This window comes from Lynx rufus, unplaced genomic scaffold (assembly GCF_022079265.1).
Source record: "Lynx rufus isolate CCGP_SWC_20201006 ecotype Redwood Valley unplaced genomic scaffold, mLynRuf1.p SCAF_7, whole genome shotgun sequence".
NCBI lineage: Eukaryota > Metazoa > Chordata > Mammalia > Carnivora > Felidae > Lynx > Lynx rufus.
In genome coordinates this window covers 29,606,697-29,678,785 of record NW_025814889.1, presented here as the reverse complement: position 1 = coordinate 29,678,785, position 72,089 = coordinate 29,606,697, and the positions used below count along the sequence as shown (strand labels likewise).

At 37.3% G+C, this 72,089-nt stretch overlaps 1 protein-coding gene across 1 annotated transcript; it reads right to left on the bottom strand.

Moving 5' to 3' along the window:
• Positions 1–30,599: 30,599 nt before the first annotated feature.
• Positions 30,600–66,539, bottom strand: LOC124501830 (coiled-coil domain-containing protein 7-like). Its single transcript, XM_047066307.1, has 6 exons — positions 66,521–66,539; positions 65,915–66,028; positions 44,750–44,860; positions 38,585–38,695; positions 35,146–35,245; positions 30,600–30,642 (listed from the first exon to the last, which is right to left on the bottom strand). Exons 1-6 carry the CDS (start codon positions 66,537–66,539, stop codon positions 30,600–30,602), a joined length of 498 nt encoding a protein of 165 aa, XP_046922263.1.
• Positions 66,540–72,089: the final 5,550 nt, after the last annotated feature.

The following is a 72,089-nucleotide window of genomic DNA, read 5'->3' as shown; positions in this document are numbered from 1 at the left end:
ATCTTAACTTTATATACCATAAATAATAGAGTGTCATAAGATATAAATCATAAGCTGCCACAACTGCAAGAAAAAATAAATCCCAAAGTAAGATTTAACACATCTAATTCAGTAATTTTAAAACAAAGAGACAAATTATTAATAAGTATCTAAAGTGTGATGGGAATCATTACCAAAGAGCATATGGTTGAAGACATATTCATAAACCCAAAAGTGTTCTCCTGAATTTAATTAAAAATAATTCATAAGATTTACATTTAATTACTTGCTATCAAGATTCATATTTAGTAGTTTCAAGTTTTTTACTTTGAACTTGGTTTCTTAAAAATAAAACTCTCTCCTCAGGAAATTGATTTTCCTGTGACATCATTTCATTGTTTAGCTTTTCAAGAGGAAATGCTAAGGAAAAAAAAAAACATAAATGTTTGAAATGTCTGGATATGCCAAAAAATCATCAAATTTTCTTCCCATGGAAGAAAAAAATCATGTGAATAATTTTCATTAGTGTGCGTGGAAGCCATTTACTTAATAATTACTGACCTTGCAAATACCAACCAAACAGTATTATTAATTTTGCTTTTGTCTCTATCTTAGGATATACATGCCTTATCTATTTTTTAATATTTACTTATTTTTTGAGAGAGAGAAAGAGAGAGAGTGTGTAAGCATGGACAGGCGAGGGGCAGAGAGAGAGGGAGACACAGAATCTGAAGCAGGTTCCAGGCTCTGAGCTGTCAGCACAGAGCCCGATGCAGAGCATGAACCCAGGAACCATGAGATCTGACCAGAGCTGAAGTCAGACACTCAGCTGACTGAGCCACCCAGGTGCCCCAGGATATTCACACTTTAGATCTGAGTGTAAGGTTTCTGTAAAATATATGCCCAAAAAACATATTCATGAACGAAATGAAATCTGATGAGGTTAATTTAAAATAATTTAAAGTTTCCTATAATTACTATACTTACTTTTACGTCTTTCCTTTTTGGAAGTTATTTTTTTCTTTACTTGCACTTGGGATTTTGATGCTGAATCTTGACTCGCAAACATAAGATTTTCATCAGGTATGCCAAAATAAGCTATAGAAAGAGATAGATTTAGTCTATGAACTGGAAAAACAGATCTATTGTGAAATCCCTAGATTTCAAGTTTATAACAAATGCACAGTAGCATTTTCCTTCATTTTTATAAGGTCATGAGTGAATTATTATAATGCTAGAACTGTTATGAAAATGGCTGATTTCAAAACTGTCTCATTATTTCATAAATAAACCTAAGTAACAAATACATTTTATGTTGGTCTTCAGGTATCATGGGTGATTTATACTTAGGCTAATACACAATAATAGACCAAGCAATGAAAACTCATATGCACAAGAGTATTCATTACAGCCTTTTTTGTAATTCCAAAATACTTAAAACCATTTAAATGTTAAAGCATGGAGATTGGCCAAATAAACTGATACATATATCTCAACTACAGAACTGGTATAATATGAATACTTCTATAATGGTAGATAATTGTACATATGTATGTATGTATGTATATATGTATATGTAAGACATTCTTTACCCATCTGCACTGATACATTTGATGCTTGTCTGATGTCATTTTATGAAACACTGGTTGAAATACTGGTGGGCTGGTGCCCTTTTATATTTAGACTCTTGTTTATATTATCACAAGTGAATAAAGGCTTAATTGTGACTTTCAAATTAGTTTATTGTCTGAATTAACCAACTTCATAGCTAGCAGCTCTCAGTAACAAATGATGACAGTGTGGCCCAATTAAACCTCTCACGTTTCTCAATTGGACCTTATGTCAGAATGACACTACTACAGGTCAGAAGTGCCCAATTGTCAAAATCTCCCAAGAACTGTAATCTCACAGATTCAGCTAAAAGATACTTTGAGGTATTACCGGAGAGTTATTGGGCCTTGGTGGATACTTAATGTGTGTCCTATGACTGTGAAATAGTCTTATGATTTGAAATTCCAGCCTGAGGGTATTAATGCTTTCAGTTTTGTTTTCTAGTTATCTTTGCATATTCACAATTTACGTTAGAGTGTAAAGTTTCTATAAAACATATGCTCAAAAGTGTCCTCATGAACCAAAGAAAAAAATCTTCTGATGGGTTTAAAATAATTTAAACTTATCCATAATTATTATACTTACTATGGCGCCTTTTCTTTCTGTAAGTTATTTGTTTCTCTACTTGCATTTGGGGTTGTGACACTGAATCTTCATTCACAAGCATTAAATTTTCATCTGGTACTCCAAAATGAGCTAAATAAAGAGATGCATTTAGTTCACTAAATGGAAAAGCAGATCTATGAAAACTCCAGATTTAAATTTATAACAAGTGTACAATAGCATTTTCTTTTTATAGCTATAAATAAATTGTCCTAATGGTTGATCTGACATGGAAATGATAAGAAAAGTTTAATTGATACTACTGAGGCTGTCTCATTATGTCCTAAATATTCTGAGGCAACAAATACACTTCATAACAGTCTCCACTTTTGGGTTATTTATATACTAGGTTAATTGATAACAATAAACCAACCAACAAAAATGCATATGTACAAGGTCTATTCATTACAATATTGTTTGCAATTGCAAAATATTTAAAACCATCTAAATGTTTAAGAATAGGATATTGGTTGAATAAACTAAGGTGTATGTTATAAATTATGGTATAGTATAATCTATGGCATATTACATGGTATAAACTGCTTTATGTATTTGCATAAAATTAATAAATATTTCTATAAACTGACAAAAAGAGCTAATGTTTAAGTGGAAAAACTCTTTAAAAAAGTGTATCTAGTATGCTAACTTTTGGGTCAGAAAGAAGTAATCAGAAACAAATAGAGAAATAGATATTAAATTCACAAAATAGAGGAAAAATAAACATGAAAATAATACAGTTACTTACCTATAAGAAGATGGGATGGGAGAGAAGTCTAAGGAATGCAAAGAGAAGGACATATATCTTTTGCATAATATTTGCTTTTTGAAGCAGGTTAATGCTCTCTATACATTCCAAAAATAAAATTAAATCAACAAGAATAAGAAGAGGAAGCTAACACTGAATGCAAGTGAAATGACTCTAGTGAAGGGATAAAAATAACAATACTAATCCAAATAAGTCATCAATACAGTGTTTGAAAAATACCCTCAATCTTAGGCAAGAATATAGGGGGCAGATTGCAAGAAAAATCACTAAATCATTTGAATAGACTTATTTTTGTAGTGGTATGTGCTGAGCAGTTCCTTAATGAAGTTGAAGCATTATAGGATTGAGCAACTACATGCTCAGGCTCTTAGCTCCAATAAAGATTAAAGATTAACACTGGAAGAAAGAATATACACATATGAAATGGAGGAAGGCAAGAATGAGACATGAGAGATTAGAATTGAAGGTGTCCAAGAGTCCTCATGATTTCTAAAACATGTATATGCACAATATGCATGTATATGTTCACATGCACATGTATGCATGAACGTGTGTGTGTGTGTGTGTGTGTGTGTGTATCTCAATATATATTAGTATAAGTGTATAAATTATGGAGTGCAGATCCAAGTTAAAATCCTATGTGTAATCTTTCAGGTTCAACCCATAGAAAATTACAAATTTTTTACCTGGCAGTTATCATATGATAAAGCTTCCTACTCCACACTAGGCCTAAAACACAGCTGGTGTGCTGATCTTTGCAAGGAAGTACAATCATGTATTCAGGCCTCTCCAGGTCAGCATTCCCTAGACCAGCTGTTCCATTCATAGACTTCAAATGAGGCGCTGTGCTGTTCAGGTGACTCTGCTTGGGCTACCTTCCTGGGGAAGCCTTGAGGACAACTTTCTCCTTTCTGACTTAGTTTTCAGTACTTTTCCACTCCTAGCCCTCCCCAAGTCCCTCCATATCCTGGCGCCATAAAATGGCAAGAGCCTTTTGTTTGAGGATCCTTCAGCAGTGAGAGACAATCTCCCTCTGCATTTGTGATGAACATCTAACACTCCCCTGGTTCCTTTAATGGGGAAAAATGGAACATTGTTAAAGTTGGTCCTTTCCTGTTTTGACTCTTGCTTATAAAATATCATAGTAATTAGATAAAGTAATTAAATTACTTTCAGTTTGGCTTATTAATTGACCAACTCAACAACTGTCAGTGCTTTCTCTGACAAATTGGTGAACTGAGCAGAATGGTTAATAGAGTACACTGACTTTCTATCTAGAAGGCAAACACCCTCAACTTCCCATAGGGCACTTTTGAGAGGTATTAGAGAAATCCATCAGACACTCTCCAGTGATGTTAGTGGGTCATTTTCAAGAGTCTGAGAGTTCCATGGGTACTTCATCAGCCATGCCAATAGAACTCAGAAAATACTAGTGGATCCTGGGGGTGTTTTGGGTAGTGGTAGCAACTGGTTACATAACTTTTTCAGGTATTAGGGGGATCACTGGTGCTTCCCTTTAGCCTCTAATTCCTTGGTCAAACTCATATGGTGGTCCAAAATACAGATCCAAAAGAGAGACTCTAGGAAAGCTAGAGAAGTAATTCCCTAACTACTGATACAGTCCTTCAGTGATGACAAGAAAATTCATCAGAGACTCTGAATGCTGAGTTGTACCCAGTTACCATTGTTAGGTGTAAATATGGTTCTGGCACCAAAAGACAGCCTACAACACAGCAAGTTTTTGTTAAGATTCATACCTGAAATAAAAAAAGAACAAAGATCTCTTTGGGATCACTTTGTTTGGTAATCTGATGCTCTTAGAGACTTGGATAGTTTGTCTCCTTAATGAAGGGGGTAATCTTGTTAAACTTAGTGAGAGTGGCACCTCGAGGGTATGACATTAAAGACCCCCACTTCCAGAGTACAATAACAGCAGCCACTTTGCCTAAGGAAAAACAGGAGGATGGCACTGGGTTGGAAGAATGCAACCACTCAACACCATCTACATATTCAACTGGATAGTATATTGACTCTGAGAGATTTGGCCCACACATGATGAGGTCTTTGGCACTGAACAACATGGATGAATCATCCTTCCATGGATATAGTTTCCTGTGAGCCACCCTACTGGTCTCTTAGATGTACAAATGAGGTTTGTTCATCCAGTTCTTATGGGTTATTGAACTCAATTAAACCTCCTTAAAGGTCATGTTGATCAGTTTGAGACATAATCCAGATCTTCACTGACAATTATTGAGTTTGTAAAACATGGCTCCTGCCCAGATAGCAAAGACTGACCAGAAGAAAGAGTGATGTAAAAATGGTAAGCCTGTGTCCTCCCCTAGACCATTTAGGGTAGGGTATCCCAAAGAAATCTCTAGATCTGGTTACTCAACAGTAGGTTCCTAAAGAGGAGACTGATAAGCTTTGTTACCAAGGGACTCATGGTCAAGTAGTGGGTGGCCTGTGGCTCCAGCAGGCTGCTCAATTAGAGTCTTCAGGATGATCCTCTTATGATTAGTACATGTGCTATTCTTTCTGTGCCTCCCAGAGAATCTAGGGCTGAATTATGGAGCCCTGTCAACTTTAAACAGATGTCTCAGCTTTCAAAAATATGCAAGACTAAGGGTTGGGCCAAGGTCCCAGAATCCCTAGTGGAAAATAATGGTCCTGTACCAAGTTCAGAACTCAATTTATTAGTCCTTCTGGATATTGGTGCATAATTAGCTGTGATCTCCACAATCCTTCACACTATAATGAAGGGGTTATGGGGTAAAACTGTGCCCACTCCTGCCAAAAAGTATAGAATTCTTATCCCCGATTACTTCAGAATGTGACCTTATTTGGAAATAGGGTATTTAAAAAGGTAATCCAGTTAAAATGAGGTCATTATACTAGGCCTTAATCTGATATAAATGGTATCTTTATAAAAACAAGAAACTTGAGCACAGAGACAGACACATATATAGGGACAACACCATATGAAGATGAAGGCACAGATCAGGGTGATGCATCTATAAGAGAAGAAATGTCAAATATTGCCAGAAAACCACCAGAAGGTAGGAAAGAGGCATGAAACAGATTTTCAATCAAGGTTTCAGAAGAAAACATCATGACCAACATCTGATTCTGGATTTTTACTTGCTGACTGTATGACAATAGTTTTTTGTTCTTTAAGCCACTCAGTTTATGGTATTTTGTTATGCCAGTTTAAGCAAACTAACACAGATTTTTGGATCAGGAAGTGGGCTACTGCTGTAACAAGTACAAAAAAATGTTGAAATGTCTTTGGAATTGGGTAATGGGTAGGAAACTACGAGAGTTTTGAACAGCATGATAAAAACAAAAAAACTAGGGGTGCCTGGGAGGCTCAGTCAGTTAAGTGTCTGACTCAGTTTCAGCTCAGGTCAGGATCTTAGTTTTGTGAGTCTGAGCCCAACATCAGGGATTCTCTCTGTCTCCCTCTGTCTCCTGCCTTCCCCCAATTTATGTTACCTTTGTCTCTCTCAAATAAATAAACTTAAAAAAAAACCTAGATTACCTTAAAAAGATTGTTGGAAAAATGGACATTAAAGGTGATTCTGGTGAGGGCTAAGAAAGAAAGGGGGAGAGTTTTACAAAAAGGTTTTATTATCTTAGGCAATATATATATCATCATGAAGAGAATGTTGTTAGAAATACGAATGATAAAAGAAGTTCTAATAACATTAAAAGGGTTATTTACCATATTCAAGTGGCATTTATTCAAGGATGGATCAACATCTGCAAATCAATCAATGCGACACATCACATTAACAAAATGAAGGATAAAAATCATATGATTACCTCAATAGATGCAGAAAAATCTTTTGACAAAATTCAACATCCATTCATGATAAAAACTGTCAACAGAATGCTTATAGAGGGAATTTATTTCAACATAATAAAGACCATATATGATAATCCCACAGCTAATAAGATCAACAGTGGAAACCTGAAAGGTTTTTCTCTAAGATTAGAAACAAGACAAGGATCTGTACTCTTACAACTCTATCAGAAAGAGAAATTAAGAAAATTCCATTTATAATAGCATTCAAAACAATAAAATACCTTGGAATAAATTTTACTAAGGAGTCAAAAGACCCATACCCTAAAAACTATAAGACATTGATGAAAGAAATTGAAGAAGACAAAAATAAATGGAAAGATATTCCATGCTCATGGATTGAGAGAACTAATATTGTGAAAATATTCACACCACCTATAGCAATCAAGAGATTCAATGCAATCCTTATCAAAATTCCAATGATGACTTTCAGGGAAGATGGCAGAGTAGAAGGACCCTAAGCTCACCATGTCACAGATACAACTGGAAAACACTCACATCAGGGTAGGGAGGGCAGAGATGCAGAGGTGAGCTAAAGGGACCCATAGGACTGTCCACAGGAGCAAAGGGCACTGCAGGTGAGGAGACAGGAGAGAAACAGCCTATCACACTGGGGAGCCCAAATGGCAAAGACAAATCCCTATAACATTTGGCTTTGAAAACCAGACAGGCTGAATTTTGTGAGTTCTTGTAAACAGTGGGACTTAAGACCTGAAACTTTAAAAAGTATTGGGCTCGGCTCTCTGGGAGCTGGGAGGGTGAAAGGAAACTGAATCCCTGCCCTAAAAGAGACAGCACAGCACACAGCCCTGCAGAAATACAGCATAGAAACAGCAGTTTGGAAAACACCTGGGCCATTAAGTAGGAATATTTATTTACTTATCCCAAAGCATGTGCTGGAGGGGCAGAGATCCTTGGGAGACTCTCCAGGAACAAACGACCTACCCACAGCCATTTCTTTTCCCACCCTCTAGCCTAAACACATGGTCACCTTTGTGAACCAGCACTACCCTAACACTTGATTCCTAAATTGCTAACACCATACATCCTGTCCACAGGCTTCTGAAGATCTTCCCCCTCCAATATACTGTTGACCAGAGCCCATCCAAAGTGATGTCATAAGACTTTAATACGTAAGCAGCCCTGATTGGGGCCAGCACCACTCCAGTGACTCTTCCCCCTGAGGAGAGAACAGTACAATCCCAGCAGTGGGTGGGGTAGTCCGCACCCACCAATGAAAGCTTCACAGGAGACAACACAGGGAACACACCCTGCAGTTCAATGATACTGCATCTCTGATAAATGCCAGGTCTAACTCAACTCAAGCCTAAGGCAGCCCCAGACTGGATCACTAACACTACAGGGACCAAACACTGGCCACAACAGGTAAAAATTCATGTAACTTCTCAGCCACAATAGCAGAGCACATGCAACACACATAGGAGATACCTCTGAAGTGCCAGGTTCAGGTGAACAGAGGACACTGCCCTGCAGGGCACTATAGAAACCCTTCTTCATAAGGCCACTACTTTCAAGTGTAGGAGATATAACTGACTTTCCTAGCACAGGGAAACAGACAAAATGAGGAGACAGAGGAATATGTCTCAAATAAAAGAACAGGACAAAATAGGTGAAGATTAAGAGTACACTTATCTTGAGAAGCACTGATTGATCTATAGAATTATTAAATCACTATATTGTACACCTGAAACAAATATAACAATGTATGCTAACATTACTGAAATCAAAATTCAAAATTTTTTTTAAATTCCTATGGCATTTTCATAGAAATAGAACAAATGATCTTAAAATTAAATGGAGCCACAAAAGATCCCAAACATTCAAAGTAATCTTGAGAAAGAACAAAGCTTGAAGCATCACACTTGCATATTTCAAACTATATTACAAAGCTATAGCAATCAAAACAATATAGTATTGTCATAAAAACTGACACATATCAATGGGACAGAATTGGGAGCCCAGAAATAAGCCTGCACATATACAGTCAATTAAACTATGAACAGAGCCAAGAATATACAATGGGGAAACACAGTCTCTTTTTATTTTTAATTTAAATTTTAGTTAATATACAGTGCAATATTGGTCTCAGGAATATAATTCCATATTCACCACTTACATACAACATCCAGTGCTTATCACAAAAAGTGCCTTCCCTGATACCTATTCACCCATCTAGCCCATCTCCCACCACCTTCCCTCCATCAACCCTCAGTTTTGTTCTCTATCGTTAAGAGTCTCTTATGGTTTGTTTCCCTCTCTTCTCCCCCACCCTTCCCATATGTTCATCTGTTTTCTTTCTTAAATTTCACATATAAATAGAAACATATTATATTTGTCTTTCTTATTTCACTTAGCATAATACATTCTAGCATCCTCCACATCATTGGAAATGGCAAGATATCATTCTTTTTGATGACTGAGTGTATACACATACATACATATACACTACATCTTCTTTACCCAATCATCAGTAGATAAACATCTGGGCTCTCTCCATATTTTGGCTATTGCTGATAGCGCTGCTAAAACATTGGAGTGCATGTACTCTTTCAAATCTGTATTTTTGTACCCTTGGGGAAATACCTAGTAGTGCAATTGTTGGGTTGTAGGGTAGTTCTATTTTTAGTTTTCTGAGGAACCTCCATACTGCTCTCCAGAGTGGCTGCAACAGTTTGCATTCCCACCAACAGTGCAAGAGTTTTCCCCTTTTTCTGCATCCTCACCAACACCTGTTGCTTCTGGTGTTGTTAATTTTAGCCATTCTGACAGGTATGAGGTGGTATCTCATCATGGTTTTGATTTTTATTTCTCAAATGATGATTGATTTTGAGCATTTTTTCATGTGTCTGTTAGCCAGCTGGATGTCTTCTTTGGAAAAGGGTCTATTCATGTCTTCTGTACATTTTTTAACTGGGTTGTTTGATTTTTGTGTGTTGAGGTTGATGATTTTTATACATTTTAGATACTAACCTTTTATCTGATGTCACTTGCAAATTTCTTCTCCTATTCCGTTGGGAGTTTTGTTGATTGTTTCCTTTAATGTGCAGAATATTTTTTATCTTGATGAAGTTCTAGTAGTTTATGTTTGCTTTCATTTCCCTTGCCTCAGGTGACCAGTCTAGAAAGAGGTTGCTCCAGATGAGGTCAAAGAGGTTACTGCCTGTGTTCTCCTCTAGGATTTTGATGGTTTCCTGTCTCACATTCAGGTCTTTCAGTTAGAATTTATTTTTTGGTTGGTGCAAAAAAGTGGTCCAGTTTCATTATTTTGCATGTTGCTTTCCAGTTTTCCCAGTACCATTTGTTTAAGAGACTGTCTTTTTTTCCATTGGATATTCTTTTCTGCTTTGTTGAAGATTAGTTGACCATATAGTTGTGGGGCTATTTCTGGGTTTTCTATTCCATTCGACAAGTCCATTTTTGCCAGTATCATACCTTCTTGATGATTACAGCATTGTAATGTAGCTTGAAATCCAGAATCTTGATACCTCTAGTTTTTTCTTTATCAGGATTGCTTTGGTTATTTGGGGTATTTTGTGGTTCCATACAAATTTTAGGATTGTTTATTCTAGCTCTGTGAAGAATTGTGGTGTTATTTTGATAGGGATTTCATTAAATGTGTAGATTACTTTGGGTAGTATAGACATTTTAACAATATTTTTCTTCCAATCCATGAACATGTAATGTTTTCCCATTTCTTTGTGTCCTCCACTTACTTTCACAAATCTTCTATAGTTTTCAAAGTACAGATCTTTTATCTCTTTAGTTAGGTTTATTCCTAGGTATTTTATTGTTTTTCATGCAATTATAAATTCCTTGATTTCTTTTTCTGCTGCTTCATTATTGGTATATAGAACTGCAACAGATTTCTTCACATTGATTTTATATCCTGAGTCTTTGCTGAATTCATGTATTAGTTCTAGAAATTTTTTGGTGGAGCCTTACTGGTTTTCTACATAGAGTATCACATCATCTACAAATAGTGAAATTCTGATTTCTTCCTTGCTGATTTGTATGCCCTTTATTTCTTTTTGTTGTCTGATTGCTGAGGCTAAGACTTCTAGTACTATGTAAAATAGCAATGGGGAGAGTGGGCACACTTTTCTTGTTCCTGACCATGGGGGATAGTCTCTCAGGTTTTCCCCACTGAGGATAATATTAGTTGTGAATATTTCATACATGATCTTTATGATGTTATGTTCCATTTTTCCCTATTTTGTTAAGGGTTTTTTTTTTATCAATAATGGTTTCTGACAATGGATTTTGACAATAATGTCAAATGTTTCTTCTGCATGTTGACAGGATCATATGGTTCTTGTCCTTTCTTCTATTAATGTGGTGCCTCATGTTGATTGATTTGTGAATATTGAACCAGCCCTGCAGCCCAGGAAAAGTACCGCTTGATTATGGTGAATAATTTTTTAAGGTGTTGTTGAATTTGATTTGCTAGTATCTTATTGAGAATTTCTGCATCCAGGTTCATCAGAGATATTGGTAATTCTTTTTAGTAGGGCCTCTGTTTGGCTTTAGAATTAAGGTAACACTGGGTTCATAGAATGAGTTTGGAAGGTTTTATTCCATTTCTATTTTTGGAACAGTTTGAAAAGAATAGGTAATAACTCTTCTCGAAATGTCTGTTAGAATTCTCCTGGGAGGTCATCTGGCCCAGGACTCTTGTTTGTTTGGAGATTGTTGATTACTGATCCAATCTCTTTGCTTGTTATGGATCTGTTCAAGTTTTTTATTTCTTCTATTTCTTCCTGCTTCAGTTTTGGTGGTTTGTATGTTTTTAGGAATTTGTCCATTTCATCCAGACTGCCAAGTTTGTTGGCATATAATTTTCATAGTATTTTCTTATAATTCTTTGTATTTCTGTAGTGTTGGTTTTGATCTTTCCTCTTGCATTTGTGATTTTATCTATTTGGGTTCCTTTTTTTAATAATGTGGCTAGTTTTATCAATTTTATTCTTTCAGTGAATCAGTTTCATTGATCTTTTCTTCTGCTGATCTCTGCAACAGGGTTCCTCTGGAGTCTTCTGTGTTTCTTTCAAGCCCAGCTAGTATTCTTATGACTGTTGTCATAAATTCTTTTTCAGTTATCTGATCTCAAAACAGCTGTGTTTGAGGGACCAGGAATCTTTAGGGTCCCCCTAATTTTCCACCATCATAAGTCCTTTGACTGTCTCTTTAAAAAACAGTGTTGCACCCCCCCCCCACCAAATTGCTTCATGAAAATGAAGAATATGTAGTTGAAAACTGGAGGAGAGTTAATCCTTGTATAAAGTAGTAGAGAACTTGACTGAACTATGTTCTGTTGGGTAGAAAGTAGAACTTGTAAGCAATAAATGTGGATATTTAGTTGAATTTTCTAAGCAATGTGTTTAAGGCATGGTTTGATTTCTTTGTTGTTATAGGAAAATGCCAAAGGAAAGAGATAAATTGAAGAAAATATTTTAAGCAAAAAGAACCAGAACATGAAGATTTAGAAAATTCTCAGCCTATTTATATTTAAAGCAAAAAGAAAGAAAGCATGCTTTGAAGTCACAACCCAATTTTCTGGCTAGACAACTGTTTTTATAAAGAAATTTTGGATGTGAGTTGTGGATCTAATCAACTATTACAGCAGAAGCACTGCCAGCCTGGACCAAAGGGAACAGAGATAGAATAAAATGAAGGAAGGCTGTCAGACTACTGTAAGACTTTTTAGAGAAAAAAGTGAATTGATAAAGCCATTCTATGATGAAATATGCTATTCTACAAGAAAAGGGAAGAATAACTCCAAAGGGTAGTTCAAACATCACTGGAGCTACCACTGCTACCAGAGGCCGAGGGCAAAGGCCAAAGGGTTAGGCTGTTGTCTCTTCTGTTCCAAGGAGTGGGGCTGCCACCCATAGCTAAAGTAGGGCCAAACTCCAGATTTCTAAGGGAATAGTGCATGAAGCTAATAGGAATTATTCTCAAGCCTTGAAATCTAACCTAATCTAATTCTCAAGATTTGAAAACTGGCTTAAGACCTATGGCCTCTTTTTTCCTTCTAATTTCTTCTTTTGGGAATAGAAATGCCTATTCTATGCCTGTCCCACTATTGTATTATTGGGAGAATATAATTTGATGTTTAGTTTTACAGGTTCTCAGATGGAGAAGAATTTTGCCTCAGGATTAAACATACTCCAAGTATTACCCATAACTGGATGACTTAGATGATGATATTTGGGACTTTGAGTTGATGATATTTAGGTGAGATGCTGGAGTTAAAACTGGGGACCTAGGAATGAGGTGAGTATATTTTGCATGTGAGAAGGACATGGATATTTAGAAGCCAGAATAGATTGTTATGGGTTGAACTGTGTTCTCCTCCAACACCAAAAATACGTAGAATTCCTAACCACAAGAAACTCAGAATAAATACCTTGTCTTTATAAAGATAATCAAGTTAAAGTGAGGTCACTAGAGTGGTCCTTAATCCAATATGAATGGTGTCATCAAAACAGGATATTTGGAAAAGGGACATGCACATGGGGAGAACACGATGTGAGGATGAAAGCAGAAATAAGAGCCTCTATAAGGCAAGGAAAACAAAATATTACCAGCAAACTATCAACAGCTAGAACAAAAACATTAAACAGACTCTCAGTAACAATCCCTCAGATGGGACCATCACTGATGACACCTTGATATCAGAATTCCAACCTCTAGAACTTTAAGACAGTAATATTCTGTTGTTTAAGTTATCCAGTTTGTGGTCCTTGGTTATGGAAGCCCTGGGAATCTAATACAAAGGAGAAACAGATAACACTTTCTGTTTTGGTGTCTGAGTCCAAGACCACCAGCACCTTTACCAGATACAACTGTGTGTGAGTCACATTGGACCATTACAGACCTCCATTGTTATGACCTCCACTAATGAATATGTATTGATATAGATGTTTTGCCCAAGGGTACCTCTGACTGAATTCACTCCCAAGCCATCAAGGAAATTACTGCAGTTAGAGCCATTTTATGGGGCATGTGAGGACCATGAACCTATTCTGCTAACAGTGCCTAGAGTGCTAGTGTCTATCCCCAAAAAATCAATTAACTAGGGGAGAAAAGATATAAATACCTTCATTTATGAGCTTCATGAACCCAAAGTTTTCTGTGAGACTAGTTCTCCATTCAGTAGTTCCGTCTGGCCTGTGTACATGGTCCCAGGTACACAGAGAGTCAATTGATTGTGGCTCAGTGACATAGTACAGCCCTGTGCACTAATAAGTAACTGATGATGGGACTGTCACAGAGGGTATTGCCCAAGATAAAGGAAATCAGTGTGCAATAATTGACTTCTCAGACTCCTTTTTCATCCTCACCATCCATATAGATGATCAGAATCATTTTACACTTCTATGGAATGAATCACAATGTACAACTAAAGTCCATAAGTCTACCTATTCTCCCGCTGTCATCAATGGATAGGGCATAACCTAGAAAAAATCTCACTCCTAGAGGGAGCATAAATTTCTACTATGTTGATGATGACATTTTCCTGGTGGGTCCAGACAAGGGCAACATAAAATGACTGCTGCCTTGTTAGCCTACAAGTAGCAACACAGCTAGGCCATTACTACAAACAAGGTAGAAAGACTTAAAATCCAGGATATGATCTAGAAAGAGGCACCACATCTTATTCTAGAGGAGGAAATTGCCAAGCCTTTGGTCCACTATATCTCAACATATACAAAGAGTCCTAGTGATTTTGGAACTACTCAGCTACTGGTTTATTCATATTTTCCAAACAGGGATCTAATGGCATCCATCTTGGGTTACCAGTAAGGTCACTATTTTTGATTAGTCCCGTAACCAACAGAATGCCTATTTTGACTAGGGAACTCCCAATGAGTAAGTGAGAATAATAGGTGGTAAGACTGCTGACCAGAATCATATTTCTAGATTCACTTGTGTTGGTCATGTTGATTATCAGTCTCAATCAAACCTCTTCATAAGATCATGTCAATACATCTACAACACAATCTATAGCTTAACTGACACATTTCAGGACATGGTAAAAGTGTCTATTGCCTAGAGAAAAAACATTGACCAATGGAGAGAATGTCATGAAAATAGCAACTCTGATGAAAATCCAGGCAATGGCCTTACAGAAGTCATCTTTGAATCTAGTTGCCAAACAATGGGGTCTCTGAAAGGAACAAATTGGTGGGCTCTCTACCAACAACTCATGGCTAGGTTGTGAGTCATGAGGTTCCCACATAGTAATGGCTACTATGACTAATACAAGTGCTATTCCTTCCAAATATCCCAGTGAACCTTGAGACTTGTGTAGTTTACTTCCTTGATGAAAGGGGTAATCTTTTAAAACTTAGTGAGAGTGACACTTTGTGGGGTCCATCAATACAAACCCTTCCTCCTTTTACCCAGACCTCTAAGCTTTCAGAAATGAACATGACCAGAAGTTAGACGTACTCAAGGCCATTATGTTTCTAGTGGGGACCTGAGGACCTATGCTAAGGTCAGAGTACAAAGTAGAGGTGGTAAAAAATTACATTTCTTGGTCCTTTTGGATACTGGTGAACAAATTACTGTGACTCCACAATCTCTGACACAAGATTGAGGAGGAAACATAATTCTGAGTGGTCTGAGGCCACCAACACCAGGCCTCTTTTCTAGACCCAAGTATGGATGAATTCCTTTGGGCCACCCCCATTATTATGGCTTTTACTGCCTAATACATCATTGCTACTTTCTATACCAACCAGTGCTTGCATTTACCCCTAACCTCTGATCAGATTTTCTGAAGGTAGGTTATTTTAGTGGGGTATATGTAAGATCATCACCTACCAAACTACTGGCACCTAGGACCACTGTCTTCCAAACACAATGCCAAAAGCCTAGAGAAGCCTAAAAAAGGGATAACTGCTCTCACTGTTAAACTTTAAAAACCAACAAAATATGCAAATCATTTCTCTATCCACTGGTTCCACTTGGCCTATGTGCAAAACCTCTGAAGTCTAGGCTTTAAATTGATTAGGGCTATGCAATGTGTCAGTGCTGCCTTTGGCACCAGTTGTGACAGTTATAGAGGCTATTGCCCAAAGTGAAGGAACTTACTATACTACAATTAACATCACAAATGTCCTTTTCAGCATTCCCTCTCCATGCAGATGGTCAGGATTAATTTGTTGTATATAGAATGGATTGCATTATACCACAAATGTCCTTCCACAACACTCCCTAAATTCCCTAATTATCTGTAACCAATGCTTGAAAAAGTCCCTGGAAAAAGTCCCACTCCTGGAGGGAGTGCTAGATTTCCAATCTATTGATCAAATCATCTCAGTAGGCCATTATTATCAACCTAAAACCAAAGAAAAATGTCTGGGCATCCCAGAGAAGCCAATTGTCGTGCTTTGGGTCCACTGTTCCCTCCAAATAAAAAATAATCTGATCATTTGTTAGACTGTTCAGATACTGCTACACTCTTACAGGGATAAGAGCACCCATCTGTCAGGTTACCATAAAGACCTTTGGCTGGGACTCTACTGGACAGGATCCCCTTGGAGATCCTTCAACTGACTATCTTAGCTTCCCATTTTCTGAGCCCCTCTGATTTCCATTTGCTGTTTCAGTTACAGATCTCAGCAACATCTAATTTTGCCTGCTAGAGCCTATGGAAGAAGTCACAACAGGTCACAGGCACCCCCTTGGACTTTGGGTCTACAAGCTTCCAAAAGAGTGCATATCCTTTATGTGACAATTATTTGTTTTGGTGAAAACTGAGAACATGACTTTGGTTATGTAATAATCTTCTGATAAGAAATTCGAACCAAAACACATTAATATATTTCCTTTTGTTCTCTAGTTATATTAGGTTATTCACACTTTAGGCAAAGTTTAAAGTTTCTATAAAATACATGCTCAAATACATATTAACAAACCAAAGAAAGTTCTCATGCATTTAATTTAAACCAATATAGGGGTGCCTGGGAGGCTCAGTTGGTTAAGCATATGACTTCGGCTTAGGTCATGATCTCAGCTCAGGTCATGATCTCGGAGTTTGTGAGTTTGAGCCCCACATCAGGCTCTGCATCGGGCTCTGTGCTGACAGCTCAGAGCCTAGAGCCTTCCTCAGATTCTGTGTCTTCTCCTCTCTTTGCTCCTTCCCTGGTTGCACTCTGTGTCTCTCTGTCTCTCTCAAAAATAAATAAACATTAAAAAAATTTTTTAAACAATATAAAGTTATCTGTAATTATTATACTTACTACTGATTCTTTCCTCCATGGATTTTTTTTGTTTTTTAAATTGTACTTGGGTTTTTGACACTGAGTCTTGATGTTTAAGCTTAAGATTTTCATCTAGCACTTCATTAAGAGCTACATAAAGAGAGAAATTAATAATAAAACAGATCTACTGTAAAATCTCTAGATTTCAAATTTATAACAAGAGAACAGTAACATTTTCTCCCATTTTTATAAATTAATAAATAAATTATCATAATACTAGATCTAATAGGAAAATTCTGAGAACATTTTTAATGGATGTGTATTGAAGATGTTTCTTTATTTTATAAATATTCTGGACACCAAGTATGCTTATATTAGACTCTAATTTTCTTAGGTTATTTATACTTTAGGTTAAAACATTCAGACACCAACCAATGAAAATGCATATGCACAAGATTAGTCAATAGGGAAATTTTCCTTATTAGGGAAAATAAGGCCTTATTTGTAATTGCAAAATATTCAAAACCATCTAAGTGTTCAAACAGATTTGTTGAAAAAACTGATATATATACCATAAACAATAGTATATGTAAATCAAACTATTATGCTATATACCTTAAACTTATACAATGATGTATGTCAGTTATTTCTCATTAAACTGGAAAATTCATATAGTACCAATTATGATACATTATGGTGTGCATATGTTTGCGTATAAATATATAATATATATGGTATATAGGGAATGTAATGTGGTGCAAATAACTGTACATATAGTGATATATCCCCTTCCCATCTAAGCTAATATATCCAACCCTTGCCTGATATCATTTCATGGGGAAATGAAATATTGGCTGACACACTAGTAGAGCCAGTGCCCTTTTATGTTTAGATTTCTGCTTATATTTTATAATAAGTGAATAAAGCCTTAATTTTTACTTTCAATTTGGCTTGTTGTCTTAAGTTACTTCCTTCACATCTGGCAGCTCTCTCTTGGTGACAAATGGTGACAAGCAAGGTGGCTCAATTAAGCACAGTTTTTCTGGAAAAGTAAAAAGCATGAAGATACTCCAGGACGTTTTAAGATGTTAAAGAAGTCTATGAGATTTCTTGGAGAGTACCAGCTGATTATTTTCTAGAATCTGAGGGTCCAACAATGCACTTTGCCAGCCATATCAACGAATCACGGAATGCTATGGGCCACTCTTGGAGAGCACTAGTAGATTGATTATACACAATTTTTATGCTTGAGAGGTAACAGTGGTGCTTTACTTCAGCTCCAAACTCCATGGCCAAAATGCCTGATGGGCCAAATTAGAGATTCAACAGAGGGGCTCTGGGAAATCTAGGGAATCAATTCCTTGGCTAATGTTACTGTCCTCTGATGATAAGATGAAAAATTGTTACACACTTTAAAAGTTTTAATTTATTTTTAATTATTTTGAGAGAGAGAGAGAGAGAGAGAACACACACACAAGCAGGGGAGGGGCAGATCGAAAGAGGGAGACAAAGAATCCCAAGCAGGTTCTGTGCTGTCAGCGCTAAGCCTGACTCAGGGCTCAAATTCACAAACCATGAGATCATGACCCGAACCAAATCAAGAGTCACATGCTTAACTGACTGAGCTACCCAGGTGCCCCAAGAAGGTAATCTTCTTTAACTTAGGAAGGGACAGTGGTACTTTGTGGGGTTCACCACTATAGTACCCTCCTTCAGAATAGTGTTACCACAGAAAACTTGACAGAGACTGACCCAAGTTGTTTTTCTTCCTCAGCTGGAGATGTTTGGGCTCTGACAGCTTTGGTCCACTCATGATGGGTTCCCTATGACTAAAATACATGTTTGGACCACGACTGCAGAGGCACTAGCAGCTCTGCAAACTACTGGCGGTCCCTTAGTTCTACAATGAGAGAGTAAGATTAGTGGATGATAAGATTGTTAGCAAGATTCTAGGTTCATTAATGCCACTCCTGCTGGTTATCAAGGTGAATTAAACCTCCTCATAAGGTCAGGTCAATTAGTGAGTGACATAACCCAGATCACAAATGACACATTTTTGGACAGGGAAAAAGCAACTACTGCCAAAATAACAAGGAGAGACCATCAGATAGAGTGACATAGAAATAAATAATCAGGCATATACTCCTAGAAGATTTGGGTAAGAACTTGCTCAGAGATCTCTGGGTCTTGTTACTAAACAATGGGAGTCAAAAGAAAAGATAAATGGACTCTCCACTGAGAAACTCTTGGTCAAGTAGTGTTCTAATAGAAGACAAACAGCAATCTCCCTAGAGACTGCTCAGTGATGATACCTCTGCTAATACAAGTGTCCTTCTCCCGGTGAATTATAAAATGAATCAAAGAGCCCTATAAATTTTTACCCAAACTTTTTGGCTTAAAAAAAAGACTATAAAATGACAATGTCCTTATGTCCGCAGTGAGAAACGGAGGCTGTATGCCAAAGTCAAATTTCAAAGTAGACTGGGGAGAATTACATTTCTTGGGGCTTTTGGATAGTGGTACACAGGTAGGTGACTGTAACCCCCAGAATCCCTGGCATAAAAATGAAGGAGAAATTGATAATACTCACTGGTTTTCTGTCTGAAGCCACCACCACCAATACCCTCACCCAGACTTGACTATGGGCATGGATCCTTTGGGGCTACCACATATCACCATTGTGATGGTGCCCACTCCTGAATGGATTTTTGTTATAGATGTATTGTATTGTTTATGTGCACCCCTGAATGCATTCACACTAAACCCTGAAGGGAATTGCTGCAGTTAGCATCATTTTAATGGGGCATATAGAAGACTATAAACTTACCAGACTACCAGCATCTAGTGCTTTTGTCTCTTAAAAACGATATCAATGGTCTTAGGGATAAAAGAAAATAATTGCTCTTATTGTTGTGCATAAGGAAGCCAAGGTTCACCATCTGGCTTTTGAAAAAGGCCTTGGGTGCCTGAACATAATCAATTATTGGTGGCTCAACTGTGTAGTACAGCCTTTGGCACTGGCACTACCTGACATTATAACTGTCATAGAGGTTAATGCCCAAGCTGAAGGAAATAAGTATGAGGTATTTTATATTACAAATGTCCTTTTTAGCATCCCTGTCCATACAGATCAGTTTGTCTTATGTGCAATGGGTTGCAATTCACCTTTAAGGCCATTCCACAAGACCATGAGCTGGAAAAAGTCCTATTCTTAGATAGAGCATTACTCTTCCACTATACTGATGACATCTTCCTAGTTGGCCCAGGCAAGGGCATAATCCAACAAGGACTGCATATCATGTTGACCATATAGAACAACATGCATGGGTCATTAATACAGACAAGGCAGAAGGACCTATGACCCATGTAAAATTTCTGAGAATAAACTGGGAAAGGACAGTGTGTCTTACTCCAGAGGAAGAAAATTCCAAGGTTTAGTAATGTTCAGGCTCTTAGCTCCAATAAATACAAAAGATACCCAGTGATTGGTGGCACTCTTCAGCTAATGGTGGTCACACATTCCCTACATGTCTATCTTGATGGTGACACCCACCAATTAGATTACCAAAAAGACTTCTACCCTGAGTGGAACATGACAACATGCCCTGAAATTTCTTCAACTGACCACATAGGCCATCCTTCTCCTTACTCCTTCTAATTCATTTTGCTTTTTGAGTTACAGGTCTCAGCAGCCTCTGTTTGCCAATTGAAATATGTCAGAGGTGCCCGTTCAGCTTTTGGACCCAATATCCTGTAGTTGATTGAAAGTAAACACGGTTTGAGAGACTATTAACTAATTATTGGGCATTAGTGGGCACTGAGCTCAAGAGCCATGACATGAAATCATCTTATAACTAGACATTCCAAACAAATGTTAAATGGCTTTTATTTTATGATATGCACATTTTAGGCCAAAGTGTAAATTTTCTATAGATTATATGCTCAAATACATATCCATGAAGTAAAGAAAAAAAAAGATCTGATGAGGTTAATTTTAAAAAATTTAAAGTTATAGGGGCATCTGGGTGGCACAGTCCACGGAATATCTGACTTTGGCTCAAGTCATGATCTCGCAGTTCATGGGTTCAGGTCCCACACTGGGCTCGCTGCTGTCAGCGAAGAGCTTGCTTCAGATACTCTGTCTCCTCTCTCTGACCCTCCCCTGCTTGTACTCTCTCAAAAATAAATAAACATTCTTAAAAATTTTAAAGTTATCTATAATTATAATACTTTTTATAATTATTATAATCTGTAATTATTTAAACAGAGCTGTTTCTGTACTTGCATTTGAAGTTTTGACACTGAATCTTGATGCTTAAGCATAAGACTTTTGTCTGGTACATCATCATGAGCTACATAAAGAGATTAATTTAGCCTCTTAATAGAAAAAATAGATCTACTGTGAAATCTCTAGATTTAAAATTTGTAACAAATACAGGTCATTTTAATAACGTTATAAGCAAATTACCATAAGACAGATGTGACATGAAAATTGAGAATACTTTTATTGGGTATGTGTTGAAGCTGTATCACTAGCATCTCCATTATAATGTTTTAAATATAATGTTATACTATATATAGTCTCTAGTTTTCTTGGGTTATTTATACTTTAAGTTAATACATACTCATATAACTAAAAGAAACTGTACATGTACATGGTTATTCACTACAGAACACTTGCAATTTGCAAATATTCACAACCACACAAATTTACAAGCAGATTGGTTAAACTAAGGTATACACTACACTCTAATGTATCAATTATGGTAAGTAATGTGGTACAAAAACTGTACATACAGCTATAATATGAATGAAACAGATCTCTATAAACTGATTCCACTCAAGTGGATTTCTAGGAATAATGTTATATTAAAAAAACTGAAAAGGGAAAAACTTATGTGCTACCTTGGGTATGTAAGAAGGAAACATAGTAAATATATCTGAAAACAAGGTAATGGTTACCTACAAAATGGCAGGGGAACTGGCATTTGTTTGAGCATACCTTTTGTATATTTTTAACTTCTGAAGTAGGTTTAATGTTCTACATATTTCAAAATGAAATGAAATCAATAAGGGTAAGAAGGTGAAATGTAAACTGAAAGCAAATTAAGTCAGATTAAACTGCTGAAGGAAAAATAAAAGCACCAATTCATCAATACAATATTTAACACAAACCCTTACTCTTGTACATGAGATTTGGGATAGGGAGGGGAAAGTCGACCACAAACAAATCATGAAATATTTTTGGCTGGTTTATTTTTCCATTAGTATATGCTAAGCTATTCTGAGACCATTTGAAAAGCATTGCAAGATTGAACAAATGAGTAAATGTGTTGATATTGTTCAGATATCATCTACCCCAGCCCAGGGATCCATAAAATGGTAGGAGAAATTAGGTTGGGGTTTCTTCAGCTGTGAGACCATCCCCCACCTCAGTATGCACTAATGTATTTGACCCTTCTCTGGTGCTCTTCCATGGCATAAAACAGAACATTAGTGGAGCTGGTGCTCTCCCTTGTAGACAAGCGACTATAGCCATGGCATATGGTAGTAGGTGAATAAAGGTTAATTGTTACTGTAATCTTGTTATCTTAATAGGTCAATTCAAAAACTGCATCTCTGTGTAGCAAATTGCCACAATGAATGTGTGGTCAGTGAAGCAAAATACCTTCCTGGAAGGAACACTTTAGGAGGTGCTGTGAGTCTGAAGGATATGATAAGGGGAAGGGTACTACTGGATTATTTGCAAGAGAGCTATGCCAGGACAGCTAGGCAAATGTGTCTCACAAAGTATGAGAAGATACCATGGGGTTCTCTAGAGTGCTACTGTATTGTTCACACAAGCTTTTCAGTTCTGTAGGAGAACAACTGTTTTTTTCTTTAGCCTCTGATTCAGCTACCAAGATGCCCAATGATTCCAATGAGAGACACAGCAGATAGGCTCTAAGAAAACTAAAGAAGCAGTTTTGTGGCTACACATGGGTAAAAAAAATATTGGAGACACGGCATACTGAGTTACATTCAGGGATTACTGTTAGCTCTAGAATGCCCCTAGATATAATGGACAACCTAAGATGCAGTGAGTTACAGAGACTCATATATTCATGAAAAAGAATGTAGAGTACAAGGATTGCTTTGCCCAGCAACTTAAAGAGATCTGGAAATTTGGGTAGTTTGCATTCATGAAGAAGAAAGTAAATCTTGTTAAACTTCATGAGGGAGAGGTCACACTGTAGGGCTTGATATTGTAGAACCCCTTCTTCAGAGAGCCTTAACAATAGTGCCCATATTGCCCAAAGAGACAGAGGAAAAGGGGATTAAAGACATGAACATCTGACACCATTCTCTTTCCTTAGCTGGGTACTATTCTGACATACCATTATGAGTTCCCTGCCACTGAAAAACATTTGGATCATTTCTTACAGAGGCTCTAATGGCTTTGTGAGGCCCCCTAGTGGTATCTAGGGTAGCAGATGGAGTGAGGACAGTAATGATATGATTTTCAACTAGACTGCAATTTCTAGTTTGGTCCAGGCCATCTTCACTAGTTACCTACTTCAATTAAACTTCCTTAGAAGGCTATGCCATTTGGTTCATGGCACAATCCAGATTTTAACTAACGAGTTTTCAAAAATGGAAAAAGTAGCTACAAACAAGATTTTACTGTTGAGCCAGTGAACAGAGAGACCTAAAAATGGAAATTGGGTACCCACTCCTGAACCATGTGGTAAGGGTTTTTTCTAAAGAAATCCCTAGGTCTAGTTACTCAATAATGGGGTCTCAAGGAAAACACTGATGGACTCTCCACCAAAGATTTCTAGACCAGGTAGTAGGCCATGGGTCCCAATGCACCTCACCACTAAAGTCCAAATTATGACGACCCTTGACCAATACAAGTGTTCTTCCCTTTGCTTCTCCAAGTGATATTGAGAAGAATCAAAGAACTATGTACCACTTTTACTCAGACCTCTTAGCTTTCAAAAAAACAAAAATTAGGGAAGTGTTGGGTGAATATTCTTATGTCACCAGTGGTGATCTGAGGATGTATGCCAAAGTCAGAATTCAAAAGGGGGGTTGGGGAGAAAATTCATGTCTAGGGCCATTAGGATACTGGTATGTAGATGACCATGATCTCCATAACCTCTGAAACCAGAAACTAGGGGAAACAGATAATATTCTCTGATTTCTCATCTGAGGCTATCACCAAGGTGACACTTGGTCAAACACTACTATGAATGTATCCCTTCAGTCTACCATAAAACTGCATTTTTATAGCCCCCACTACTAAATTTATAATACAACAAAAGTATTTTCTATGTGCAACCCCATTCACATTCATCCCCAAGCCCTGATAGGAACTGCTATATTTAGGGCCATTTGAGTGGGGCATGTAGAAGACTGCAAACCTCCAAACTAAATATCACCTAGTACCTGTGTCTCCAAAAATAAACTCCTGGGAAGAAAAAGAAATACTCTCATTCCTGAGCCTAATGAAGCAAAAATTCCCCCATAAGACTATTTCCAATTTTAATAGTTAAGTTGCCCTTTCACATGGCTTTGGGTGCATAGTGACTTGATTAATTTTTTCAGGTAAGTACTATAGTACAGCCCTGAGTACTGAGGGTACCTGAAATTGTAACTGTCATACAGTCTTTTCCAAACTGAAGGAACTTGATATGCAACTAATGACATATCCAATGGCCTCTGCTGTATCCTGCTTCATGCAAATGATCAGTGTCAATTTAACCTTATGTGGAATGAGTTGCAATATACCATTAATGTCCTTCACATGACTACCAAATTGCTCCAATTTCTGTAACCAATGAATAGGTCATGACTCCTTTTTTTTTCAATATATGAAATTTATTGTCAAATTGGTTTCCATACAACACCCAGTGCTCATCCCAAAAGGTGCCCTCCTTAATACCCATCACCCACCCACCCCTCCTTCCCACCCCTCATCAACCCTCAGTTTGTTCTCAGTTTTTAACAGTCTCTTATGCTTTGGCTCTCTCCCACTCTAACCTCTTTTTTTTTCCCTTCCCCTCCCCCATGGGTTTCTGTTAAGTTTCTCAGGATCCACATAAGAGTGAAAACATATGGTATCTGTCTTTCTCTGTATGGCTTATTTCACTTAGCATAACACTCTCCAGTTCCATCCACGTTGCTACAAAGGGCCATATTTCCTTCTTTCTCATTGCCACCTAGTACTCCATTGTGTATATAAATAGGTCATGACTTGTAAATGTCCTGCTCCAAAGGGAAGACTAGTGTTTTTTAAAATATATTTATTTATTTATGAGAAATAGAGAGAGCACAAGCACAAGAGAGAGAAGAAGACACAAAATCCAAAGCAGGCTCCAGGCTCCAAGCACAGACCCTGATGCGGGGCTCAAACTCACAAACCGTGAGATCATGACCTGAGCCAAAATCGGAAGCTGAACCGACTGAGCCACCCAGGTGCCCTAAGAGGGAGGACTAGTTTTTAGTTGAATGGCCCCAGATAAGGACGCCACCCAAGAAGTACTAGATGCCCTCTTGACCCACTCGTAGCTCTTGGCTAGACTATTAGTACAGAAAAGGTACATTTACCTGGCACCCTAGTGAAATCCCGGACATGATTTCTAAAGGACATGATCTCTCATTCCTGAGGAAAAGATTGCCAAGTTTTGGCTCACTCAACTCCAATAAATAAAAAGAGGCCCAGCAACTAGTGGGACTCTTGACTATTACATTCTCATTTTCCCTGTGTGAAATCCTTGATGATACCATCTTTGAGATTACCAGAAATGTTACTTATTTTTAGTGAGAATACAACAATAGGATGCCCTAAAGGCCCTCCAACAGGCCTCCTGGCTCCCCACCCCCAATGCTCTTTTGATCTCTATTTCGTATTTGAATTATAGATCTCAGAAATATCTGTATGCCAATTGGAGCCTATGGCAGAAGGCCACTGCTACAGGTCAGAGGCATCCATTGGGCTTTTGTATCCGTAATTACCTGGAGTTGGCTGAAAGGCACATTACTTTGAAGAAATAATTATTCACCTGTTTTGGGGCCCTGGTAAATTATGAGTGCTAGTCTTGTGGCTATAAAATGATCATAAGACCATAGATTCCAACCAAAGGGTATCAATATTTTCACTTTTTTTCTCTAGTTATCTTAGGGTATTCATATTTTAGTCAAAGTGTAACATTTCTATAAAATATATGTCCAAGTATAAATTCATGAGCCAAAATAAAAAGATGTTATAATGAGGTTATTTATTTTTATTGAGAGAGAGGGAGAGGGAGAGGGAGAGGGAGAGAGAGAGAGAGAGAGAGAGAGGAGAGCACAAATGCACAAACAGGAGAGGGTCAGAGGGAGACTGAGAGAAAAATTTCAAGCAGGCTCCATGGTCAGTACAGAGCCCAGTGCAGGGCTTGATTCCATGACCCTGGGATCATGACCCAAGCTGAAAATCAAGAATCAGCTGCTTAATCACTGAGCCATCCTGGCGCCCCATCTAATGAGTTTAATTTAAAATAAAATTATTTGTAATATTATACTTACTACTAGGTCTTTCTCCTTTGTGGCTTCTTTGTTTCTCCACTTCAATTTCTGATTCTGACATTGAGTCTTGATGCTCAGGTAAATTATTTTCATCTGGTACTTCATCCTGACCTACATAAAGAATCATTTAGTCAACTAAATGGAAAAAAAAGATACAATGTGAAATCCCTAGGTTTTAAATTTATAACAAGTGTGTATCAGCATTATTTCTCATTTTTAGAAAGTTATAATTAAATTTCCATAATGCTAGATTTTAAATGAAAACTGTGCTGTTGAACTGGTTCAATATTCACAAATCAATCAACATGATAAACCACATTAATAAAAGAAAGGATAGGAGCTCCTGGGTGGCTCAGTCGGTTGAGCATCCAACTTCAGCTCAGGTCATGATCTTACAGCTCATGAGTTTGAGCCCTGCGTCAGGCTGTGCTGACAGCTCAGAGCCTGGAGCCTGCTTCAGTTTCTGTGTCTCCCTCTCTCTCTGCCCCTAACCCCCTCACGTTCTGTCTCTGTCTCTCTCAAAAATAAGTAAACATTACCAAAAAATTTTTAAAGAAAGGATAAGAAGTATATGAGCCACTCAGTAGATGCAGAAAAAGCATTTGACAAAATACAGCATCCTTTCTGGATAAAAACCCTCAAGAAAGTAGAGATAGAGGGAACATACCTCAACATCATAAAGCTGTATTCCAAAGACCCACAGCAAATATCATCCTCAATGCGGAAAAACTGAGAGCTTTCCCCCTGAGGTCAGGAACATGAGAGGGATGTCCACTCTCACCACTGTTGTTCAACATACTATTTGAAGTCCTAGACTCAGCAATCAGACAACAAAAAGAAATGAAAGGCATACATTGGCAAGCAAGAAGTCAGACTTTCCCTCCTGTCAGATGCCATGATACTCTACATGGAAAACCATAAAGACTCCACCAAGAAACTGCTAGAACTGATACATGAATTCAGCAAAGTCAAAGGATATAAAATCAACGTACAGAAATTGATTACATTTCTATATACTGGTAATGAAGCAGCAGAAAGAGAAATCAAGGAATCAATCCCATTTACAATTGCACTAAAAACTGTAAGATACCTAGGAATAAACCTAACAAAGATGTAAAAGATATATACTCTGAAAACTATAAAAACTTATGAAAGAAATTGAAGAAGACACAAAAAAAATGGAAAAACATTCCATGCTTATGGATTGGAAAAACAAACATTGTTAAAATTTTTATTCTATGCAAATCAATATACACATTCAATGTAATTCCTATCAAAGTAATGACAGCATTCTTCACAGAGCTAGAATAAACAATTCTAAAATTTGTATGAAACTATAAAAGACCCTGAATAGCCAAAGTAATGTCAAAAAAGAAAACTAAAGCTGGAGGCATCACAATTCCTGACTTCAAGTTGTGTCACAAGCTGTATCATCAATACAGTATGGCACTGACACAAAAACAGACACAAAAATAGATCAGTGGAACAGGATATAAAACCCACAAGTGGACCCATAGATGTATGGTCAACTAATCTTTCCAAAGCAAGAAAGACTATCCAATGGAAAAAAGAAAGTCTCTTCAGCAAATGTTACTGGGAAAACTGGACAGCGACATGCAAAAAGAATGAAAACTGGAACAATTTCTTACACCATAACAAAAATAATTCAAAATGGATTCAAAATGGATGAAAGATCTAAATGTGATATAGGAAACCATCAAAATCTTACAGGAGAAAACAGGTAGTAACCTCTTTGACCTCGGCCACAGCAACTTCTTCCCAGATATGTCTCCAGAGGCAAGGAAAACAAAAGCAAAAATGAACTATTGGGACCTCATCAAGTTAAAAATCTTGTTCACAGTAAAGGAAACAACCAACAAAACTAAAAGGCAACCAACAGAATGTGACAAGATATTGAAAATGACATATTGGATAAAGATTTAGTATCCAAAGTCTAGTCTGTAAAGAACTTATCAAACTGAACACACAAAAAGCAAATAACCCAGTTAAGAAATGTGCAAAAGACATGAATAGACAATTTTCCAAAAAAGACATCCAGATAGCTAACGGACACATGAAAAGATATTCAGCATCCCTCAACATCAGGGAAATACAAATCAAAACCACACTGGGGTATCACCTCACACCTGTCAGAATGGCTAAAATTAACAACTCAGGAAACAACAGATGTTGGCGAGGATACGGAGAAAGGGGAACCCTCTTGCACTGTTGGTGGGAATGAAAACTGGTGCAGCCATTCCAGAAAACAGTATAAAGATTCCTCAAAAAATTAAAAAGAGAACTATCCTATGACCCAGTAATTGCATTACTAGGAATTTATTCAAAGGATACAAAATGCTAATTCGAAGGGACAGATGCACCCCAATGTTTACAGCAATGCTATCAACAATAGAAGCAATTTTGAAGCAAAATTGAAAAGTTAAGAAGCAAATGAGTAAATGTGTTATGTTATTCAGAGTCAAGATTTACAAAGCAGAAGAAAGGACACACACATGAAATGGAGGAAGGCAAGACAAAGCCCTGAGGGGATAGATTAGAATTGAAGGTTTCCAAGATTCATCATGAATTCTAAATATGTTTATGCAGGTTTACATGCACATGTATATGTATATAGGCATATCAGTATGAATATATACATGTACATATAAGTATATGTGAATACACCCAAGGAATCTAACTCTAGGCCAGATCTTATGTGTGATGTTTCAGACACAAACATAGATAGTTATAAAGGCATGGGAAAGAGAAGCTTCTCAATCCACAAAAGACTTGATACACAACTAGTCATGGTCTCAACCCCTTCTTCTCCCATGCTCTTGTCAATACATAGTGCATTCTTACTCTAGTGGCTTCTAATTGGAGGCTTTCTTATGGTGCTGGGGAAGAGGGGCTTGACTGAAGTATTGTTTAGGCACTTCCTCTGTGTACACCACCTCACTGAGGGGCACTTGAAGAAATTTTTCTCAGTTCCACTTTGTCAGGACTTTTCTACTCCTACCCCTGCCACCACTACCTCCCAAGAACACAGGATCCATAAAATAGCAAGAGATTTTGTTTGGGGATCCTTCAGCTGTGCGTTGATCCTCCCCTATATCTCATACCAGTTTGGACTGATGCATCTAATATTCATCCACTGCTGCTCCAAGAGAGGAAACAGAACACTGGTGTAGCTGGGGCCCTTTCCCGTTTAGACTCTTCTTGATACTATTGCATTAAGTGAATAAAGCCTTTTTATTTGTTACTTTTAATTGTTACTTTCATTTTGCTTTTTATTTTAATGGGCCAACTCAAAAACTGGCATATCTCTCAGACAAACTGTAGTGCAGGCAAGGTCAATGAAGTCCAATGCCTTTACGGAAGACACACTTTGGAAGATGCTAGTGAATCTGTGGGACGTTCTGGGGTGGGGTAGTGGGGTTCTATGAGGTCATTAGAAGAGTCTGAGAGCTGCCTGTGGCATTTTGGCAGTCAGGTCAGTATGTTTTGGACAGTCCTAGCAAACCATGTGGGGTGCTCTAGGAGAATGTGATTTTGGTTTTCACATAAGCTTTACAGTTCTGAGGGGGAACAAAGTTCTTTATTTTTAGACCTTAATTCATTGGCCAAGACACCTACTGGATCAAATTAGAGATTCACCAGGCAACCTTTTAGAGAACTATGGAAGCAATTTGTGGCTACTGCTTATGGTTCACCAATGATGGGACCTAAAGTCACTGGAGACCCTGCATTCTAAGTTGCACCCAATAACTATTGTTAGCTCTAAGCATGCTCCTGGAACAGCATACCACATAGTGAATGATTAAGACTTGTACTTTAATGAAAAAGAATAAGCGCCATGGTATCACTTTCTCCAGTAACAAAAAAGATCTTAGAGACCTGCTTTCTTTGCCTCCATAGTAAAGGAAATAATCTTGTTAAACTTAGCGAAGGAAAAGGGCATATTTGGGCATCTCACTACAGAATACTATCTTCAGAAAGCCTTGACAGTAGCCGTATTGACTGAAGAGGTGACACTAAATGGAGGATGAAAAGAGAAAACATCTGAGACTAGTTACTGTTTTGGTTCTGAAAGGATGGCCCACCTGTGATGAGCTCCCTGCCACCAAAACAATGTTTGGATCACCATTACAGAAGTGACAGTGTCCCTTTAAGCCACACTAGTGGTCCTAATGAAGTAGATGGTACATGATAATATTTTTATTTTTTTAATTTTTTTAATTTTTATTTTTTAAGCTGTACTATTTTATATATATATATAATTATTATTATTATGAAATTTATTGTTAAATTGGTTTCCATACAACACCCAGTGCTCATCCCAACAGGTGCCCTCCTCAATGCCCATCACCCACTTTCCCCTCCCTCCCACCCCCCCCCATCAACCCTTGGTTTATTCTCAGTTTTTAAGAGTCTCTTGTGGTTTGGCTCCCCCTCTCTCTCTTTTTTTTTCCTTCCCCTCCCCCATGGTCTTCTGTTAAGTTTCTCAAGATCCACATAAGAGTGAAAACATATGGTATCTGTCTTTCTCTCTATGACTTATTTCACTTAGCATAACACTCTCCAGTTTCATCTATGTTGCTACAAACGGACATATTTCATTCTTTCTCATTTCCACATAGTATTCCATTGTATATATAAACCACAATTTCTTTATCCATTCGTAAGTTGATGGACATTTAGGCTCTTTCCATAATTTGGCCTTTGTTGAAAGTGCTGCTATAAACATTGGGGTACAAGTGCCCCTATGCATCAGCACTCCTGCATCCCTTGGGTAAATTCCTAGCAGTGCTATTGCTGGGTCATAGGGTAGGTCTATTTTTAATTTGGGGGGGAACCTCCACACTGTTTTCCAGAGTGGCCGTACCAGTTTGCATTCCCACCAACAGTGCAAGAGGGTTCACATTTCTCCACATCCTCGACAGCATCTATAGTCTCCTGATTTGTTCATTTTAGCCACTCTGACTGGCGTGAGGTGATATCTGAGTGTGGTTTTGATTTGTATTTCCCTGATGAGGAGTAACGTTGAGCATCTTTTCATTTGCCTGTTGGCCATCTGGATGTCTTCTTTAGAGAAGTGTCTATTCATGTCTTCTGCCCATTTCTTCACTGGATTATTTGTTTTTCGGGTGTGGAGTTTGGTGAGTTCTTTATAGATTTTGGATATTAGCCCTTTGTATGATATGTCATTTGCAAATATCTTTTCCCATTCCATCAGTTGCCTTTTAGTTCTGTTGATGGTTTCCTTTTCAGTGCAGAAGCTTTTTACCTTCATGAGGTACCAATAGTTCATTTTTGCTTTTAATTCCCTTGCCTTTGGAAATGTGTCAAGTAAGAAATTGCTGCAGCTGAGGTCAGAGAGATTTTTTTCCCGCTTTTTCCTTTAGGGATTTGATGGTTTTCTGTTTCACATTCAGGTCCTTTATCCATTTTGAGTTTATTTTTGTGAATGGTGTAAGAAAGTGGTCATTCTAGGTTCATTCTTCTGCATGTGCTGTCCAGTTCTCCCAGCAACATTTGTTAAAGACTGTCTTTTTTCCATTGGATATTCTTTCCTGCTTTGTCAAATATTAGTTGGCCATAATTTTGTGGGTCCAGTTCTGGAGCCTCTATTATTCCATTGGTCCATGTGTCTGTTTTTGTGCCAATACCATGCTGTCTTGATGATCACAGCTTTGTAGTAGAGGCTAAAGTCTGGGATTGTGATGTGTCCCACTTTGGTCCCCGCTATTTGGGGACCCCCAGTTTTGACTGGGATTGCATTAAATGTGTAGATTGCTTTGGGTAGTATTGACATTTTAACAATATTTATTCTTCCAATCCATGAGCATGAAATGTTTTTCCATTTCTTTGTATCTTCTTCATTTCCTTCATAAGCTTTCTACAGTTTTCAGCATACAGATCTTTTACATCTTTGGTTAGGTTTATTCCTAGGTATTTTATAATTCTTTATGTAATTGTGAATGGGATCAGTTTCATTGTCTTCCTGTTGCTACATTATTAGTTTATAAGAACGCAACTGATTTCTGTACTTTAATTTTGTATCCTGTGACTTTGCTGAATTCATGTATCAGTTCTAGCAGACTTTTGGTGGAGTCTATCGGGTTTTCCATGTATAATAACATGGTAAGATTTTTAAATAGACCCAGATTTCTTTTTTTTTTTTTAATTTTTTTTTTCAACGTTTATTTATTTTTGGGACAGAGAGAGACAGAGCATGAACGGGGGAGGGGCAGAGAGAGAGGGAGACACAGAATCGGAAACGGGCTCCAGGCTCTGAGCTGTCAGCCCAGAGCCCGACGCGGGGCTCGAACTCACGGACCGTGAGATCGTGTAGACCCAGATTTCTTAATTAACTCATGCCACCCTCACAAAATAGCAAGCTCTATTAAATTTCTTCATAAGATCAGGTCATTGGGTACCATATAATCTGAATATTAAGTGACAAATTATTACATAAAAATAGCAGCTACTGCTAAGGTAGCAATGATTGACCAATAGTGAAAACAATATAAAATGGTAATCAGTCACCCATTTCTGGACAATCCAGGTCAAGGCCTTCTCAAAGAGATCTATGAGTGGATATCCAATAATGGAGTGTCAAGAAAGTAAGTTGATGGATTCTGTACCAAGGCACTAATGGCCTGATACTAGGCAGTGATGTACCCAAAAGGCAAGTGAATTAGGGTTCATATGCTGATGGACCCTATGACTAATACAAGTTCTACTGCTCAGCTCTTTCCACTGAATCTTGATATGAATCTGAGAGCCTATCAACCTTTATCAAGAACCCTTTGTTTTCAGAAATGAACAAGACTATGCATTAGACCAGGTCCCTTCACCATCAGTGGAAGACCTATGCTATGGTCAGAATTTAATGGGAAGGTAGGAAAGAATGGTGTTTTTTGGGCCTTTGGATACTGATGTTTTTGACTATGATCTTCACAACTCCTGATACCAAGATGTAGAGAAAACACACAATGTTCACTGGGTAAGGGTAAGAGATGTGGGTAACAATACCATTGGGTTTGAGGTCATTGTCAATGGTACCCTTACCTAGATCCAACTATGGATATTTCCCTTTAGATCACTGCAAACTTCCATTGTAATGGTCCAATTAGTATACATATTATTTATAGATGAATTGTCAATGTGAAGTACCGTTTTGTACCAATTCCTCAGCCCTGATGGAAATTGTTGCAGTTAAGTCCATTTTAGTTGGCATGTGGAAGACTGAACCTATCCAATTACCAGTTTCTAGTGCCTTTGTCTCCCAAAACACCTGCCTGAGGATGAAAAAAAAATATAGCTGCCCTAATTGCTGAGCTGAATGAAATGAGAATTCTCCATGAGACTATTTAACTATCTAATAATTCAGTCAATCTGTGCTCACAACTTTGGGTGTATAGAGACTCAACTGATTTATGCAACTTAATGTTGTAGTACAGACCTTACAACTATGGTATTTACATTGTGACAGTGCTACAGTCTATGTCCAAATTTGAGGGAACTTGGATGCAGCAATTGCTATTATGAATGCCCTTTTTAGCATCCCTTTATTGTGGAAGATCATAATCAGTAGCCTTTGGGGATTGGGTTGTCATATGCCACTACTGTACTTCCAAAAGGCTGTCAAAATTCTCTGAATATCTGCCATCAACACACAAATGATGACATGAAAAAGTCCCACTCTCAGAGAAATCAATAGACTTCCACTCTATTGATGACATCTACCAACACGGACACAACTAAACAAATACTGATTGTCCTGCAGATCCACATATGGCAACTCAGTGAGGTTAATATTACAGGCAAGGTACAGTTACCTGGTACCCTAATAGAATTCCTCAACATGCTCTGTAAGGGGCATGACATCTCATTTCAGAGAACAGTGCCCAGCTTTGCCCCTCTCTACTTTAACAAATGAAAGCCCAGCAATTGATGGGTCAATTCAGTTACTTACACTCTCATATTCCCCATTTAGGGTCTGTGATGGCCTATCTGTGGGATAAGTAGAAGGGCCAGTTCCTTTCAGTAGGGCCATGACCAAGAATATGCCCCAGAGTCCCTCCAACAGGTCACAAGGCTGCCTTTCCACTGAGCCCCTCTAATCTCTATTGGCTCATTGACTTACAGAACTCAGGAAAATCTCTTCTCCCTGAAAGAAGGTAAGGCAGGAGGCCACTGCCATAGGTCAGAAGTACCCCTTTGGTCTTTCAAACTCGTATCTCCAGGAGACAGATGAAAGGTACACATTCTTTAAGAGATATTATTGGCCAGTTACAGGGCCTTTGCAGACACTGAGTGGTTGCCTTTGACCAAGAAATAACCATAGGACAGGAAATACCAACAAAGAATATCAATACTTCTCCCTTTGTTCTATAGTTATCTTAGGGTACTTAACTTTAGTCAATCTTTGATTTCTATAAAAAAATATGCTGAAACAAATATTCATAAACCAAAGAAAAATTATCTTCCAATGAATTTCATTTAAAGCTATCTATAATTACCATACTTACCATAGAATCTTTCCCCTTTGGAAGCTTTGTTTTTTTACTTGCAGTTGAGTTTTTGACATTGAGTCTTTAGGATCATGATTTCCAGGTACTTTATCATGAGCTACATAAAGAGAGGCATTTAGTCCAGTAAATGGAAAAACAAAAATATTGTGAGATTCCAGGCTTTCAAAATATTGACAAATGCACAGCAAAGTTTTCTCTCATTTTTAAAAAGTTATAAGTAAATTATCATAATTATAGGTCCAATATGAAAATGGTGAGAAGAGTTTTTAATGGATGTATTAAAACTGTCTCATTATTCCATTAACATTCATAGTTCTCAAATACGTCTCAATTGAGTTTTTATTTCTGTTAGTACTTTAAATTAAAACATAATTATTGATGAAGGAATGAAAATATATGCACAATATTATTCATTACAGCATATTTGTTATTGCAAAATATTCAAAACCACATAAATATGCAAACATAGGAGATTGGTTCAATAAACTAAGGTATATACTAGAAACTATAGTAATATCAATTATGGTACATAGTACAATCCAAACAACTGTACATGCAACTCTAAAAGAAATGAAGAAAAGATCCCATCAAACTGATGGAGGAATGTCCAGGATATAATGTTAAGTGGAATAAAAAAACTGGTAGAAAGGGTATCTAGTACATTATCTTTTAGGAAATAACAGAAAGGAAATTTAAAAATAGATATTTACCTTTACAAAATTAAACATGAAAGATAAATCAGGAAAAAAAGTAGTTTTTTAGTTTTTTCCAAAGTCACTGTGGACGATGTTTGTTGAATTTTACTAAATAACTTTTGATAGTGCTAGGCATGTCCCTCTCACTGAGGAACAGCCTATATTGTAGTATATATTTGAGACTCATTTTTAATGAACAAGTATACAAAACCTTCAACATTGCTCTGCTAGTGAGCTGAGGAGAGCATAGAGTATGAGGTAGTTTGCCTTCATCGTTAAGGAAGTAACTCATGAAATTTAGTGAGGGGATGCATCACAACAGACTCACTCATTCAGAGTGCCCTCACAGTGGCCACTTGACCAAGAAAGACAAGGAAAGTGGGGAAGGCAATAATGTAAACCCTAGACACACTTGGTCCTCAGCTCCTTTCTCAGGTTTGGCCCACCAATATTGAGTGTCCTTAGACCAGAAAGGCTGTTTGGATCACTTTTATAGCCACCTGAAAGATGAGCCACAATGAGCCACTCTGATGGTCCTTTTGTTGAACAATGGGGGGCAAGCACAGTAAACAGATTAGGAGATTGTTAACTAGACTCAGATTTCCAGGGTCATTTGTACCACCTTTACTGGTTTCTAGCTCAATTAAACCTCCTTATAAGGTGATGTCAATTGGTTCACAAGACAACCTGAATCCTCTTAACTGACAGATTTCAGGGCAAGGAAAAACCAGCTAATGTGAAATAACGATGTTTGACTAGTGAATGGAGTAACATAAAAATGTTAAGCAGGAACCCACTTCTGAACAATCTGATTAAGTGTTTCCCCAAGGAAAGTTCTGAGTCTGGTTACTCGACAATGAGGCCTCAGGGATGACATTAATGGACTCTCCAACAAGGATTCATGGCCAGATAGTGATCCATAGGTCACCCAACACACAGCCCCACTAGAAGCCAAATGGTGATGACATCTAAGACTAACACAAGTGCTCTTCTTTCTGCACTTCTTAGTTTATCTTGGGATAACCAGAGACCTCTCCTCCCCCACGACCTACTTTTACCCAAACTTTGAGCTTTCAGTATAAACAACGAGAATTAGGTCAAGATTCCTATATCTCCATCTGGAGATGAGGGTGTATGCCAAGGTCATGGTTCAATGGGAAGATGGGTGAGAATTGCATTTCTAGGCCTCTTGGATACTGGTGCATATATGAATGTGATCCCTATAATTACTGACACTAGGATGAGGGGAAAAGAGATAAGGTCCAATTGTTTTGGGGCTGAGCGTACTAAATGAGACCTTTATCCAAACTCAACTATGGGTGTGTCCTTACAGGCCACTAAAAATCTCCACTGTTATGGCTTCCATTACTGAATGCATTATTTGTATAGATGTATTTTCTATGTACATCTCACTCACTTTCCTCCCCAAGCCCTACTGGCAACTGATGTAGTTTAGGGCCATTTTAATTTGGTATATAGAAAACTATAAGCCTACCAAGCTACCAGTGCCTAGCACCTTTGCCATCCAAGAACACTACCTAGGGGAAAAAAATTGCCTTCATTGCTGAGCTTAATAAAACAAAGTTGTCCATGACATTTTTTTCTCTATTCATAAACCCTTTCAGTCTGTGTGTAAGGCCTTGGGTAGCTAGAGACTCAATTTATTATCATCACTCAACATCATAGTACAGAAATGGATGCTGGTGTCACTTGGAATTGTGACCTTCATAGAAGTTTACTGCCCAAGGTGAGTGAAATAGGTATGCACCAACTGGTATCATAAATGCCCTTTCTAGCATCCCTGTTCAACACCGGTAATTAGGATCATAAGTTTACCTTATGTGTAGTGGGTTATAATATACCCTTGATGTCCTTCCATAAGCCCATAACCTGGAAAAAAGCCCTGCCCCCAGATCAAGTACTAACCTTCCACTATATTTATGGCATTCTCCACTGGACCCCGACAAGAGTACTACCCAAAAAGGACTGCATACTGTAATAACCCACATGCAGCAACACAGCTATACCATTAATATAAACACGGCACAAGAACCTAATACTCATACAAAATATGGGGGCAAAATGGAAAGGATTACATTGTCTCACTCCAAGTTCTAAGGGGTAAAGCTTTTTTTTCTCTCTCTACCCAAAAAATACAAAGGAGACCCAGTAATTGGTGGGATTATTTAGCTTCTGGAACTTTCATATTACCCATGCAGACATCTCAATGATACCCATCTATAATGTTACCAAAAAGGCCTCTACCTTCGAGTGGGTCCCAGCCAAACGGATGCCTTATGGATCCTCCAACAGGTCTCTCAGGCAACCCTTCTAGTTTGTTCCTTTGATCCACATTTGCCTTTTGAGTTACAGATCTCAACACCTTATCTACCAATTTGAGTTCTATGACAGAAGACAATGCCACAAGTCAGAGGTGACTGGTGGGTTACTGAACCCAAAATCTTCCTAAAATGTATACACCCCTTGAGATACTACTGGTCGGTCATTGGATCTTAGTGGATACTGAGCACATGACTTGTGGATGTGAAATTGTCTTACAAGCAGAAACCAACAAAAGTTATGAATACTTTGACTTTCTTCTCCAATTAGGATATTCAGATTCAAAATCAAACTATAAATTTTCTACAAAATATATGTTCATCTACATATTCATGAACCAAAGTAAAACAATCTCCTGATATGATTAATTTAAAATATTTATGTATAATTATTATACTTACTAGTGACTCTTTCCTCTTTAGCAATTTTTTGTTTGTTTACTTGAAGTTGGGTTTTTGACATTGACTCTTGAGGCTCAAGCACAGGGTTTTCATCTGTTATGTTGTCATGAGCTACATAAAGAGAGGCTTTTAAATCACCATTTAACAAAACAGAACTATTGTGAAATTCCTAAGTTTCAAACTTAGGAATAGTCTATAGCAGCATTTTCCTTCACATAAACAATTATAAATACATCACTATAATGTGAAATCTTACATGAATAAGGTGATAAGGGTTTTAATGGGTAATTGTTGGAGCTATCTCCTTAATTCAAGAACATATTTTGCATTAAATATTTATATTAGCCTCTAATTTTCTTGTGTTATTTACACTTTATGTTAATGCATATTAATAAAATAAAAGTGAAAATATATGTACATTATCTCTACATTATTTTTCATTGAAAAATATTGAAAATTACATAAATGTTCAAGTATGGGTGACTGAATAAGATATAATTCTATGAACTATGGCATGGTATAAATTCTCATAAGTAATGTGATAAAGATCTTTATAAGCTGACTTATAAGAATTTCCTGGAGATAATAATAAGTGGAAAAAAGAAACCAGAAATGGGGATAATGATTTTAAAAGAAGGAAAATAAAAAAAGAGAGAGCAAAATAGATACCTTTAAAACAGAAAACACAGGAAACATGTAAGAAAAAATACAAATAATCAACTATAAGATGTGAGGGGAATAATGAGGAAGGAATGGTAATCTCTAAGTATACCTTTTTACTTATTTTCTAATTTAGAAGTACGATCACATTATGCATATTCCAACAATTGAAATAAGGTCAAGTATAAGACAACTAAAATGGAAAGAAACCTTAGAAAGAAAAAGTACTAATCTAAGTAGTTCAGCAATGTATTATTTAACATAAACCCTCATTCTTCAACAAGAGAGTAGGGGGCAGACTACAAACATATAACAGAATCTTTCAATAGGTTTATTTTTCTAGTAGCATATACTAAGCAATTCTGAAATAATTTCAGAAACGTTGTAGGGATAAGCAAATTAATATGGTTGTTCAGAGTCAGGTTCACACTATAAAAGAACATCTGCATATGAAAAAAAGGAAGGGAAGAACAAGTACTGAGGGGATGGACTGAAATTTAAGATGTCCATGAGAACTCATGATTTCTAAATTAATTTAGAAATTAGTTGTTACTTTCAATTTGGCTTGCTATCTAAATATGTCTCTGCATTTGTATATGCACGTATATGTGCACATATGTGTATGTGTGTATAAATATGTGTATGTGTATATATACATATGTATATATGGGAGTCCAACTCCAGGCCAAAATCCTACATTTGACATTTTGACATTGACTTTGTGATACCCATCTGTCTATAGGCCCAATCATAGACAATTACAAAGTTTCTACCTGGCAGTACTCACAGTGGGGAAGGGGGTGGAATTTACCACCCACACCAAGTTTAATGTACAGCCTGTGAACGCCAGACACTTGAGGTAGTTGCAGTCAAAGACTAAGACCCATCTTATGCATTCTGTTTCCATGCCAGGTGCCTCCATTAGAGGCCTTCTTGTGAAAAAGTGAGGAGTCAGCTAATACACTGTACTTTTTAGGCACTTCTCAATAGGCCTCTTTACTAGGGATATTTAAAGATACCTTTCTCATTTCAACTCAGTATTTAGGACTTCTGTACTCCTAGTCATCCTACATCAATATTTGCAAGGCCCTTGGATTCAAAAACAGACCAGAACCTTTTGTTTTGGGCTTCTTCAGCTATGAGATTATCTTCCCCCAAACTTCACTCCCATCTGTACTGATACATCTGACCCTTTGCTGGTTCGGTTCTGTGGAGTAAATGAAAGACGTTTTCCTATTTAGACTCGTGTTTATACTATTGTAGTAAGTGAATAAAAGCTTAACTGTTACTTTCAGTTGGGTTTGCTACCTAAATTGACGAAGTCAAAATTGGCAGCTTTTTCTCTGACAAATTGGCATAGTCAACAATAAAGTAAAATTCTGGAAGGAGAACTTTGGGAGGTGCTAGTGAGTCTACAAGACTCTTTTGAGGGATACAACTGGATCATTCACAAAAGTCATAGGGTCCTACAGGGCACAGCATCAGACAAGACAATGTATCTCCAGAAGTGCTAGTGGACACTGATGGGGGCTCTCCAGGAGAGTACTATTGTATTATTTACATATACTTTACTTTTAAATTCTGAGCATGAACAATGGTCCTTCTATTTACCTCTCAATTCACTGGCCAAAACACACAGTGAGTGGTCAAATTAGATATTCAACAGATGAACTCTAAGCTAGGGAAGCAATACCTTGGCTACTGCCTTTGGTCCTCTGGTGATAGGACCTAAAGTTATCAGAGATCTAGCATGCTGAGTTGCACTCAATGCTCTTAATTTTAAGAACCCCTCCTTGTCATAGTTAGCCTACAACTCATTAATTTATTGAGATATGTTCTTTAAGGAAAAAAGAATGTAGGGTCTTAGGGTCACTTGATCCAGTGACCTGAAGAGACCTTGGAGACTGGGTAGTTCCCCTCAATAATACAGGAGATAATCTTTTTAAACTTATTGAGGGAGACTAGCATCTGTGGGGCTTGTAAATACAAAACTCCTTGGAGAGACTGGACAACAGCCATGTTGCCCACAGAAGTGGGCATGGAATAGTTCTGTCAAGGTAGCAACTATTGACCAGCAGAAAAAGTGATATAAAATGGTAATTGGGCAGCTAAACCTGGACAAGATAAGCAAAGGTTTTCTAGACGAGATATATAAGTTCAGTTGCCCATCAGTGGGTTCTCAAATGAAGAGACTGAAGGACTCTTTACCAAGGTACTCATGGACAGGTAGTATTCAGGAGCACTCAAGGGTCTGTACCACTGTGGTATACATGGTGACAGTTACTGTGACAAAAACAAGTGTTATCACTCTACTCCTTACAATGTTTTTTTCTCTTCCAAATTTTTATTTAAATTCCAGTTAGTTAACATACAGTTAATATCAGTTTCATGTATAGGATTTAGTGATTATCACTTACTTACATACAATACCAAGTGCTCATCACAAATACCCTTAATCATTCATTTAACCCATCTCCCAGCCCACCTCCCCTCCAGCAACCCTAAGTTTGTTCTCTATAGTTAAGAGTCTGATTTATTGTTTGCCCCTCCTTTTTTTTTACATGTTTATCTGTTTCTTAAATTCCACATATGAGTGAAATCATATGGTATTTGTCTTTCTTTGAATAACTTATCTCACTTAGTATAATACTCTCTAGCTCCATTCACGACATCGCAAATGGAAAGATTTCATTCTTTTTTATGGCTGAGTAATATTTCAGTGTGTGTGTGTGTGTGTGTGTGTGTGTGTGTGTGTGTGTGTTACATTTTTATTCATTCACTAGTCAAGCTGTAGTGATCAAGACAGTATAGGCACTGGTGCAAAAACAAACACATAGATCAATGGAACAGAATAGAAAACTCAGAAATGAACCCACAACTATAAGGTCAATTAATCTTCAACTAAGCAGGAAACAATATCCAATCAGAAAAATAGTCTCTTCAACAAATGGTATTGGGAAAACTGGAGAGCAGCATGAAAAAGAATGAAACTGAACCATTTTCTTACAACACACATAAAAAAAATTCAAAATGTATTAAAGATCTAAACGTGAGACATGAAACCATCAAAATCTCAGAGGAGAACACAGGTAGGAACCTCTTTGACATTGGTCATAGAAGCTTTCTACTAGATACATCTCCTGAGGCAAGGAAACAAAAGCAAAAATGAACATCAAAATAAAACGTCTCTGCACAGTGAAGGAAACAATCAACAAAGCTAAAAGGAAATCTACAGAATGAGAGAAGATATTTAAAAGTGACATATCCGATAAAGGGTTGGTATCCAAAATATATAAATAAATTATAAATGACAACACCCAAAAATGAAAATCCAGTTAAAAAATGGCCAGAAAACATGAATAGACATTTTCCCAAAGAAGACATCTAGATGGCTAACACATGAAAATATTCTCAACATCATTCATCATCAGGGAAATATAAATCAAAACTACAATGAGATATTACCTCACCCCATCAGAATGGCTACAATTAACAACACAGGAGACAAAGATGTTGGTAAGTATGCAGAGAAAAAGGAACTCTCTTACACTGCTAGTGGGAATGCAAACTGGTGTAGCCACTCTGAAAAACAGTATGGAGGTTCCCCAAAAAGTTAAAAATAGAACTAACTACTGCTAGGTATTTACCCAAAGAAATAAAAAATACTGATCTGAAGGGATACATACACTTCAGTGTATATAGCAGCATTATCAACAATAGCCAAATTATGTAAAGAGCCCAAATGTCCTCCCAGTGAATCTTGACAGGAGTCAGAAAGCCCAGCCAATTTTTACTCTGAACTTTTGCCTTTCAAAAATGAAAAATACAAGGGTATAGGCCACATCCCAATATACCCAGTGGACACATGAGGACCTCTGCTAAGGAAGAAGTTAACTGGGAAATGGTGGACAAGTGCATTTTTAATGTCTTTTGAATAGTGGTACATAAGTGGCTGTAATCACAACTCTTAACATCAGGATGATAGGAACACAAATAATCCTGTCTGGTTTGGGGTCTGAGGCCAGCACCAATGGAACTCTTATCCAGACCAGACTATGGATGGGTCCTCTTGGGTCAACAAAAAATTCCATTGTTATGGCCCCAGAAAATAAATGTATTAGAGATATGTGTTAGAGATATATTGTCTATATCAAACTGCACTCACATTCTTCCAAGCCCTGATGGAAATTGTTGCAGTTAGAGCCATTTTAAGGGAGCATAAGAAAACAATTAACCTACCTAATTGCCAGCACCTAGCAGCACCTTTGTCTCCCAAAAATATTCCTGGGAAATAAGATGAATAATTTCCCTCTTTGCTGATCTTAAGACAGCAAAATCTGCTGGAACCTATGTCCCCATTCAGTAAATCAATTGACTTGTGCATCTGGCCTTGAGTTCATACTCAATTGATTTTGGTCATTCAATACAAAGGACAGCCCTTGGTACTAGCAGTATCTGACACTGACTGATGTAGAAACTATTGTCCACAGTGTGGGAACTTGTTATGCAACAATTGATATTGCAACCCTTTTCAGTATCCCTCTGCCTAAGAATTATTAGTATCAGTTCATTCTTGTGTAGAATGGGTATAACTCATCACTCATATCCTTCCACAAATCTATCTAAATTTTTGATCTGTCACCAATGCATAGATCATAACCTGGAAAATATCCTACTACCAGAGGGAGGAATAGCTTTCTATGTTATTGATAATATCATTATATTGGTTCCAGACAAGGAACTAACCAAAACCAAGGGCTAGACCTTGCTGATGCACAGGTGGTAACTTGATGGACCATTATTACAAAGTTCAAGAACCTAGTACCCAAATGAAATTCCTGGGCATTATTTACAAGAGGTATGGTGTCTCATCCCATTAGAGGAAACTGGCTTTGGCCCTCTATGCTACAACAATTATAAAGGATACCTGATAATTGATGGAACTATTCACTTATTTGCATGCTCAATGCCCCCTATCACTGGGATTATAAGAAAGGTCATTTACTTTTAATGGATCCACAACCAGAAGAATGACCTGGAAGCCCTCACACTGAGGCAACCCTTCCCCTAGGCTCCTCTGATCCATTTTGCTTTTCAAGTTACAGATCTCAACAATGTCTCTCTTTGCCAGTTGGAACTTTAGGAAGAAAAACACTGCTACAGATAAGAGACATCTGTTGGACCTTTGAATCCATAATCTCTAGCAGTAGCTAGGTGAAAAATATACACCCTTTAAGAAATAATTAGTGGTCTATTATTGAGCTTCAGTGGATACTGACATATGACTCATGACTGTGAAATAGTCTCAATACAAGCAATTCCAACCAGAAGTTATCAATACTTTTGTTTTTGTTCTTTAACTATCTTAGGGTATTCATACTTTAAATCAAAGTGTAAAAATCTCTATAAAATATATGTTCAAATACATATTCATGAACCAAAGTAAAGAGATTTGATGAATATAACTTAAAATAATTTAGATTTATCTATAATTATTCTACTTACTAATGAATGCTTCACCTTGGGAAGTTTTTTGTTTCTTTACTTGCATTTCTGTTTCTGACTTTGAGTCTTGATGCTTAAGCATAAGGTTTTTATCTGGTACATCATCATTAGCTACATAAAGAGATACATTTAGTTCATTAAACAGAAAAACAGTTCTATTTGAAATCTCTAGAGATCAAACTTATAACAAGTATATAGCATTATTTTCTCTCATTTTTATTACCATAATGCTAGACCCAGGATTTTATGATGAGAAGAATTTTAGTATGTGTGTGTTGAAGTAGTCTCATTATTTCATAAACATTTCTTGTCATAAAAATATATTTTATATTAGTTCCTACTTGCTTTGGATTATTTATAGTTTAGGTTAATATATATAGTCATAGCCCAAACAATTCAAATGCATGCATACAAGATTATTCATTACACCATATTTGTAATTATAAGATACTCAAAAGCACCCAAATATATAAGCATATGAGATTGGTTAAATAACAAAGTAATATCAACTATGATGTATAATGTGGTACAAAGAGTTACATATGTGGCTCTAAAGTAATTTTAAAAATTACTATATCCCAACTTTAAGGGATTGCTAAGAGGTAAGTTTATTTGGGAAAAAATGCAAATGGAAGCTATCAAGTATGCTTTTAGGAAAAAAAGAATGGGAAATAAAAAGAAAATATATACTTACCTTTAGAAAAAGAAACACAGGAAAGACAAACCAGAAAATAAAGTAGTTTGTCATCAAAAGTTGTGTAGACCCTTCATGTAGATTGCACACAATGACTACTAGATCTAAGCATGTCTCTGGTGCTGATGACAACCTATAATGCAGTGAATTTTTCTCATGTTTAATGAAAAAGAATGTAGGACCCTCAGGATTACTTTGCCCAGGGACCCAAAGAAACCATGAATAATTTGCCTCTAGCATAAAGGAAGTAATCTTATTAAATGTAGTTAGGGACAGTGGCACTTTGTGAAGTGTGTCACTACAGACTCCCTCATTCAGGAAGTCTTTCAGTGGCCACTTTGCCTAAGAAAGATGAAGAGGGGTCAAGTGGAAGAAACATTAATACCTGAGACGCTCTCCTTCCTTAGTTAGCTACTATTTGGTCTTGAACTGGTTTGGTCCAAATAAGGTGAGTTCTCTACCAAAAAAAAAAAAATGGACCACTTTTACAACCACCTACAAGGTGCTCTGCAAGCCACCTGATAGTTCCTTGGTTCAACAATTAGGAGCGAGTATAGTAAATGATGAGATTGTTTACCAGACTCCGATCGGATTTCATTCTTGCAACTCTCACTGGTTACCTAGCTCAATTAAACCTCCTTACAAGGTGATGTCAGCTGGTTCATGGAACAATCCAGATCTCAACTTAAAAACTTCCAAACAAAGAAAAAGCAACTACTAGCAAGATACCAACTTTTCACTAGCAGCCAGAATGATGTACAAATGATAAGTGAGTACTTACTCCCGGACCACCTGGTTAAAGTCTTTCCCAAAGACATCTATGGGTTTTGTTACTCAACGATGGGTCTCCAGGAAGAGATTAAAAAGCTCTCCATCAGATACTTGTGACCAGATAATGGTCACTGGGGCATAACACAGAGCCCCACTAAAGTCCACATAGTGATAACTCCTATGACTATTCCTTCCAGGCCTCCCAGTGAATCTTAAGATGAATCAGAGAACAACCTCCTACTTTTACTCAGATCTCTCAACTTTAAAAAATAAACAAGACTATGTGTTAGGCCAAGGTCCCTATGACCCCATTGGTAACATGGAGGCATTTGGCAAAGTCACAGTTCATTGGGGAGGTGAGGAAGAATTGTATTTCTTGGGCCTTTTGGACCAAGATGAAGGAGTAACAGATAATACTCTCTGGCGTTGGATTTGAGGCAACCAACTATAGGTATATCCCTTCAGCCACCACCACCCCAAACCCTATTGTTATGGACTCCACTACTGAATGCGTTGTTGATATATATGTTTATATACCTGTGCATGCCCAGCCCCTCTCCCTTATCCCTAAGCTATGACAGGAAATCCTGCAATTGTGACCATTTCAGAGACCTAATGTAGAAAACTCTGAGCCTAACAGATTACTACTGCCTAGCGCCTTTAACTACCAAAGCAACTATTTGGAAGAGAAAAAGAGACAGCTTCCTTATTCTGAGCTTAATGAAGCACAAGTTTTCCATGAGACTATTTCTCCATTCAGTAGCCCTATCTAGCCTGTGGATTAAGCCCCTTGTGTCTGGAGATTCAACTGACTATTAGAGATGCAATGCAATCATGGAGCCCTGTGCAATGATGTTATTCAATATCATTACTGTCATGCAGGTCATTGCGTAAGCAGAGGGAAATATGTATAAAGTAATTGATATTTCAAATGTCCCTTTCAACATTTTTATCCACATGGATGCTCAAGATCAGTTTGCCATATGTGTAGTGAGTTGCAATACACATGTAATGTCTTTCCACAGGCCATGACCTGGAAAAAGTCCCACTCCCACATGGAACACTAGCTTTCCACTATACACTGATACCCTATACAAATACTGATACCCTCCTTTGAACCTAAACAAGGGTACTATCCAACAAAGACAGAAGGCACATGGATTCACATGTGGTAACAAGACTGGGACATTAATACAAAAAAAAAAAAAAAAAAAGCACAAGGACCTGGTAACCAAGTAAAATCTCTGGGATTAAACTGGGAAGGGGCAGTGTGTTTCATTCTATAAGAGATAATTGCTAAGCTTTTAGTATCTCTAAGCCCCAATAAATACAAAGGAGGCCCAACAATTGGTAGGACTTTTCAGCTACTAGTGCTTTGGCATTCATCATGTGATCATCTTGATGGAATTCATGTATCAGGATACCACAAAGGTCTCTATCCTTGAGTAGGACGTAATCATAGAATGACTCAGAGGCCCTCCAACACACCACCCACTCTGTACCCAGAGTGAGTCTTTGACTCACATTTGTGTTTGGGTTATAGTTCTCAGTAACCTCTCAGTTCAGTGTTTAGACCCTATGGCAGAAAGATACTGCTAGAAGCCAGAGGTGCCCATTGGCCTTTGGTACCATAATCTTCTGGAGTCAGCTGAAAGGTACAATTCCTTTTTTTTTAATTCTCAAGTTAGTTAACATATGTGTAGTCTTGACTTCAGGATTACAATCCAGTGATTTATCACTTACATGTAATACCTCATGCTCATCCCAACAAGTGCCCTCCTTAATGCCCGTCACTCATTTTCCCCACTCCCATCAACCCTCAGTTTGTTCTATGTACTTAAGAGTCTTTTTTAAAATTTTTTTAACGTTTATTTATTTTTGAGACAGAGAGAGACAGAGCATGAACAGGGGAGGGTCAGAGAGAGGGAGACACAGAATCTGAAACAGGCTCCAGGCTCTGAGCTGTCAGCACAAAGCCCGACGCGGGGCTCGAACTCATGGATTGCGAGATCGTGACCTGAGCTGAAGTCGGCCGCTCAACCGACTGAGCCACCCAGGCTCCCCATGTACTTAAGAGTCTTGTGGTTTGCCTCCCTCTCTGTTTTTATCTTATCTTAACTTCCCTTCTCCTATGAAAGGTGCAATACTTTTAAGAGACTATTATTGGCCTGTTATATGGTTTGGCAAATACTGAGTGTATAACCCATGGATATGAAATAGTCTTAAGACTAGAGAAAAAAAACCAAACGTTATTAATAATTTGTCTTTTATTCTGTAGCTATTTTGGAGTACTCACAATTTAGGTTAAAATGTAAAATTGCTCTAAAATATAAGCTCAAATACTGATTCATGAATAAAAGAAAACATCTTTTGATGAGTTTAATTTAAAATGATTTAGAGGGTGACATCAGCAAGATGGCAGACTAAGAAGTTTCTGCCCTGAACTCCACTTAACACTGATTTAACAACCATCTATGGATAAAATACATTTATGAGAGCTCCAGAGTTTGGTTGAGAGGTTCCACTACACCAGTGAAGCATAGCATCCTAAAACAGCCATATTAAAAAGGGTAAGAGAAGCACCTGGGTGGCTCAGTTGGCTAAGCATTCAACTCTTGATTTTGGCTCAGGTCATGATCTCACAGTTTCGTGAGTTTGACCACAACATTGGGATCTGTGCTGACAGTGCAGAGCCAACTTCAGATTCTCCCTCCCTCCCTCCCTCTCTCTCTCTCTCTCTCTGCCCCATCTATGTTCATACTCTGTCTCTCTCAAAATAAATAAAGTTAAAAAAATAATTTTAAAAAGGGCAAGAAAAATGACTTCACTTTATCTGTAACACTCCTCTACCAAGCCATCACAGCTCTGCACTGAAAGAGATGCCTTCATTCACAATTTCTCCCATGAGGAAAAGAGAGAAGTGAGTTTCAGGCTTCAAAATCCTTTCATGATGATCCCTGAGGCCCACTTCTATCTCTCCTCATCTAGAACACTGAAGGAATCAGTATGGCTTGATTATTTGAAGGCAGCTAAAAGATCAAGCTCTCAAATAAAAACACCTAGCTTTATACTTGGAAGAACTGGAAAGAGAAAAACAAATTATGATCAAAGTTAGCAGAAGGAAAGGAATAATAAAAGTTAGGGCATAAATAAATAAAAATAGAAAAACAATAAAAAAATCACTAAACTAAGTGTTGGATTTTTGAAAAGATAAACAAAATTGACAATCAATAACTAGGCTAAGAAAAAAGAGAGGACTCAAATAAATAAAATCACAAATGAGGACTATTACTTCTGATGTCACAGAAATTTTTTAAAAATTATAATGGAATATTATGAACTATTAAACATCAACAAATTGGGCCAGCCTAGAAGAAGTGGGTGAATTCCTAGCAATATACAAAATACTAAGGCTGAATCAAGAAGAAATACAAAGCTTAAATGGGTAAGTAACAAATGTATTGAGAGTTATCAAAAGGCACTCAACAAAGAAAATTCTAGGATCATATGACTTCATAGGTGAATTTTACCAAAAATGTGTAGAAAAATTAATACCAACCCTTCTTAAACACACACACATAGTGAGAGAGGCAAGCGGTGTGTGTGTGAGTGTGTGTGTGTGTGTGTGTGTGTGTGTGTGTGTGTGTGTAAAGGGAACATTTCTTTTTAAATCCATTTGGGCTGATATAACAAAATACCACGGACTGTGTAGCTTGTAAACAAGATAAATTTATTTCTCATAGTTAAGGAAGCTGGGAGTCTAAGATCAAAGATGCAGCAGGGTTATGTTCTGGTGAGAACTCATTCCTGACTCAGCTTACACCTTCTCACTATTCCTTACATGACAGAAGGGATGAAGGATCTCTGTGGGTCTCTTTTATAAGAACACTAATCCCATTCATGAGGGCGTTATCCCCATGACCCAAGCAATTCTCAAAGCCCTCACTTCTAATGCCATCACATTGGTGATTAGGAGTTCAACTTATAAACACAATCATTCACTCATAGCAAATTCTGAAATCTCTTTTTATGAGGTCAGCATTACCCTGATACCAAAGCCAAAGACCCCACAAAAAAACCCCACAAAACAATAGGCCAATATCCCTGGTGAACATAGATGCAAAAATCTATAGAAAACAGAATTCAATAGCACATTAAAAAGATCATGCATTCATGACCAAATGGCATTTATTTTAGGGAGGTAGGGATAGTTCAACATATGCAAATCATTCACTATGATATGCCACATTAAAGAGCAAAGGATAAAAAAAAATCACATGATAATCTAAACATGCAGAAAAAGCATTTGACAAAATTTCAACTTTTCATAACAGATTCTCAATAAATTAAGTATAAAAAGAATTCACCTCAACACAACAAAGGCCATATATAAGAAAAGCTCACAGCTAACATCATACTCAATGACGAAAAGCTGAAAGCTTTTTCTCTAAGATCAGGAACAAGACAAGGACATCCACTCTCACCACTTTTATATAATGTGGTATTGGAAGTCTTAGCCAAAACAGTTAAATAAGAAAAAATATACAAAGCATCCAAAACTGGAAAGAAAGAAATAACACTGTTTCTATTTGTAGATAATGTGATATTATATATGGAAAAGCCTGAAGCCTCCACCAAAAAATAGTTAAAACTAATAAATTCAATAAAGTAGCAAGATATAAAAACAATATACGAAGGTCAGTTGCATTTACACATATTAACAATAGAGTAGCAGAAAGAAGTGAAATTAGGAAAACAATGTCTTTTACAATAGCATCCAAAGGAACAAAGTTCCTAGGAAGCAATGTAACCAAAGGGATGAAATACCAGTACACTGAAAATTATAAGACATTTATTAAAGAAATAGAACACATAAATAAATGGAATTACAGTCCATGCTCATGGATTATATGAATTAATATTGTTAAAATGCCTATACTACCAAAAGCAATGTAGAGATTGAATGCAATCCTTATCAAACTTCCAATGGTATTTTCACAGAAACAGAACAATCCTAAGATTTATATGGAACCACAAAACCTCAAATATCTAAAGCAATCTTGAGAAAGAACAAAGGTAGAAGCACCACACTTCCTGATTCAAACTATATACAAAGTTATAGTAATCAAAACACTATTGCTATAAGGACAGACACATAAATCAATGGATCAGAATAGAGTTCCCAGAAATAAACCCATGCAAACATGGTAACAATGTATGATGAAGGAACCAAAAATATTCGATGTAGTCTATTCAAAAAATGGTGCTGGGAAAACTGGACAGTCATATGCAAAAGAATGAAACTGTGTCACTGTCCTTCACCATACACAAAAATAAAGTCAAAGTGTGTTAAAGACTTGAGTGTAAGACCTGAAACCATAAAACTACTAGAAGTAACCATAGGTGGAAAGCTCCTTGACACAATTCTTGGTGATGATTTTTGGATTTGACACAAAAAGTAAAGGTAACCAAAGGAAAAATAAACAAGTGGGACTAAATCAAGCTCAAAAAATTCTGCTTAACAAAGGAAACCATCAACAAAATGAAAAGGCAATGTATAGAATGGGGAAAAATATTTGTAAGTCATATATCATATCGAGGGTTAATTTCAAAAATATAAAGAACTCATACAACTTAATAGCAAACAATCAAACAACCCAATTAAGAAATGGGCAGAAGATCTGAATAGATATTTTGTTTCCAATAGAAGTAATACAGATGGCCAACAGGTACATAAAAAGGTAATCATCAGGTGAATGCAAATCAAAACTACAAAGAGATATCACTTCACATGTTTTAGAATGGCTATTATAAAAAAGACATGAAATAAGTGTTGGTAAGGATGTGGAGAAAAGGGAACCCTTGCATACTGTTTTGTTTTTTGTTGTTTGTTTTTTGCTTTTTTGTTTGTTTGTCTTTCTGTTCTCAAGTTAGCTAACATACAGTGTAGTCTTGGCTTCAGGCATAGTTTCCAGTGATTCATCACTTACATATAACACCCAGTGCTCATCTGAACAAGTGCCCTCCTTAATGCCCATAACCCATTTTCCCCACCTTGCACCCCTATCAACCCTAAGTTTGTTCTCTGTATTTAAGAGTCTTTTATGGTTTGCCTCCCTCTCTGTTTTTATCTTATTTTTCCTACCCTTCCCCTATGATCATCTGTTAACTTTCTCAAATTCCACATATGAGTAAAATCATATATGTCTTTCTCTGACTGACTTACTTCGCTTAGCACAAGACCCTCCAGTTCATCCACATTGGTGCAAATGGCAAGATGTCATTCTTTTTCAAGATGAGTAGTATTCCATTGAATATGTATGCCAATTCTTAATCCATTCATCAGTTGATGGGCATTTGGGTTCTTTTCATACTTTGGCTATTGTTGATAGTGCTGCTATAAACACTGGGGTAAATGTACCCCTTTGAATCAGCACTCCTGTATCCTTTGGATAAATTCCTAGTAGTACAATTCCTAGTAGTGCAAATCCTAATAGTGAAATTGATGGGTCACAGGGTAATTCTATTTTTAATGTTTTGATACTCCATACTGTTTTCTGGAGTGGCTGCACCAGTTTGCATTCCCACCAACAGTGCAAGAGTATTCCCCTTTCTCCACATCCTCACCAACATCTGTTGTTGCCCGAGCTGTTAATTTTAGCCATTTTGACAGGTGTGAGGTGGTATCTCACTGTGGTTTTGATCTCTATTTCCTTGATGATGAGTGATGTTGAGCATCTTTTCATGTGTCTGTTTGCCATCTAAATGTCTTCTTTGGAAAAGTGTTCATTCATTGTTTTTGCCCATTTCTTCACTGGATTATCTGTTTTTTGGGGTGTTGAGTTTGGTAAATTCTTTATAGATGTTTGATACTAACCCTTTATCTCATATGTCATTTACAAATATTTTCTCCCATTCCACCAGTCGCCTTTTAGTTTTGTTGATTGTTTTCTTTGCTTTGCAGAATATTTTTACCTTAATGATGTCCCAATAGTTCATTTTTGCTTTTATTTTCCTTGCCTTCTGAGACATGTCTAGTAAGAAGTTGCTGCAGCCAAGGTCAGAGAGGTTGTTGCTTGTTTTCTCCTGTAGTACTTCGGTGGATTCCTGTCTCACATTTAGGTCTTTCATCCATTTTGAACTTATTTTTATGTATGGTGTAAGAAAGTGGTCTAGGTTCATTCTTCCACATGTTGCTGTCCATTTCTCCCAACACCATTTGCTGAAGAGACTATATTTTTCCATTGGATACTCTTTCCTGCTTTGTCAAAGATTAGTTGGCCATATATTTGTGGGTCCATTTATGGGTTCTCTATTCTACTCTATTAGTCTATTTGTCTGTTTTTGTGCCAGTACCATACTGCCTTGATGAGTACAGCTTTGTAATACAGGCTAAAGTCCAGGATTGTGATGCCTCCAGCTTTGGTTTTCTTTGTCAACACTACTGTGGTGAATTAGGGTTTTTTGTGATTCCATACAAATTTTCGGATTGTTTGTTCTAGCTCTGTGAAGAATGCTGCTGCTATTTTGATTGGGATTTCATTAAATGTGTAGATTCCTTTGGGTAGTATGGACATTTTAACAAAATTTGTTCTTCCAATCCATGAGCCTTAAATGTTTTTCCATTTCTTTGTATCTTCTTCAATTTCTTTCATACGCTTTCTATAGTTTTCATCATACATATCTTTTACCAGTTTAGTTAGGTTAATTCCTAGGTATTTTATGGTGTTTGATGCAATTGTAAATGGGATCAATTTCAAGATATGTCTTTCTCTTGTTTCATTTTTGGTGTATAGCAATGCGACCAATTTCTGTACATTGATTTAATATCCTGCAACTTTGCTGAATTCTTATAACAGCTCTAGAAGTTTTTGGTGGAGTGTTTCAGGTTTTCCATGTAGAATATCATGCTAAGAGTCAAAGTTTGACTCTTTCTTTGCCATTTTGAATGCCCTTTATTTTGTTTTGTTGTCTGATTGCTGATGCTAGGACTTGAAATAATGTTAAACAATAATGGTGAGAGTAGATATCCCTCTCGTGTTCCTGATCTCAGGGGGATAGCTCTCAGTTTTTTCCCATTTGGGATATTAGCTGTGGGCCTTTCATATATGGCTTTTAGGATAAGGTATGTTCCTTCTATCCCAACTTTCTAAGGGTTTTTAAGAAAAGATGCTGTATTTTGTCAAATTCTTTTTCTGCATCTATTGACAGCATCATATCGTTCTTATCCTTTATTCTATCAAAGTGATGTATCATGTTGATTGATTTGTGAATATTGAACCAACCCTACAGCCCAGAAATTAATCCCACTTGATCATGGTGAATAATTCTTTTAATATACTGTTGAATTCGATTTGCTAGTATCTTGTGGAGAATTTTTGCATCCGTGTTCCTCAGGGACCTTAGCCTGTAATTCTTTTTAGTGGGGTCTTTGTTTTTGGAATCAAGGTAATGCTGGCTTCATAGAATGATGGGGCGCCTGGGTGGCTCAGTCAGTTAAGCATCCAACTTTGGCTCAGGTCATGATCTCATGGTCCGTGAGTTTGAGCCCTGTGTCGGGCTCTGTGCTAACAGCTTAGAGCCTGGAGCCTGCTTCAGATTCTGTGTCTCCCTCTCTCTCTGCCCCTCCCCTGCTTGCACTCTGTCTCTGTCTCTCTCAAGAATAAATATTTTAAAAATTAAAAAAAAAAGAATGAGACTGGAAGCTTTACTTCTGTTTCTATTTTTTTTTCAACAATTTGAGAATAGGTATTAACTCTGCTTTAAATGTCTTGTAGAATTCCCCTGGGAAGTCATCTGGCCCAGGACTCTTATGTGTTGGGAGATTTTTGATAACTGATTTAATTTCTTTGCTGGGTATGGGTCTGTTCAAACTTTTCCTTTCTTCCTGTTTGAGTTTTGGTAGTGTGTGAATGTTTAGAAATTTGCCCATTTCTTCCAGATTTTCTAGTTTGTTCGCATATAATTTTTCATAGTATTCTCTAATAATTGTATTTCTGTGGTGTTGGCTGTAATCTCTCCTCTTTCTATCATGATTGTGTCTATTTGGGTCCTCTGTCTTTTCTTTTTGAGAAGTCTGGCTGTGGGGCGCCTGGGTGGTGCAGTCGGTTAAGCCTCCGACTTCAGCCAGGTCACGATCTCGCGCTCCGTGAGTTCGAGCCCCGCATCAGGCTCTGGGCTGATGGCTCAGAGCCTGGAGCCTGTTTCCGATTCTGTGTCTCCCTCTCTCTCTGCCCCTCCCCGTTCATGCTCTGTCTCTCTCTGTCCCAAAAATAAATAAATGTTGAAAAAAAATTAAAAAAAAAAAAGAAGTCTGGCTGAGGGTTTATCAATTTTGTTTATTCTTTCAAAAATCAGATCTTAGATGCATTGATCTGTTCTACTATATCTGTTCTAGTATATTCTACTATATTGTTTATTTCTGTTCTAATCTTTATTATTTCTATTCTGCTGGGTTTGTTTGGGCTTTATTTGCAGCTGTCTTTCTAGCTCCTTTAGGTGTAAGCTTAGGTTGTGTATTTGGTACCTTTCTTGCTTCTTGAGATAGACCTGAATTGCAATGTATTTTCCTCTTAGGACTGCCTTTGCTACATCCCAAAGGGTTTGCACTATTGTGTTTTCATTTTCATTTGCTTCCATATATTTTTAAATTTCTTCTTTAATTTCCTGGTAGACCCATTCCTTCTTAAGTAGGAAGTTCTTTAACCTCCATGTATTTGGGGACTTTCCAAATGTTTTCTTGTGGCTGATTTCAAGTTTCATAGTGTTGTTCAGTGTTGTGATCTGAAAATATGCATGGTATGATCTCAATCTTTTTACACTTCCTGAGGGCTGTTTTGTGACCCAATATGTGATCTATTTTGGAGAATGTTCCATGTGCACTAAAGAAGAATGTGTATTCTGTTGCTTTAGAATGAAAATTTCTGAATATATCTATTAAGTCCATCTGGCCCAATGTGTCATTCAGAGCCATTGTTCCCTTACTCTCTGCCTAGATGATCTGTCCATTGTTGTAAGTGGAATATTAAAGTCCCCTATAATCATGATATTATTATCTATACATTTAGTTATGTTTGTGATTGATTTATATATTTTGGTGTCTTATGTTGGGGCATAAATTTTTACAATTGTTGGCTCTTCTTGATGAATAGACCCCTTAATTATGATAGAATGCCCTTTTTCATCTCTTGTTAGACTCTTTGTTTTAAAATCTAGTTTGTCTGGGGGCACCTGGGTGGCTCAGTTGGTTAAGTGTCTGACTTCAGCTCAGGTCATGATATCATAGCTTGTGAGTTTGAGCTCCGCATCAGGCTCTATGCTGACAGCTCGAAGCCTAGAGCCTGCTTCGGATTCTATCTCTGTGTGTCTGCTCTCCCCAACTTGCTCTCTGTCTCTGTCTCTCAAAAACAAACAAACATTTAAAAATAAATAAAATAAAATCTAGTTTGTCTAATAGAAGCATGGCTACTCCATCTTTCTTTTGATATCTGTTAGCATGACAGATGGTTTTCCATTCCCTCACTTTGAATCTGCAGGTGTCCTGAGGTCTAAAATGAATCTCCCATAGGCAGCATATAGATGGATCTTGTATTTTTTTATTCATTCTGATACCCCATGTCTTTTATTGGGCATTAGTACATTTACATTCAGAATGATTATTGAAAGATACAGATTTAGTGCCACTGTTATCTGTGGGCTTTGTGTTTGTGGAGATGTCTCTGGTCCTTTGTAGTCTTTGCTGCTTTCCACTCACAGAATCCCCCTTAGAATCTCCTGCAGGGCTGGTTTAGTGGCCATGAACTTCTTTAGCTTTTGTTTATCTGGGAAAGCCATTATTTCTCCTATTCTGAATGACCATCTTGCTGGATGAAGGATTCTTGGATGCATATTTTTCTTACTTAGCACATTGAATATTTCCTGCCACTCCCTTCTGGCCTGCCAAGTTCCAGTGGACAGGTCTGCTATTACCCTTATGTGTCTATCCTTGCAAGTTAAGGCCCATTTGTCCCTAGCTACTTTCAGAATTCTCTCTTTATCTTTGTATTTTGCCAGTTTCACTATATGTCATGGTGTTGACCTGTTTTTGCCGATTTTAAAGGGAGTTTTCTGTACCTCTTGGACTTGAACGCCTGTTTCCTTCCCCAGATTAGGGAAGTTCTCAGCTATAATTTGTTCAAATAAACCTTCTGCCCCTTTCACTGTGTCTTCTTCTGGAACTCCTATGATACAGATACTATTTCATTTCATGGAATCACTTAGCTCTCTAATTCTCCCTTCACAATCTAGTAATTTCCTTTCCCTCTTTTTTTTCAGCTTCATCATTTTCCATAATTTTATCATCTAGTTCATCTATTCTTTCCTCTGCTTCTTCCATCCTGTCACTGTATCCAGTTTATTTTGTATCTCATTTACAGCATTTCTTAATTCATTGTGGCTATTTCTTAGGTCTTTGATATCTTCAGCAATAGATTCTCTGCTATCTTCTATGCCTTTTTCAAGCCCAGCTATTAGTCTTATGACTGTCATCATAAGTTCTTAGATATATTGTTTATACCTGTTATGAGCACTTTTCTGGCTGTCATTTCTTCCTGGATTCTCTTTTGAAGAGAATTCTTCCTTTTTGCCATTTTGGATAGGTTTCTGTCTTTTATATATTTTAATAGCTTGTTATGAATCCTGTGCCTGAAAGTACTACTGTATTAAAAAGGGGCCATACACTGTCCATGGCCTGGCACTTCAGGAAGTGTTTTTGGAGTGTGGTGCATGCACTCTGTTGTTACTTTTTGGCTGCTCTCTCCCACTTCTCAGTCCTCTGCAAAGCTCCTCTTTGCTTGTAGTGGTGGAGTGTTTGTACCTTCCACCAGGTGTGTTTTGAAGTAAAGGAGGGGGGGAAGCTTGATCACATACAAAGAAAAAAATGAAAGTGGAAAAAAAGAGACCAAGCAGACAGTAAAACAAACAAACAAACAAACAAACAAACAAATCAGGCTTAATCCAGAGAGAGAGAAAGGAAAATAAAGGAGATACAGAAAAGGTATAAAAAGAATAAAGTAAAAATGCCTGATTAAAAAAACAAAACAGAAAAAAATATATATATATGATAAAAATTGATCAAAACCAAATCAGAAACTATAAGCCTGATTCCAAAAGAAAAAAGAAGAAGAGGGTAGAAGGAAAATGAAAAGGAAAGGGAAAGAAAGGGAAGGAAGGAAAGGAAAGGAAAAAGAACAAGAAAAGGAAAGGAAAGAAAAGAACAAAAAGAAAGGAAATGAAAGGAAAAGATAAGAAGAAGACAGACTAACAGACAAAAACCAAAACCAATTATCTGTTGCTAACTGGGTCCTGTGGCTGTGCTGGCTGGTGCAGTCTTCCTCCAGTAGATAAACAGTTGCCAGGCACAGAGGAGGGGGGTTTGGTGTAAGTTGGTCCCGCCTCCACTGGGGCCCACTTGTGCTGCTCCCTGAAGTCTCACTGTGTTCCTGTTGAGGAGAAAAGTAGCAACACCACAATCTCTCTGCCCCAGACCAGATGTCTCAAACCACACTGTTCAGGCAGCCCTTACAGAGTAGCGCAGGCGGTGGGCTTACCCTGCTCCAACAGTCTCCCGTGCCTGCTAAGTCCTCAGTTGGGATTCTAACCCTGATGTCTTAAAGGGCCCTGCACTATGTAGATCCTGTTCTGGTGGTGTAGTGCCCCCCCCCTCTTAGTCCCGCCAATAAAAGGCCTTTGGCTGGCGCCTGCATTGTCTTTTCTCCTTGGGGAGGCAATAAACCATCTTCCCACAGTACTAGAGGAAGGGAACTGTTCTCTCCCGGTGCACTCCTGAGATGGCTGCTGTCTCCCAAGGTTGGCATTCTCCCATCAGGCATAAGCACACGCAGTGGCTTCAGTCTGGAGAGTCATACACTTTTGACAACTCTGATCTTCAGCTCCTGAGGCTGTTTGCAAAATACAAACTAGTACTCTCTGATTTCTTGTTCTCTAGTCGATGGTCCAGAGAAGTTTTCCTTACACTAACTCAAAACAGCAATTCCACAACCTCTCTACCTTTGCCTTTGTCTCTCCACAGAATGAGTTTCCTTCCCTCTGTGCCTATTCCATTTTCTCCCCCAATTCACATACATGCACCTCGATCCCACCAAGCTATCTCCCTCCACCTGTGGAGATCCTTCTGCCACCCTGCAGGTTGATTTCCTGTGTGTTTCCAAGTGATGTGACCTCAATACACCTGTGTTTGAGGGATGAGAGAAATCCCATCTCCAACTTCTCCACCATCTTAACTCCTCTCCTTGTGTACTGTTCATAGAAATGTAAATTGGTACAACTACTATAGAAAACTGTATGGAGGTTCTTCAAAAAATCAAAAATAGAACTAGCATATGTTCCAAAAATTCCACTTCTAGGTATTTTTCCAAAGGAAACAAAATAGTAACTCCAAAAGATATCTGAATTCCCTTGTTCACTGTAGCATTAATTACAATAGTTAAGACATGGAAACAATCTAAGTGGCCATCAAGAGATGAATGGATTTTAAAACTGTGACTTACACATATATAGGAATATTATCCACACATAAAAAGAAGAAAATCCTGCCTTTTGTGACAACCTGCATGCAATAAGGGGTTATGCTAAGTGAAGTAAGTCAGAGAAAAAGACAAATACTATATGATTTCACTTATAGGTAGAGCTAAAAAAAAAGGAGGAGGAGGAGGAGGGGGAAGAAGAAGAAGAAGGAGAAGAAGGAGAATAAGAAGAAGGAGGAGGAGGAGGAGGAGGAGAAGGAGAAGGAGAAGAAGAAGGAGGAGGAGAAGGAGAAGGAGAAGGAGAAGAAGAAGAAGAAGAAGAAGAAGAAGAAGAAGAAGAAGGAGAAGGAGGAGGAGAAGGAGAAGGAGAAGAAGAAGAAGAAGGAGAAGGAGAATAAGAAGAAGGAGGAGGAGGAGGAGAAGGAGGGGGAGGAGAAGGAGGAGAAGGAGAAGGAGAAGAAGAAGAAGAAGAAGAAGAAGAAGAAGAAGAAGGAGAAGGAGGAGGAGGAGGAGGAGAAGGAGAAGAAGAAGGAGGAGGAGAAGGAGAAGAAGAAGAAGAAGAGCATCACCACCACCACAAAGAACAGACTGGTGGTTGCCAGAACTGGAACAAGGGCAAATGGGTGAAAATGGTCAAAAGGTACACATGTCCAGTTATAAAATAAATAGGTCCTGGGGATATAATGTACCACATGGTGATTATAGTTAATGATACTATATTATATACCAGAAAGTTGCTAAGAGAGTAGACCTTAAAAGTTCTCAGCATAAGAAATAAATTGTATCTATGTGTGGTGATAGATGTTAATTCTGCATACTGTGGTGATCATTCCACAATATACAGCTAACCCTTCAACAATGTGGGGGTTAGGGGCTCTGACCCCCCCCATACAGTAAAAAATCAATGTATAATTTTTGACTCCCCTAAACCTGAACTACTAACACCCTACTGTTTACCAGAAGCCTTGCTGATAGCTAATACAGTTGATTAACAGATACCTTGTATGTTATATGTACTTTCTACTGTACTCTTATAAAGTATGACAAAGAAAAATGTTATTAAGGAAATCATAAGGTACATTTATAGTACTATATTTGAAAAAAATCTTCATATAAGTGGACCTGCATGAACATAGACCCTTATGTTGTTCAAGAATCAACTGGACACATACATTGAATCATTATGTTGTACTCTTGAAAGTAATATAATATCACATGTCAATTATATCTCAATAAAAAGAACCCTAAATCATAAAAGATAAGAATGGGAATTAAAACTGAAACTAAATATAAGTAAATAAACCTACTGGCATAAGTAAGAAAACAATAATGCAAGTAAATCAATAAAGTGTTTGAAATATACACTTACTCCTGCACAAAACAGTGGAGGGGTAAAGTGTAAACAAATCACAAATCTTGTTTAGTAAGCTTATTTTTCTAGTGTTTTCTCTAGTGTTCTGCATTCTGAAACAATTTAAGAAGCACTAAAATATAGATCAAATGATTAAATATATTGATGTTGTGTAGATTGATTCACACTTCAGAAGGCAGGACATACACACGTGAAATAGAGAAAGGAAAGAACAGGTCTTGAAGGGATAGATTGGAATTGAATATTTCTGTGAGAAATAATGATTTCTAAATATTTCTATGAATATTCATGTATATGTTCACATGTATATGTACATAAGCATAGGTGAGTATGGCTATGCCTATATATAATATATGTACATGTATGTTGATATGCATATGTGTTTACACTGAAGCATTTTTAACAGCCAAATTCCCATGTGTGATCTTTTAGGCCCAACCTTAGACAATTACAAAGGCCTTATCTGGCAGTTGTCATGGGGGGGAATCTTCAGATTCCACGCTAGACTTGATTTACAGCCAGTGAAGTGTAGACATTGGCAGTGGTTGCAGTCAAAGACTAAGTCCCATACAACTGGAAATACCTGCATTACTAATCCATGTACCTCAATTTTGAGGCATTTTTATGCATGGAGGATTCATCTAAGATACTGTACTGTTCATACACTTCTACATAGTTTGGTTTTTCATTATCATTTCATTGTAGACATTTTTATTAGTTTTGATAGCTTTCACTTCTTTTATTCCTTGCGCTCCCACCACTAACTCACTTCAGCCTCCAAGTCTATACAACAGGAAGAGCCTTTTGTTTGAAACTTCTTTGGTTGTAAGATGATCTTCTCACAACCTACCCCTGCCAGCACTGATATTCTGACTCTCCAATGCTGTTCTATGGAGGAAAACGGAAAGCTGATGTAACTGGAAACTTTTCTTGTTTAGACTCTTTCTAATAAATTACAGTAACAGAATAAATGCTTAATTTCACTTTCAATTTGGCTTGCTATCTTAACTAACCAACTTAAAAACAGGTAGCTCTCTCCTTACAAATTAGTGCAGCCAGCAATGTGGTCAATTAAGCACAATTCCCTTCTAGAAGGAACGTTAGTGAATCCTGAGGGCTCCATAAAGTGATACTACTAGGTCATGTGCAAGAGTCAGAGGGTCTCATAGGGCACATCACAGTGCAGGTCAGGGTGTCTCAGGATGTGCTAGCGGACTCTGGAGCATGCTGTAAGAGAGTGCTATTTTATTATTTACTTTTAATTTCTGAGAGGGAACAATGGTTCTTCTATTTATTTCCTTTTTTTTTTTTTTTTTGGCTAAGATACCCAGTGGGTAGGTAGAATTAAACATCCAATAGAGGAATTTTGATAAAGCTGGAGAAGAAAGACCTTAGCTATTACTTATAGTTTTACCAGCTATGGAACCAAAAATTGAAGACCCTGCATGCTGAGTTGTACCCAATGAATATTATTAGTTCTACTGTAGTGGAAGCTGATGGGCAGTTTATGATGCAGAGATTTACTGAGATTCATGCTTTAACAAAAGAATGTAGAGTCCTGAGAACCACTTTGTCCAGTGGCCTGAAGAAACTTTTAAGACTTGGATAAGTCATCTTCATGTTTAAAGAAGTAATATTTTTAAAGAAGTAATCATGTGGTACTCATTTTTCTCTGACTTATTTTGCTTAGCAAAATAGCAAGATTTCATTCTTTTTGATGGTTCTGTAATTGTATGTGTGTATATACATATATATAGATATACATATATATGTATATATATATGTGTATACATTTGTGTATGTGTGTGTACACACACACACACACACACACACACCATCTTCTTTGCCCATTCATTAGTCTATGGACCTCTGACCTCTTTCTATAGTTTGGCTACAGTTGATAATACTGCTACAATCATAGGGGTGCATGTGCCCCATTGAATCTATTTTTGTATCCTTTGGGTAATACTTAGTAGTGCAATTGCTGGGTTATAGGGTAGTTTTATTTTTAACTTTTTGAGAAATTTCCATATTATTTTCCAGGTTGTCTACACCAGTTTGCATTCATATGTGGAATTTAAGAAAGAACACAGATGAACATATGGGACTGGAAAAAAAGAGAAAGGGAAGCAAACCATAAGAGACTCTTAACTATAGAGAGCAAAATGAGGGTTGTAGAGGGAGGTGGGTGGAGGATGGGCTAAATGGGTGATGGATATTAAGGAGGGCACTTGTTATGATGAGCACTGGATGTTATTGTAAGTGATGAATCACTAAATTCTACTCCTGAAACCAATATTACACTATATATTAACTAACTAGAATTTAAATAAAATTTTGGAAAAAAATAGTCAAGTAATATTGTTGGTTTCCTAATACAAAAAAACCCTTTCTCAGAGAGTTTTGACAATGGATACATTGCACAAGGAGATGGAAGAAAGGGGTATGAAAAAAACACAGACAATCAAGACTCTCTCCTTCCTCAGCTGGGTACTGTTTTGGATTTCACAGATGACTCATTCTTGCCCTTGTAAAACATGTTTTAACTATAATTGAAGAGGCTATAGTGATTTCATGAACCGCCTGTTGTACTTAGGATATACAATAAAGGTATGAGGATAGTAGATGATATTACTTTTTACCAGACTCAAAATTCTGGGTTCATTTGTGCCGCTATTACTGGACATTAAGCTCAGTTAAACAAAGTTTCAAGGTCACAGCAATTAGCTATGATATTATCTGGATCTTAACTGGAAAATTTCTGGACAAGTAATAGTGGATACTTCCAAGACAGCAATGATTGACCATAAGAGAGAGTGATATAAAAATGGTAATCTAGTAAACACTCCTGGACCATCGAGGCAAAGGTTTTAAAGAGATCAAAGAGTGTGTTTATACAAAAACAGGCTTAGTCTCAATAAGTAGACTAATGGGCTCTTTTCCTAGAACATTATGGCCAGGTAGTGGGATAAGAGAGGCTCAACAGACCCACTACTTATGCTAATGGATCTTTTGATTAATACAGGTGCTATGCTTCTGTTTTTCCCAGTGATCCTTGCCAAGAATCAGAGTGCTCCACCAACTATTATGAAGACATTATGGCTTTCAAATATAAATAAGACAATGGGTTTTTCCAGGCCTCATGTACCCACAGTGGGGGAGGTGGGGAGGGAATAGGAAGACTTCTGCTCATCATCATAGTTCAGTGGAGATGTGCAGGAAACTTTCATTTCTGGGCCTTTGAGATACTGGTGCATAGAAGACAATGATCTCCACAACGTTTGACACCAAGATGAGGGAGAAACCAATAATGTTCATTGGCTTGGGGTCCAAAGCCACCACTAATGGGAAACTTACTCAAAATTCCACAATGATGTGTCCACTCAGGCCACCTCAAAACTCTACCCCCACTACTAAATATATTGTCAGTATAGAAGTATTATCTACATGAATGTCTACTTGATTTCACCCTAACCCTTGGTAGAAATTGCCACTTTAGCAAGACAGGTGGAAAACTGTGAAACTACCCAACTATTAGCATCTAGTACCTTGTTTCTCAAAAACATCCACCAGGGGAAACAAAATAAATAACTGCCCTTATTGATGAGCTTAATGAAGCAAAAATTCTTCCTGTGACTGCTTATCCATTAAATAACGCAATATACCTTAGGTATATGTCCTTGTGTGCATAGAGACTCCAGTGATTATTCATAGCTCAGTGATGTAGTACTGAGGCACTAGTTGCATCCAATATTATGACTGTCACAGAAGTTAATATCCATAGTGAAGGAATTTGGTATTCTGTAATAGACAGTACAGATATCCTATCCAGAAACTTTGTACACATACATAATCAAGATAAATTTGCCATATGTGGATTGGATTGCAACCCACCACTAATATTCTTTCACAAGGCTCCATAAATCCTCCAACTATCTGTGTCAATAAACAGTTATGACCTAGAAATGGTCTAAACTCAGAGAGAGCACTAGGCTTCCATTCTATTAATACATCCAAGTGGACACAGACAAGGGCACAACTTAACAAGGACCAGACATCCTATAGACCTACATGTGGCAACATAGCTGGACCATTAAAACAAACAAGGCACAGTTACCAAGTACCTAATAGAAATTCCTGGGCATAATCTGTAAGCAGCACAATGTCTCAACCCAGAGAACAAGACTACCAATCTTTGGCCCATTCTGCTTCAACGAATGAAAATGAGGCATAACTACTGGCAGAAATATTTGGCTACTTGCACTCTCATATTCTCCATGTGGGGTTTTTGATGACATTGATCTATTAGGTTACCTCAAAGGTCCCTCCTTTTAGTGGGGCCACAGCCAAGAGAATGTATTTGAAGCCTTCCAACAGGACTCATAGGGTGCCTTTCCTCTAGGCTCCTCTGATCATTTGCTATGTGACTCACAGTTCTCAGTAACATCTCTGTTTACCAATTAAAGTTGTGGTAGAAGGCCTCTGCCACAGGTCAGAAACATCTACCACATCCTGCTGAAAGGCTTGCATCCTTTGCAAGAAAATTACTGGCCCATAATTGGCCTTGGTGTCTGAGTGTAGAACTTGTGATTGTGAAATAATATTACAACCAGAAATACCAATGAAAGTTATGAAAAATTTGACTTTTGTTCTCTAATTATCTTAGGGTATTTACAATTAAGGTCAAAGGAACTACAAATGTCCCATAAAATATGATCTCAAACATATACTCATGAACCAAAGGGAAAAAAATATTCTACTGAATTTAATTAAAATAATTTAAAGTTATCTTTAATTGTACTTACTAATGTTTCTTTCCCCTTTGGATGTTCTCTGTTTCTTTACTTGCATTTGTGTTTTTGATATTGAATCTTGGTTTTCATCAAGCACAAGATTTCCATCTGGTACTTCAAACTGAGCTACATAAAGAGACACATTTAGTTGAATAAATATAGAAACAGATCTGTTGTGAAACCCCTAACTTTCAAGTTTATAACAAGTATAAAGCAGAATTTATCCTCATTTCTATAAAGTTATAAATAAATTGCCATAATGTCAGATCTGACATGAAAATAGGAGAATTTTAATATATATGTATTAAAACTATCTCATAACTTCATTAATAATCCTTGGCATCAAATGTACTTTATGTTAATCTCTGTTAGGCATTTTATGCTTAAGTTAAAATTTAATCATAGGACAAGACATCAGCAAGATGGAGGACTAGTAAGGTCCAGGCCTTCATTCCCCCCCAAAAACACTGAGTTAGCAACAGTGTACAAACCAAAACACCTTTTAGAGAACTATAAAAACCAGTTTGAAGCTGCTTTGCCCAAGTGAATTACTTACCAAGAAAAACTGCACCAAAAAGAATAACAAGGATTATGGCATTTTGCCCACTTTAGATGCACCCTTTCCCTGGTGCGGCATGCCACAATCACAGGGAAGCGTCCCAACTTCCAGCTTCTCTCTTGGGATGAAAAGAAAAAGGTGGAACTTGTACCTAACTTTGTGGAAAATCTGGGAGCACCTGAGTTACTGGTTTCTATCTTGTCTGACTTGAAACACTGATGGAAACAGCTGCATAGATAAATACCAGGTTGGAAGCTGCTGAAAACAAAGGTGAGTACCATGGCACATTAGAGGTATAGGATGTATGTAATTCTGCACATTACAGAGGAGCAAGAGATTACAGGAAGAAAAATACTACAGGAACCAAAACCAAAAACTCCTGAGAAGAAATAGGGGAGACACTCTTAGGGAAATTATGAGAGTTAAAAGCAGCCATGAATAAAAGAGCATACACGAGCCCAGAGAATACACATTCCCCAGAAAAGGTTTGAGAAGTCTCAGAACCTCTCTGCAAGGCTGATTTGCCAAAGTATTTCCCTGCATGAAGCCAGTTTGTAAATACTGAGAGAGATGCTGTGCTTTCAAAATCATAAATCTCAACAAAAAATGACAAGACATACCACAACAAACAAACAACAACAAAAACATGCCTTAATGAAATAAGGAATATGATGCCTGAATAAAATTTAAATAGCAGCATTATCAACAACAGCCAAATTACAGAAAGAGCCCAAATGTCCATCGACTGATGAATGGATAAAGATTATGTGGTATGTGTATATATAATATTCCATCATATATATATAACATACATATGGAATACACATGTATTATAATGGAATTATAATGGAATATATATGCATATATATAATGGAATATTACTCAACCATAAAAAAGAATGAAATCTTGCCATTTCAATGACATGGATGGAGGCTAGAGAATATTATGCTAAATGAAATAAGTCAGTCAAAGAAAGACAAATACCATATGATTTCAGTCATATGTAAAATTTAAGAAACACAAAAAATACACATAGGGAATAAAAGAGGGGAAAATCAAGAAACAGAGTCTTAACCATAGAGAACAAACCAGAGGGTTACCAGAGGGGAGGTGAGCAGGGGGAAGATGTATTAAATAGATGATGGGGATTAAGAAGTATATTTGTTGTGATGAGCACCAGGTGTTGTATGTAAATGTTGAATCACTAAATTCTACACATAAAACTAATATTACATTTAATGTTAACTAACTGGAATTTAAACAAAGACTTGGAAAAAATATCAACAAAGGTATAGAAACTGTTTTTAAAAATTCTGGAGCTGAGCAATACAATAACTGAATTGAAAAATTCACTAAAGGTGTTCAATAACAAATTTTCTTAGGAAGAAAAAGAATAGAAACCTGGAAGACAAGTCACTTGAAATTTCTGGAGTAAGGAGAAAAAAAAGGTGAAGAAACCATAGAGGATTTACCAGACACTATCAAGTTGACCAAGATACACAATATAGAAATCCCAGAGTGGAAGAGAGGGAATAAGGAGCAGAGACTTTATTTGAAGAAATAATGACCAAAAAAATCCCAAATTTGAGAAAAGAAATGGATGTACAAATTCAACTAGCTGAATGAACTCTAACTAGGAAAAACCCAAAAGACCAACACTGAAACACATTACAAACTGTTAAAAGACAAACACATGAAAAGATTCTCAACGTCATGCATCATCAGGGAAATGCAAATCAAAACCACACTCAGATACCACCTCACGCCAGTCAGAATGACTAAAATGAACAAATCAGGAGACTATAGATGCGGGAGAGGATGTGGAGAAATGGGAACCGTCTTGCACTGTTGGTTTGAATGCAAACTGGTGCAGCCACTCTGGAAAACAGTGTGGAGGTTCCTCAAAAAATTAAAAATAGATCTACCCTATGACCCAGCAATAGCACTGCTAGGAATTTACCCAAGGGATGCAGGAGTGCTGATGCATAGGGGCACTTGTACCCCAATGTTTATAGCAGCACTGTCAACAATGGCCAAATTATGGAAAGAGCCTAAATGTCCATCAACTGATGAATGGATAAAGAAATTGTGGTTTATATACACAATGGAATACTACATGGCAATGAGAAAGAATAAAATATGTAGCAACGTGGATGGAACTGGAGAGTGTTATGCTAAGTGAAATAGGTCATACAGAGAAAGACAGATACCATATGTTTTCACTCTTATGTGGATCCTGAGAAACTTAACAGAATACCATGGGGGAGGGAAAGGAAAAAAAAAGTTAGAGAAGGAGGGAGCCAAAACATAAGAGACTCTTAAAAACTGAGAACAAACTGAGCGTTGATGGGGGATGGGGGATGGGTACTGAGGAGGGCACCTGTTGGGATGAGCACTGGGTGTTGTATGGAAACAAATTTGACATAAATTTCATATTAAAAAAAGACAAACACCAAGAGAGAATCTTAAAAGCAGCCAAAGAAAAACAATTTGCTACATACAAGGAAGCCTCTATAAATTTACACCAGTAGATTTCTCAGCAAGAACCTTGTAGGCCAGAAGACATTGGGATAACATATTAAAAGTGCCAAAAGAAAATACTGTCAACCAAGCATACTATATTTGGCAAAACTGTCCTTCAAAAATGAAGGGAAAATTAAGACTTACCCAGATAGCAAAAGCTGAGGAGGTTCCTAGCGCTAGACCTACCCAAACAGAAATGCTAAAGGGAAGTATTTCAAGTTGAAATGAGAGGACATTAAATGGCACCACAAAGGTATATAATAATATATTTTTGTGTTTAAGGTAAATGTATGGACAAATGAAGACACCTATGTTATTTAAATTTTGATGCATAACTTAACTTTTAATTCTTATATAGAATTTAGAGAAAAGCATAAAAATAACTATAAATCTATGCTAATGGGCACACAATATTTAAAGATGTAATTTGTGGGGCGCCTGGGTGGCGCAGTCGGTTAATCGTCCGACTTCAGCCAGGTCACGATCTCGTGGTCCGTGAGTTCGAGCCCCGCGTCAGGCTCTGGGCTGATGGCTCAGAGCCTGGAGCCTGTTTCTGATTCTGTGTCTCCCTCTCTCTCTGCCCCTCCCCCGTTCATGCTGTGTCTCTCTCTGTCCCAAAAATAAATAAACGTTGAAAAAAAAAATTAAAAAAAAAAAGATGTAATTTGTGATATCAATAAATAAAGTCAGGGGAGGAACATTAAAGGAGAACAGTTGTATGACTGAAGTATGTATGTGATTAAAATAAATTGTTTTAACTTTATGACGTTCAGTGTAATCCATGGTAACCACAAATAAAACATTTATAGAATATACATGTTATATAATGAATGTTCATATCCTCCCAAACTCAGTGTTGAAGCCCTAACCCCAATGTGATGCTTTGGAGATAGGGCTTAGGAAAGTAATTAAGGTTAGTGATAAGTCAAAGGTAAAGTCTTCATCTAACAGCATTAACATCTTAATAAGAAAAGACACCAGAGAGTGTGCACATATGCATGCTTGTGCCCTCTCACTCTTTCCATGTGTGCACAAAGAAAAGATTATATGAGTACACAGAAAATGGTGGACACTCCTGAGCCAAGAGAAGAGGTGAATAAAATCTATCTTACCAGCACCTTGATCTTGGACTTCCTCCTCCAGAACTGTAAGAAATAAGTCACTTTTTTAAGTGACCCTGTCTATGGTATTTAGTTATGGCAGCCTGAACAGACTCATACAGTACACAAAAGGAAATTAGAAAGAAAGCAAAGCCTGTCATTACCAAAAAAAAAAAAAAATTAATCAAATACAAAGGAAGACAGTAAGATAGGAAAAGAGAAGCAAAAATATGCATGATACAGAAAACAGTTAACAAAATGGCAATAGCGTCTTTCCCTATCCAATTGTATACCATCTAACTGAATAGCCTAAAATAAATGAATTTTTAGAAAAACACAACCTACCAAAGTAAATGGGTTAAACTTCCAAATCAAAAGATACAGAGTAGATGAATGTATAAAAACAAACTAAAACAAACCAAGACTCACATATATGGTGTCCATAAGAGGCTGTAGATCTAAGAGTGAAAGTGAAAGGATGGAAACAGATATTCCATGTAAATGGTAACCAAAAGAGAGCAGAGGTGGCTATACTATTAACAGGCAAATGAGACTTTTAGTCAAAAACTATTACAAAAGAGAGGTGCCTGGGTGGCTCAGTCGGTTGGGCATCCAACTCAGGATCAGGTCATGATCTCACAGTTCATGGGTTCAAGCCCTGTGTCGGGCTCTGTGCTAACAACTCAGAGCCTGGATCCTGCTTCAGATTCTGTGTCTCCCTCTCTCTCTGCCCTTCCGCCACTCATTCTCTGTCTGTCTGTCTCTCTCTCTCAAAAATAAACATTAAAAAAAAAACTATTACAAAAGACAAATTAAGACATCTGATAATAAAAAGTTAATTCTTCAAGAATAATAACAATAATAAATATCTATGCACAATACATGAAACTTCTACATGTATGAAGCAAACATTAATCAGAATGAATAAAAAATAGGAAATAAAACGAAAATTGTAGTACACTTCAATACCCCACTTTCAAATAATGGAAAGAACAATAAGGAAATCAGAGTACTTGAAAAACACTACAGACAAGTTGGACGTTACAGATATATGTAGAAATCTCCAACAATAGCAGAATACACATTTTTCTCAAGTGTACAGGGAACATTCTCCAGGATAGACCACGTTGGCCACAGGTAAGTCTTAACAAAATTTGAAAGACTGAAATCATGCAAAGTAACTTTTCTGATCACAATGAAACTAAAAATCAACAGTAGCAGAAACACTGAGAAATCCACACATATATTGAAAATTTAAAATAGATTCTTAAAAAACCAAGGGGTCAAAGCAGAAATCATAAGGAAAATTAGAAAATACCTTGAGATAAATGAAAATGAAAACCTAACATCCAAAATGTATGCAATGTAGTGGAAGTAGTTTCAAAGGCAAATTTATAACTGTGAACACTTACATTAAAAAGTAAGAGGGGAGCCTGGGTAGGTCAGTCAGTTAAGTGTCCAACTCTTGGTGTCACCTCAGGTCATGATCTATCACAGGTGGTGAGTTTGAGCCCCACATCCAGCCCCACATCCAGCCTCGCATCCAGCCCCACATCAGGCTCCTCACTTGTCAGTGCCTGGGATTCTCTCTCTACCTCTCTCTCTGCCTCTCCGCTGCTAGCTCTCTCTGTCTCTCAAAATAAATAAATAAACTTTAAAAAAAGAAGAAACATCCCCGCCAAAAAAACAATCTAGCTTCACACCTCAATGAACTAGCAAAAGAAGAAAAAAACAATCCAGAGCTATCAGAATAAAGGAAAAATAAATATTGGAGTAGAGATAATGAAATGGAGAATAGGAAAACAATAAAGAAAATCAATGAAACCAAGAATTGGTTCGTTGAAAAAATAAAAAAAGATTGAAACATATAGCTAGATTAGCTAGGATGAAAAGGAACAAGATTCAAATAATTATATAAAAAATGAAAGAAGGTATATTACAACTGATACCACAAGAATAAAAAGGATTATAAGAGAACATTACAAAGAATTCCATGCCAAGAACT

What these genes read in the sequence shown, in the direction of transcription:
- LOC124501830 (XM_047066307.1), bottom strand. An exon ending in CAAAGGGGAAAGAAACATTA is followed by an intron (nt 44,861 to 65,914) that starts GTAAGTACAATT and finishes CTCTTTATGTAG; the next exon opens with CTAATGATGATGTACCAGAT. An exon ending in TAAAGAGGAAAGAGTCACTA is followed by an intron (nt 35,246 to 38,584) that starts GTAAGTATAATA and finishes CTCTTTATGTAG; the next exon opens with CTCATGATAAAGTACCTGGA.